The sequence below is a fragment of the Sceloporus occidentalis genome, unplaced genomic scaffold, assembly GCF_023333645.1.
Source record: "Sceloporus occidentalis isolate IW3139 unplaced genomic scaffold, rSceOcc1.0.p SCAF_10, whole genome shotgun sequence".
In the NCBI taxonomy this organism is placed as follows: Eukaryota; Metazoa; Chordata; class Lepidosauria; order Squamata; family Phrynosomatidae; genus Sceloporus; species Sceloporus occidentalis.
Window position 1 is genome coordinate 15,048,100 of NW_028316990.1, and position 72,089 is coordinate 15,120,188.

Sequence of the window (72,089 nt, forward strand, 5' to 3'; positions counted from 1 at the left end):
CAGATGGCTTTATTTGCATGCAAACAGCACAGGGGGAATTTGCTCTCCAAAAGTTGAGCACCAAGCAGTGAACATGGGGTTCTTTTTATTGGGTTACAAGCGGCAAATTAACATACATCTGCGCATGAGCAACACATCCGTGCTCGCAAAAGTTTCAATTCTTATCTAACCCACATATTCCAGTTTTTCTCTTTTCTCCTTGGACAGCGCATTATGGCTATACCATTGCTGTTACTGTTGTGCCTTGTTATTATTGTTGTTACTGTGTCTACCTATATATTTGCCCTTACAGTTTGCTGTGGTTTGTTGATGTCTAGTGCCACAATAAACTACAACTGCCACAACTCCATACCAGACATGGCAGTGAAAGGAGATTTGAATCTGAGGGCTAGACATTTCTTGTTCAAAACTTACCAAGTGTGAAATTTAACATTAGAAGTCTCTAACAGATCAGCAGAGATCTGTTCCTGAAGTAAGATTCTAGTTTTTTGTGGGTCTTTCGGACTCTGTGGCCATGTTCTAGAAGATTCTAGTGTTCACTAAACAAGGTTTCTGGGAAAATAGATCTCCGAACTTCTTTTAGGTATCTGTTCGGTCACAGCCAATACCTGGGTTTGAGCTTGGTCTTTGAGATCTGCCTGCTGATGGTGCCCGGCCGAACATCTCTGCCCCACCTTCGCCGCAGCCCACCTCAGCCCGCCTCAGCCACCCCACGGCTGTTGGAAACGACCGTTGGCACTTGACAGGAGTACTCAACACTGGCAAATACAATTTTCACATAATTTTTGATGGCCATGCTACCTGGGAAATCCTGGGAATTGTAGTCCAGACTGTCATGGCCAGCCAAGAGCAGGACTCGGAGGACTCGGAGGAGGCCGTGGCTCCTCAAGTGCAAGAGGAGAGGGAGGCTATACCAGGTCCTAATCCTGCCCTGCCAGACCCCAGCCCTGATCTCCCAGCCCCAGGGGTTGAAGCTCAGACAGGTCCTAGCTCTGTGGGGATCCTTCCTGAGGCTCAGCAGCCTAGTGGTGACTCTGGGGAAGAACCAAGCCTGGAGGCAGCGAAGAGCTGAGAGTTCTTGCATGCGTCGATCCAGGAGGCTTGCAGAGAGGCAAGCTGCTGATAAGCCACAGCTGGCACAAGGGAGGGCGTCTTTCATTTAAGCAGCTGGGGAATGCCGACCCTTTGCCAGCAATTATTGCAGAATCCTTCTTGGTGATTGCTGTCAGCACTGGCTTCTTGTTTCCTGAACCCTTGTTTGTCTTGGACCTATGACTTTGGAATGAACTGGACTCTTGTTACCTTCTGACTGCCCTGACCTTGGACCAAACTGACTTCCGTGAACTCTGGTATCCTGACCTTGGCTTTGTTTGTGGCTTGCTTCTCTCAGACTAACAGAAAGGTCTGTAGACTGTCTCCCAGCTCCTTTCTTGCTGAGCCATCACTATCAGCGCTTGTTTGGATATGTGCTGGCCGCAGTCCAGGACACAGACCACCACCACCACAAAGCAACACTTTTTCGAGTTCTGCCTTTGGCATTGATACTTGCTGATGGATATACATTAATATTTTCTGGAAGGATCCTACTGATATGAAGACAAATGCAATTGAAGTTGAGTTTGGCTTTTTTATGTAGGTAAAAAAACACGCACGTACAACATAAATACAAATGAAACTAACCAGTGCAAAAAACATTGATGTACAGTAGAAAACAAAGTCGGTACTTATAAAAGTTTCAACACATATGGAATACAAAATATAGTGTTCATAAGACATTTTTGGGGGCGTGTCCCTAGATATTATTCATAAAATCTATAAACAGGTGCTCTAATAATGTTCTAATTAATCACATTAGTTAAACAGCAAATTGGTTAATTACAAATGGGTATTGTTAGTAGGAATATTTTTTAAAATCCACAATACATTCTTTAGTAGAACCATGCTGATATATGAACTCAATTTTGCAGAGTAAACCTACTCTAATATAACGTCGCAAGAGCAAAACAGTGGTGCTCAGCAATTTGGGGATGCATGAACAAGACTTATAAAACAGCCCTGGGCATCTTTATATAAAAGTCTTCCCAGGTAACTATACAATTGCAGGTCTTAAAAACACAAAACAACAATATGGTACAATTTGCAGCTGGTTAGATTCAGCCTTGACATAGCCCTTGGCAAAGAAGAATTTCAAAGAAGCTTCTTATACCACTGGTTTTCAAATGTTGGTCCTCCAGTTATTTTGGATTTCAACTCCCAGAAGCTCTGGCTAGCTTGACCAATGGTCATGAATTCTGGGGGCTTAAAGTCCAAAAGATCTGGAAAGCAAAAACCTGAAGGCCACTGATCTATGTTACAAACTGGAACAAGGATGCATTTATGAAATGCAAACTACTGAGGTTCTACTGTATTTCTAAGATTATTCTCTTATATGCATTAACTACTACTGTAAAAATGATAATATAAAAAAATTAAACATTAAATATACAACAAAATCTGCTAAACTATTTCATCTTATCACACTACAGATCCTGCAAAACTGGGTATGGTGTTGATGGCACACAGGGCCAAAGTGTTCTTTGCTCTCATGCTAACAAGGGTAGAAATAGACTCCAGTAAAGCCATAGGTCCATCTTTCATGGATAAAATAATTACCAGGAAAGGCACTTTGGTTTCACATATGATAACCAGAATGGTCGAGTAAAACAATTAACATGGGATTTTAATCAAGATATATTTTATGTTATCACTTCCACAACTTACTTGTACTGCCTGTATAATATAGCTCTTTGACTGTCATGGCTTCCCACAAGAAATTCTAGCCTAGTGAGAGTGTTGGTGAATTGAGTATGAGAAGTTCCCTAGTGTCAGCTGCCGACCTGAGGAGCATTAGGCAAAAGTGCGCTAGTGGGATCTCTCAGAAACTGCTCCAACTATTCATCCTCTCTCTGCACTTCTGCCACAGCTTTTAAAAATTACTTTTTTGGGCAGTCACTCTCACAATCCCCCAAACAGCATGAACATGGTGGCTGGGTCATTCTAGGAGTTGTATTCCAAATAAGTATATTATGCAAGCCAACACCCCCCAGCTGGGATCGGGCAGACCAGATACTGATCTGGCGGTCCTGGTCTGATCCTAGCACAAAGGGACTTTAGTATGGGTCAAAATGACCCTGTAAAACTCTGTAGCAACCTTTGGCAGACCTCATGGACCCATGTATTCCTTACGACCTGATGGACCCACATGCTCCTTACCTTCCTCCACCATTCCCACTTCTAAGCAGACCCCTGTTGATGCATCTGAAGTGGAAACAGGACACCTGGTCACGGAACACAGTGACAGGGTCTGCTCAGTAATGGCAATGGCAAAGGAAGGTAAGAAGCATGCAGCGGTAGCAGGTCCATGGCATTGTGCTGGGTGACTAAACTAAGCCTATTGTACTTTGGACACATTATGAGATGACATGACTCATTGGGAAAAGATTATAATGCTTAGTAAATTGGAAGGTAGTAGGAAATGTGGGAGATGGCATTATTTGATCAAATCAAGAAAGCCACGGCCCTGTATCTGGAAATATTAAGCATAGCTATTGATGACTGGGGAATTTGAAGATATGTCATTCATAGGATCACCACACATTGAACTTGACTTGGCAGTAAATAACAACAACAAATGGCCAATGTGGCTTTTTAAGAAACGGACACTTTCAGTTCCAAGTAGATCTTCTAGAACCAAGTAGAGCTTTTGAATTAGGGGTAGTGTATATCTAGAATGAAAGATAGGTGGAATTAAAGATATGTATAATTAAATACTATTTTTCACAGGAAAGAAAACAACTAGGATTTCCTTCTTGAGGCAGTAGGAGGTGGGTTTTCCCCAGACCGATGAGTGTTATCTTTTGAAGAATGTGAAGAATATAAGAATGTGTGTTATTGTGCCATTATCAGATACAGATAAGGGATTAAAAGAGATGACAATGATGAATACAGAGCGATTCTATGGTGTATGTGTGTGTTCACATCACTGTGTGTTCCAGCATCAATGCTTGCGGGAGCTGCATATGGATGGAAATACAACCATATGAGGAAGTGAGGACTTCCCTTGAGCTGGGTAGTGTGTTTAATGTTTTATACTTACATGACATGAAGTAGTATGACCAGTGTTCAAATATCTCCCATGAATTTGCAGGGAAGTAAATCACTAGAACATGGAAAATCACTAGAACATGGAAAAAGTTACAACCAGTTGCTATGCTAGATGGGGATTTCTGGATGTTGCAGTTCAAAATGCAATCTTTCCAAGCTCTGTAAACCTCTGTCTCTCAGTTGCATTTTCCCACCAGTAAAATAGAAATAATAAAGACCGCCTGTCAGAGGTCTCTTGGTGTGGGATTTCGACTGATAATGAAGTTCATTAGAATAGTTAGAGTGTATAGAAGCCCAGGTGCCTTCTAGCCTTTCACTCAACAAGAGAACATTTATGCCATAAATACAATGTATTTCCACATTAAACCTTTTAAATTTCCCATTATGCAACGGGGCTTTGGTTTTTTTTTTGTTCTTGTTTCTATGACTCTGGTTTCATTATTGGTTTATATCATCCTGATTATCTAAGGCTTGATAATCTTCTCTGCAAGTGTATGTAGACCCGGTTTATGTAAGGAAAATGTATGAAGAGCTGACTGGGCCTATCTTCTGAACTGACAGTCTCCCAATCTATTGCTAAAGGCTGGGAAAACCTGTTGACAACACTCAGTACACAAGGTCTTCGTTGGGTTCCAATCCATAAATCTCAGCTAGCATTTTAAACCTGGGACCCCAGTCATTCAGAAAATCGTAATCAATATCTGAGTCTGAAGATCCAGATCCCAAAGAGCTGAGAGATTCTGCAATGGACTCGGCACCTTCATAACCATATATGTGGAGAGTGTCATAGGGTAGTAAATCCCCATCATTGTCAGCTTCATCCTTTTTCACCTCAATCATAATGCCCATTTCTCCAGTGTGCGAAAGTCCATTTCTGGGGGACTTTTGTATTTGGCTGTAGACACATGGTTTGGCCTCCATGGTCATCCTCGGTGACACCATTCCTCTCTGGCATGCTGAGGTGAGGACTGAAACATCATAGCTGGTAGTATCCATCTCACCACCCCCTTCTTCATCATAGGCCACCAGCTGCTCATGGATCTCTTCCACATTCTTCTTGAGAACGTTCAGGTCCTTCTTGTGTCTCTTCCTCCAGGCTATGAGCAGCATGATCACTGCAGACAAAATGGCTGAGAATAAATCACTTATCACATGGATAAAGCAAACAAAACAAACTAGTAGACGAAAAGTAGAAGATACAATCTATCCACAAAGATTGTGATTCTACTGTGATGAAAAGTAGACATTCTAACAATTTTTATCTATAGTTTATTCACTTGCTTTTTATGTATTGTATCCCACACTAGAATGCAGATTGGACAAGGACTCTAGATATTTTTGAAACAAACAAATTTCTTAAAAGTCTTCCCCCTCCTTCCATGCCCTCTCAAGGAGAATTTGTAGAGTAAAAAAATGTGAATATTTATTTACCGATGATGATAAGGAAGCACACAAAGATGGCCACCAGGGCTTCGAAGGTGACTCCAACTTGTTTAGCTGCCTCTTCGCAAACCATGACATTGCCTTCCTCGTCGCATTTGCAGATACGGATGGAAAGGGTGCTTGTGCTGCTCTGCTGGGGTGAGCCATTGTCAGAGATGATGATAGGCAAGTAATGGGTTTTGACTAGCTCTCGATTAAACTGTCCGTATTTGACAGTGACATTCACTGTGTTATCTGGGGAAGGCAATGACATCTTATTAAGTGATAATCTCAAATGGCAATTGCCTCATAGGATTACCAGACAGCTAGTACACTTTCAGTTCCTGAAGCTGAGAAAACTCTTAAGGAACCCAAATATGTCTGGGCCTGGCTTGCTGTTCTTTCTTTACAGCCAGACTTAATGTATTTATAAAAAGGAATAACATCCCCACCTCAAACCCCCCCCCCCCCAATCATTTCACATTAAACAGCAAGCCATCTTCGGAACATGGTTAGTTAACATTTCCACAGCATTTCTTTCCTCCCGCCCTCCGTCTCAAGCAATCGACAGGAACATACCATGATTATCAACGAGAGTGAAGTTGCTCTCTTCAGAGACCAAGGAATACTTGAATTTTACTCTGGGTGACATTTCATCCTTGTCCACAGCAGAAATCCGTATGATCACCTACATGAATTGAAAAGGTCACTGTCTTCAATTATTTTCAGTGGATGTACTGTCAGGGTCCAAAGCATCTTGCAATGAATTCTGTGAGGGACCATAACTCCATGGGGGAGCACACGATTCGCATGTGGAAGGCCCCAAGCTCATTCCCTAGCATCTCCAGTTACAAATTTCAGTTAGTAAGTGAGGGGAAAGAAGATCTCTTTCATAAGAACCTGGAGAGCTGCTGTCTGAGCTAGACAGATGAATTGACTGACCTGGAATGAGCCAGCTTCTTTTGTCACCATGCAGCTTATATCTGAGTAAATACACAGAGTTCCTCTAACACTGCAAGACTGACCAAATTTAGAGGGTAGAGAAAGTCTCACTGAGGTCAGTTAGACTTTCCCTTGAGAAAATATGCTTTGGATTACAGTGTAAGGCTAATACATATCCAAACATCTATTAGGATTAATGAAGATGCCAAAGCCACAGATGCTGGCGAAACGTCAAGAATAAACTCTTCTAGAACATGGCCACATAGCCCGAAAAATCCACAAAAAACTATGGATGCCGGCCATGAAAGCCTTTGACTTCACAATGAACAAATGCATTATCTTTATTAAAAGAATGAATTCCTTTTGCAAGTGATGCAAACACAACAGAGTGAATAATAATTAGCAGCTCTACCAAGAATGAAAGTCCTCTCCCTCTCTCCCTTTGCTATTTTTCTGGGGATGCCAACCATCTCTTTTACTCTGACTGGTTTTCTTTGAAATCAGAAATATAGAGAAGAATGCCTAAGCAGTGTAAATCATTCTTGAAATGACCTTTGAGGTGTGAGCCAGTTTTTCCTTTTATATCTTACAGAGGGGACAATGCGAGCCTGGCTAGGAGCCAAGGTGAAATTACTTTATTTCAGACTTGTCTGAACTTTTAGAGTGTCAAAAGCAAATTATCTCTAAAAGTAAGAAATATTAGGTTAAGGATACACTTAGGAAATTATAGCAGCTGAACAAGATAATGACTTTATAGAAAGTATGCACTTGACCCCTGCACTAATGTTAGGGAACATTATGCATTGATATTTCAGATGATGTTGACGTTGGCCAGTTACTGTTTTTCACTGCAGTAAGTAAGGTATTTTGTACGATATGTTATTAGATTTCTTACAGATATTGAATTGTTATCATTTTAAAAACCATCAATACCTTTATTTATCAAGGTGACAGAATCACTGACAGGGAGGAGATCCTCCATGTCAGGTGAGACAAATGAGAGAAGGTACCAGTTCCCATCTGAACTTGCAAACTGACCATGGTCAGGAGAGGTTAGTACTTGGAGGGGAGGCCACCAATGAATACCAGGTGCTGTAAACTATATTTCAGATGAAGGCAATGGCAGATTCTTTGTGGCTGGAATCTGCACAATCCTTTCACACAGGTGTGTGACGGAGGACAATGCATGGGGTACGTGCCAAAAGGTTATGAATCAAAGGGAATGACAACCTTTTATGTGAGATATCTGGATTGATTACACTGCCATTTCCCCAAATTCCTGGCCATTCTTCCTCCTGGACTAATCCACTCAAACGCCTGAGAAACTGACTCAGGACTAGTTTTTTCCTATAGATATGCTCATTTGGGGCAGTCCCAATTCAGTCTCAATTGAGTACAGACAGCTATCCTATCTGTTTCTCCCATGACTCCTTGGCACATGCAGGCCTCTCAGGTCCCAGCTCATCTACTGCATGCCTGAATCTGTTAAAGAATTGCCTGCTGCTAAAAATCCTCTGAAATCACTATTAGCTGTCATCTTTTAAATCATTAGTTCTTGTATACCTTGTGCCAGTGAGCATCTTTGAGCTCCCATTGAGCTTAGAACTCCTATTGAGCTAAATCAATTCCCACACTGAAGTCAGTTGTGGGTTCCCTCCTTGGACTCCAGCATTTTGGGTAATACCAGGTAAGAATAATGTTTGAATTAGCCTGTTATTAATACAATTGTCATCATCAACAGTGTTTATATCATATTTATATTCTAATCTTGGACATTTCCAAAACTGTTATCTTGATACATCATTTGAAGATAAATACTTCTAGACTTCAGGCTCAAAATACTTTGAGATTAGCCATTTTTCCTGGATATCCAGTATTTTTGTAGCCTTATGCTTTCTACTCATTCTTGATGGATGGCGTAATTATAGGTCGTATGTATTGGCAGGAGAAATTTTGAAACTTGAAATTTAGTGGCAAGTGATTGCGAGACATGGCATTTTGTTTCTGATACCGTACCGTTCCTTGTGCAGCATTTTCGCACACGTGAGGGTTATAAGGTTCACCAAATTCTGGTGCATTGTCATTAATGTCTTCAACCTTAATGTAGACTGGTACATGTGTTTCTAGGTTAGGCACTATCATATCTGAAACAGGAACAAAACCGTATTATTCATTGGTCAGATGCTCTACTTGAAAGCAAAGAGAGGTAGAATGCTTTAGCAAAGAATGTTTTCACTTGGTGCTGAAGAAGAATGCTATACTGGGGTTTCTAGGTGAAATAAAGGGTCTTGAACCTTTAATGATTGTGTAGGGGAGGGGATTTCAGCACAAGCATTAAAAGGAGACGAGTTCTTGTCACTTGATTCACCTGGCAATCCTAGCAATATCTTGTTGAAGGGATATTCTCTGTGTTTTATGTTTCTTCTTCGTGGTAAACAGTATCCATTCTTTATGTGATGAGTTAAACTGAGAATGTCAACCTTTTAGCCAAATCTGTCCAGGGAGATGAAAAGTTCTCCACTTGTTTCCTGGGGTGGGTGGGGGGCATCTCACTATTAGCAGCGACAACATCAAACTTTCTTTTTCTCCTAAAATGAATTTTTGCTTTTTCAAGTGTTGCAAGTGTCAGCAGCAGCAATCATTAAGGCAGCCTGGTCTCCATTTTGCAGTCTTCACCATGTCCCATATCTAGTATAGTTATGGGACACTATGGGAAAAATGGGAGCCACTAAAAATGGAGGTGGGTATTTGGAGAAAATGGTTGAAACTGGTCTGTTTTCAGGGGGAGGATGAGTATATATATATATATATATATATATAAGCCTTTTGATAGGTTTTGGCTCAGCTCTACCCTGTTTATTGAGAAGGACAAGTTATCTGCTGGAATGGCTAGTGGATGCACAATGGGTGGTAAGGTCACTAAATTTCCACATGGCAGCAATTAAGATACTTACTGTTTTGGCCAACTTCATTGGCTGCCACTGTGATGTTATGCCAGGCGTATTCTTCTCTGTCCAGGGGCTTTGGGGCAAAAATGCACCCATTGGTAGATATTTCAAAATACTTGGTCCTTAAAACAGAATATCTGCATTGGGTGTAAAAACAAAGAAAGTGTCGACAATTATGCACCAAGCCATATACAGGGGAGAGGAGAGGGAGCATGTGTATAACATAGCTTGTGCCTTGTAGAAATGACCCTGTGAGTTCACTATACATTTTTGTTCATAATTGTTCATAATTACAGCTGTAAAAGGGAGACAAATGATCATTATTTAGCATGAGTTATTTTTAGTTCCAAAGCTAATCCTTATGGGTCGGACTTGTAGCTACAATGTATGATAAATCAGGTTTTTAGTTGGATGAACTAAATTAATCCCCATATAATATGTACTTGGCATTTCAAGACACACAGACTTCCTTTTTGGGATGTGTGGGTATACATTCAAGATTCTACAATTGGTGTCTGTAATTATTACAAACATACTGATAGAAATAACAGCTACATCAACCTTGATGCTGACAATCTTCCAGCGCATTGAACTACTCTCTTAGGCAGTCAACCAGCATGTACTGCTTTAAAAATATGAACAAACTCAGCTGGGGGAACACCTGATAACTATCTGGATTGCATCAAGTGTGGACAGAATAATTCTCTGTTGAGTCTCATGTTTGGTCCTGAAAAAAAATCAATTCTTTGAAGCTGATACTTGTTTTGCGAGAAAATTCTTCCCTTTCCAACAATAAAGGGGAGCATTTCATCTCACTGCAAATTCAACCTTCAGAGTAGAGCAGGGATATTCCATTGAATCAAATTGGTTAGTTAAGGATTAGATAAAATTCCCTCACTGCAGTATCCAGAATTATGAACTTCTGTACTTTCTCCCCAGTTGATGTATTTGCATATTATATTACACATTTTAATGCCAAGTCATTTTGCTTCTTGGGTTCCCAACAAATCTTCCATGTCTGTCCAGCTTCCTTTTACCTTATTCCTCGTTTTGCTTTGTCAGGATCGTTTGCAGAAACACATCCAATAGACTTCTTGAGAAGAGTTTCCTCTTTTAGCGCAAATGTGTATGATGGTTGAAGAAAGACAGGAGGTTCGTCAATGTCGATGACTTTGATAGTTAAGCTTGCGAGGCTTTTGGACCCCTTTGTTCTGGAATATGCGTAGTTAATGTCAGCATCAGTTGCTTCAACAAGGAAACTGTACGTGGATATTGTTTCAAAATCCAGCAGCTAAATGAAAATACAGGCATTTTAGTATGCAATGGAAAGACTACTTCATAACGGGAATATTTGAAAAATATTTTGATAGCTACATTTCTGATTTATAAAGCCCTAATTAGAACAAACAGAGTGAGGGATGAAGGAAGTTGCAGTAATAAATCATCTTAAGAAACAGCAGTTGCCCAAACTACTGCATCATGTTGAATTGCACTGAACATTGAATTGTACCATATATTACTGAATGTTTATGCTTCTGTTTAGTTCATCACTTTGAGTAGACTTGATCTCAAAAGTCTTATTATAAGTGTTTATAATAACACACTGGCTCAGCAGTTAAGACATTGACTCTGATGATTACAAGGTCAGCAAATTCGAGACCCAAGTGCCGTGTGATAGATTGAACTCCCATCACTAGTCCCAGCTTCTGCTAACCTAGCCATTTGAAAGCATGTAAAATAAATAGGTATCACTTTGGCGAGAAGGTAACAGCATTCTGTGCAGTCATGCTGGCCACATGGTCACAGAGATGTCTTTGACAATGCTGGCTTAGTAACCGAGATGAACACCACACCACTACAGTTGGACATAAGATAGCACCCTTGTCAAACGGGAAATCTTTACTTTTACCTTTTTAAAGTACACACAGATACAATGATCCATGTAAACTGTGGGGCTCTCCAGACCTGCCCCAATGGGGCAGGCTGGAATTACCCAGTTTCCCTCTGGAGGGACGCCGCAGCAGCCAAACTGTGCGGTGTCTCTCTGGATTAAAAAGAACCCGGAAAAAACAAGTTCTTTTTGGCGCGAGGGGATGATGTCACCAGTGTGTCATTGATGCACTGTGAGGTGTCCAAGACGCAAATGTGGCATCCAGCGGTGTGGATGCGGCGCCACCCTTGCGTCATGCATGCGTAAAGATGTATTAGGGTTCTAGAGCATGTGGAAGCTGCGCCTCCAGAACCTTAATATCGACACCAGTACGGTGTTTTCAGCCTGTCTGTTTCAGGCCACTAACAGAATGAGTTATCTTTAGACGCTTTACCTTCTTGGGTCGAATTATTCCTTCATTTGTTTCAGGGTTGGGTTCGATTTCAAAGGTGTCTTGGTAACGCCCTTGTACAAAACTGTACTTTGTATGTCTATTTTGTGGCTCATCAATGTCATCAACTTCCAGGCTGCCAACTTTACTCCCTAGCCTGATATTTTCAGGGACTTGGAACGTGAAGCTGTCTGGAAAAACAAGGCAAAATGTAAATTTGAAGATATATTTGAGCAGGCATTTTTACAAATAAAAGGGTGGCATTACTTATTTCAATTTTTGCCATGAAATAGCATGAGAAGGAAAGGAAAACAGAGAGGGGCCAAGGAAAGGATGGGCACAGAAATGCATCAGGAAAAAGAGAGTGTAAAGGGCAAAGATGGCTGTAAATCTACTGGACTGGATAAACTGCTACAATAGTCCCCATCTGCTAGGCAGAGTATGGAAAATTACTTTCAAAATGGAATTAGATGTAGTTGACTTTATAAGCCTGCTGTATGCAAGAATGGAAGTAAGTGGGAGGAGAAGAGAAAAGCTGGGACATTTTAAAAGCAGCTGAAAAGGTTTGATGACAGAGGATTAATCAGGATTGTTCCCTGTCAGTTTGGGACATTTGGAGGGTATGATATTGAGGACCATGTGAGGTAAATATGTGAAGGAGTGTGAGAATAGATTCTACTGTCACAAAATATTCTAGAATAAAGATCCTCAGTACTAAAATAAAGAATATATATTATGTAGCTGGTGTGAAGACATGCAGAGGAGATTAATTTCTGAATGGGAGGCCTGCTTCTCTTGATTTTCCTTGTAATCCTTCCAGGATGGATTAATTGAGGTGAAATCCCAACTGAACATTCATTAACCAGGGCACTAAGTGTGTGTTGTTTATGGAGATGCTGAACACAAAACAAACAGATCAGATCTTTCCATAGATTTGTGAGTCTTCCACCTGTGAGATTATTGAACGTATGCACCCATATTACAAGTGGCGAGTCTTTGAATATTTTTATTCTAAAACATTAAAATATTGTTTTTATTTTAAAGCAGGTGCTATTCCTGCAAACAGCAGGCTTGTAAAGCCAACTGTATCTAATTCCATTTTGAAAATGGAGTTGCTTACTGTAGCATGTTTGCTATGTGTGTGTGTGTAAAAGCAAGAAAAGTCTACTTTAAATAACTGCTTTCAGTACAAACAAATTTGGCTTAAAATTAGAGGCAACTGATTTAATTTCTCGACTCTGTAAAACGCACCTCGCCTAAATGTTGGGAAGTTGTCATTGATATCAATCAGCCGAATGCGAACTGTAGCAGTGCCTGATTCTGCTGAGTGCAGACCCTTGCCATCCATTGCTTCTACTACAATTGTATATGTGGAGTTTTTTTCTCTGTCCATATCAGGTGCAGCTGTATAAATTGTACCTGAAAAATAAAAAATAAATGTTAAAACATGATATCACATCTGCTACTTCAGCTAGCTGATCCAATTATCAGCAGAATACCACATGTGCCACTTAGTTATGTAACTACCTTAGTACTTTATCACACTGCCTTTCCTCCTGTGCTAGACATGGGATGTAAACTTAAATAGGAGAATTTTATCACGCACTTCCATACCTGGGCAGTAGGCATTCCGTACCTAATCCGGGCTTCTCCGGATTAGGAAAATCCCATTCTTTAAAAAGTGGTGGAGAAGCCAGGATCAGGTATGGGAATCCCAGTTTCGGTATGGAATGCCTGCTGCGAACAGACCCTTGTTGCTTGCAGTGGCTGCTGTCTGGTAAATCAGGACATGGGGACTTTTATGATTCCTATATATTCCCTACAGTATTTAATATATAACAACCATGAATATGAATCAATTATGAATGCATAACTCTAGGCTAAGCATTCATAACTGTGATCATGAATTCCAGCCAGTACAGTGGGCCCTTGGTATCTACTGGGATTTGGTTCCAGGACCCCCTCATGGATACCAAAATCCATGGATGCTCGTCGCCTTATATACAGTGGTGTAGTCAAATGGTGTCCCTTATATAAATTGGCAAAATCAAGGTTTGCTTTTTGAACTTTATATTTTTTTTGGAATATTTTCAGGCCATTGTTGGTTCAACCTGTGGGTAAAAAAAAATCAGTGGATATAAACAGTCGACTGTATGTATAAAATCCTGATAAGAAGCTGCAAGCTTCCAAGACCTACAGAATACTGAATGTGTAAGGCAGGAAAGAAAGTGGTAGGCTACCTTCCATGAACTGGAAAGTTTATGTATTTCCTCCATACCTACCAAACTTATCTATTCTGAAGTACTGGTTCCCCTGAATAACTTTGTAGAAAACATCTGTGTGGCCATGGATGGTTGGATCATCAGCATCTACAGCAGTCACCTTAGTAACCGAGGTTCCTAGAGAGAAAGAATTGATAAATTATACTCATGTTGGTATTGTTTGGGTTCTCTTTCAATAGAAGAAAGCAAATAAGGACTGAGAGAACTATGTTGAAGCAAGCATGAGAAACTGGTTTCTTTTTAATCAGATCGTATCTTCTTGTTTTCCTATCCTGCTGTGTCAATTTGTCTTTGTATCTGATGTCATGATGAGAATGTGTGCATAGACTATTACAGTTATCTAGCAAAGTCACTCCTGTACGTGGGCATCTTTGCATAGGGCAAGTACTAGGTTAGAGTGGTGTGTATGATATGTGTCCCCATCATCAGCTTGACTTTCATGATCATCAGCAAATTTTCATGATCATCAACATGATCTTCCCTGTTCTAGTGGAAGTGCACCTGCAGCATGATCGAAGAGCCATCCGTCATTTGATAATTCCCAGAATGCACTGATGTAGCATCACTGAGCATTGTGGGAACATCAAAAATGATGATTCTTAATAAGTGTGGCTCCTCAGTTGATTCAGACTAAAGCTTAGAATAAACATATTGATTATGAATTTGTTTCTACAATGAATTAATCCCAAGGCCAAGGGCTAAATGTCTCTACAATCAGCATCTAACTCAATGTAGATGAAAACATTGCAAACACAATCACACCTTTAACACTCATTGAAGAAATAGATTAAGTGATTCTGAACTTTAGACTTCTGGACAGAAGAGGAACAAACAATCCCCATCTACTCCTAGAAGAGAGATGTGTTGCCTCAACTACCTTAATTTTATCAATTTTTAAATCTTATTTTAAAATTCCTAATATTGTTATTGCTTTCTTTTTTCTTTTTAATTGTTATTTTATGATTGGGAGGGGGATTGGGGTAAGGTATTTTTATATATGAGATTTGTACTGTATATTGTTTCTTTCTGTTATCTTTGTTTTGTAACCTGCCTTGATTCCTTCGGGAAAAGGCAAGATATAAATAAATTAGACATTATTATTATTATTATTATTATTATTATTATTATTATTTACACTGCAGAATTAAACTGATTTAGTCCTGACTTCAGGCTACATTGGTAGTTTCTAAAAATTCACCATAGTTCACTATGGTAGTTCACTACAAATTCCTTGAGTCCATAGAATGGAACCATGTCAATGAAAGTGGTATCAAACTGTTATAATTATGTAGTGTGGATAGTAGTTTGCCCAAAGTATGAGATTTTCCCCCAAGAGACACACATTCTTTTAATCTCACTGTATAATATTTCTTGTTTGCTAGCATTTTCTCCTTTTTGCATGGACATACGCTTGCTTCTTTGTTTTTGTTTTAATAACAGACAAAAGGAGCTCACCTAGTGCTGACATTTCTGCAACAGACCCATTAAAGACTTTTTGTTCAAACACTGGTGCATTGTCGTTATCATCGAGGACGACAATTTGAAATGTGGAAGGTGGCTCCAGATATTGATTGGTATTGCGATCAATAATGAGAGCCTTCAGCTGATACACGGCTTTCTTTTCACGATCCAACCTTTCGTTCACAGCCACATCGCCGGTATGGTCATTAACTCGGAATAAAGTCCCTGCACCTTCTCCTTCGAGAACATACTTAGCATTGGGATTTTGTATCGTTGATTTGATCTAAAATGTAAAATTAAGTAAGTAAGTAACACCGAAACCGAGAGCGAAATTGCTAAAGAAATTATCGGAAATGAACTACTGTTTAACGGATATAACTCTAGTACATTTATTGGAGGATTGTAATGTACAGATTACACGATTGATGGCCAATTTTCTAATGGAGGCAACAAAAATCTGGCACAAATTAAATAATGGTTAGAGTTTAGTGTTAGATGATTTTAAGGACGAAAATTTTTAAATTTTTAAAGTATTCATGTAACTATTTTAGTTTAAATTTGTATTGTATTGTTTGTTGTATATTGTCTATTGAGATGCCAAATAAAGGTTGATAAAAAATAAATAAAAAATAAAAAAAGTAAGTAACACTTGAAAGATAAAAACTGAACAACATAGTGAAAGGAGGAGGCTATAGCTTAATTCTGAGTGCTTAATTCTTTAAAAATCTTGCTTTGAATCCCTTTATATTCTACCATTCTTGGGCTGTTATTTCTTTCCCTTTTTCCCTTTTGCTGGGAGGTTTCCCATATTCAATAACTATAAAGCAGGGATCTATAACACAATGGTAATATCTGTACCTATTGAATTTGGTCAGTGATAGTGGGGGAGAATTTAATTTCCAATTAATTAAAAAAATCATTTTATACAAATCCAACAAACAATAACAACAATAACCCACAACATTACAAAAACAAATCAGACTAGAAAAAGAGAAATGTGGTGGCTTTACTCTTCTATATCTAGTGAACAGTTCACTGTGCTTTATCCTTTCCTTTTCCAAACCTTATTTCTTCTCTAGGCCTTTCTCATTAAATATAAATCTGTTTCAAAAGATACCTTGCCTATGATGAATAACTTGATCACTTGGACCTGTTATTTCTGTATTTGTACTTATATACTGAATAAATGGATACCATATTGCCCCAAATTTGTCATCAGCCCTGTCTTCTCTTATTGAGTTAACAGTGAATGTTAACTTCTCCGTTAAACAACATGCCAAACCTTACATAATATCCCCTACACATCATTTGCAGTTTTCCAACAACATGTAGTATGTAATAATATCTAATGTCTTGTCTTGCTGTTATCAACGGAACATTTATCAGCTCTTTGTTTTTTAAATGTTCTTTCATAATTGAAAATAAATGCTTGAAAATAATCATTATTTTTCATAAAATGTGTAATGAGGTTAATCACATCTAGCCAAAACGTCTTATCTTTATTTGCATGAAATCCACATGTGGTATCATTTCTAGTTATTGTGTTTTAAAAAGAAATTTTCAATGTGCATATATTTGGGACGAAAAGGACTTGAAGCTTAAAATACCTGAATGTTGCAGAAAGCGATACTGACACACTTTCTCATCTCCAACACAATAGTAAGATTGTTCAGCTCTTATGTGAACTATCTATACAATGGTATTTACAAGCTTAAGCAAAAAGTTAATTATATTATACTATATTTTTCACCACTAGTTTGTACCATTCAGATGCTTATATTACATTATATTCATTTTATTTTGTCATGCTAGGTCACTGAATCATTTGCAAAACATAATTGAGGTGGCCTAACCCAGTGCTTCTTTAAAGCAATGGTCCACAAACTGTTATCTTCTGGCAGGGAGGAAATTTCCAGGAAAGAAAGGAACAATGATCCTGGTTTCTGTGGGGAAAAATGCTGGTCAACCACATGAGATATTTTAAGAGGCACTGGTCTAATCAGTTCCTTCCTTCATTGATAAAGCAGTAATATGGGCACTCTCATATGCTTAGTAATAAAGTTAATGTTTGGTTTTCTGATTCGCTTTGTGGTTTATGTTTAATAGCTAATATAAGGACAACCTGTAAGTTGAAAGCACAACCTCAGGATGGTACACCATGTCTCTAGGCCCAAGATCATGTACACTGGTTAGTTACACATATGCATATGTGTGTTGAGAGACAGGTGAAACTGACAGCACAATGTAAGATCAGCAAACATACTTTAAAGGGAGAGTACATTATAAAATGTTTCGGTTAACTATCTGGTACTCAGGGAAAGCTTTTCAGATGTTGTCCACTGTTTGAATTTGATGCTCATCTTGATAGATGCAGCTGAATGTTTTCCTCTCCCTGTACATCAGCTCGAAGGCAAACTTGTCAGGCTGCCATGGTAAAGTGAAAGAGACCTTTCCAGATCAGCGCTGTTGATTGACAGGAAGCTGGAACAAGGACTGCCAGCTAACATGAACCAGCTCTGTTCCTGATGAAGTATCCTCTCTTCTTTCCAACAATCCTCCCCAAAGAGACTGCTTTAAGTCTTCCACGAAAGTATCACATATGGGATTCCTTATTGAAAAGTGTGTGTTCATTCTGAGTCTGAGCTGGAGAGTAATGAGTTACAATTAACTGATTATTTATAACTAGTTCATTTCTCCAGTAATGGAGGTATAATTATCTTAAATGGAAATTGTAACTTAATGTGGGATATTTTGCTCCTCTATGGTATGGTGGTAACATTTTAGTTGCTCTTATAGTTATAGGAGTGTGACCTTCTTCACTGATGGAGGATGAATATCACATGGTTCAAGCATTGGCAACACATACACTCTTTTGTGTGTACAGATGACAATAAGATGGATCAGATTGTGTTTTGTACCATGGGCCATCACTTACGGCTGTGCTTAAAACTCTTCAACTCTTTAGTTAGTAAAGTATAATTTAACTTTCTTAATATTTTAAATTGTTCTAAACTGTCACACTGAGATCATGTGGTAGAAGGTGGAATTTAAATATAATAAACAAACATAAAATTAAAAAATGAATAAGAATGCAAATTACTTCTAAAAATGTAACTTTCCAAGTTCAGGCTGTTACCAAATTCATCCTTACCTTCCCAACATGGTGAGGTAGTGTCACATTAAGATTTTCTCTAATGTGCAGATTATTCCAGACCCACTCTCTCTTTAGACGTTTGTGGTTGGTGGCGTGTATAGCAGGCTTTGAGAAATCGCCATAAAGAAAACCCGGAGCCAGAACTATGAAAAATAGAGAGCAGAAGCAACGACTTGCCATCTCTGTAGGTCCGGTGGCCTTAGAAAGCCCTGTAATAAAAGAGTAAGAAAAATGATTGAGAAGTAAATGAACAGTGGTGTTTTCTTGTCCATATTTTATCCTTAAGGAGAGAAACCCAAGTGCAAGACATATCTCACCAATTTTCTATACCAAACTGGCAGTGCTGTACCAAATAGACCAGAACCAATTGTCAGCTCTTCTACCTTCCTGAAACTGTTTGGTTACCTCTGCCTGTCTTTGGGGGATAGGGCAAATTTCATTTGGGAAAAGTACCAATTTTGATGGAAAGGTAAGTCATAAATCAAAGCAAATGAAAAAGCAAGCAAGCAAGCAAGCAAAGCATTTGCTTTGGTGAAACATCAGGAATAGGCTCTTCTAGAACATGGCCTCATAACCCAAAAAACCCACAAAAACTATGGATGCCATCTGTGAAAGCCTTTGACTTCACGTTTACCAAATTGTCCTTTAACCTCCAGTTTAGTCATCCTGTGTATGTTGGCTGGGGCAGAGGGCACTGTCTTTACCATCACCCAAAACAGCCAAAAACCTTGGGCCTTTCCCAAGTGTGCCAATTCCTCCTTGTACACTGAAGGGTTTCCCCTTTACTTTGTTCCTAGATGTGTGCTGCACAGCTGTTAATGCTGAGTATGTCCAAAATGACAGATCTCTACCCAATCCATTAAAAAAGAAAGAAAGAAGTTATCACCCATGTACTAGAAAGAACAAACAAGGGCGATAGTGCATTTGTTTCACTCACGTGTTTCAGTTTGATTTACAGATTCCTCTTTCTGTGTTCCCAAAGCACACAAGTGATTTCACTTCCTATCAAGGCTTTTTGAGCAGACTGGATGTCACCAGATATAATATATCTCTTGACTCACTTCAGAAATGAAGCATCAGCTCCTTCCTGTGAACAGTTTGTTCACTGAAACTTTGGATGTATTTGCAAGGCAGTCACAAGATAACTTAAACATTATGCCCTAAATATGGTTAGTAGTTGTAACTATTCTTGTTTGTCTTCAAGTTCTTTTTGACTTTTGGTGACTCTGTCCTAAAGGCACCAAATCCTTCCTGATCTTGGAAGCTAAGCAGGGTCAACCCTTGGATATGAGACTGCCAATGGCTACCAGATGTGTAGGATATAGTTCAGAAGAAGGAACTGGCAAAGCCACATCTGAGTATTCCTTGCATAAAAAAAAGCCCTAAGAGATTCATGGGCGGGATACATACTGCCATATAGTACGTCTTCTATACGTACTAGGGTTAGGAAGGGGCGGTGCTTCCGCACCCCCCTAACCCTAGTACGTATAGAATACGTACAAGATGGCGGCGCCCCTTCCACATGGGCGCCGCCATCTTTGCGTATCGGACGCTGAGCGTCCGTACGCGTCGCGCCGCTTGTGACGTAGCGAGCGCGCCCCTGGCGCCTCGCTACGTCGCAAACGCGACGAAAAAAGAAGCTCCATTTTGGAGCTTCTTTTTCGGTCTGCGCGGGAGTCGGGCCGTGTGAAGGCTCCGGCTCCCCCGCGGACCTACTGGCGGCGGCGGCAGAGCGCCGCAAAGTGGCGGTATGTACCCCGCCATGGAGTTGCCATAAATCGATGGTTGATATGAAGGCACATACACATATAAGGTGACTATCACAGGTGCTTCTTGGCAAGATTTGTCCAGAGAGAGTTTGCTGTTGCCAACCGATGAAGCTGAGACACAATATGACTAGCCCAAGATGATTTAATGGCTGAGTCAGGATTTGAACCTTAGATTTGAGTGCAAATAAAAAAACATTGAATCTTTAGATTTTCCAGCACAACTCTATGGTCAACATCCGCTAGGTGTGAGAATTGTACCGAAGGACCAACAGATGCCGAAAGAAGTGTTCACTCTCAAATCTGTAGTTGTTCCAGTGTGACTTCTTACTTTGTTTTTATTTATTTATTGGATTTATATCCTATCTTTTATCTAAAATGGTGGAAGGTGTCCATAGATTCTCACGGGAGGACATAGAGTCTTCTAGAGAGAACATGTTAATCAAATGTGTGAATAATCAAATCCGCAAAAGTCAAAACCACAAATGTGGAGGGCCAGCTGTATACTCCATGAACCACAGAAAAATGTTATTGGAACTGTGACTTTCAAGGTCTGTCCCCTTTTCTGTATTCTGCAGTTGGCCTTCTATATCTACTGATTCTTTATCCATGGATTCAACCAGCCACGGCTTGAAAATATTTTTAAAATATATAAATTCTGAAGAGCAAACCTTAATTTTAACATTTTATGTAAGGGACACCATTTTACTATGTCATTATATTTAATCCCATTGTGGGAGAAAGGCAGGATATAAATCCTTGAAATAAAATAAAATAAAGGGACTTGAGCATCAACAGATTTTGGTATCCGCAGGGTGTCCAAGAACCAAACCTCAGCAGATACCAAGGGCCCACTGTATTTACCAAATTATTTTCCTCCTGGGCCAAACCACAAGGCATGTCTAGCTGTCATTTGCCATAAAAAAACACCCACAGAGTGTCATCTAGCTGTTAGAATCCATTAAAAAAACTTATCCAGCTACATACAATCCTAGAAGTGGTACAAAAATCCTAGTATTTCTGTATACGGTCCCAAGATGTCCACTCTTTCTAACTATAGCTACTTCAGGAAAACATTTATTTGAGCAGTATTGTGCCTGCAAGGAATATATTAATCCAAAGTAGGATACAGATTTTAATCCAAAATAGGATACAAATTCCTAAATAGGAATTTAACATATAATATTAAGAAATGGAAATACCTGAGCTGTTGCTGTTGGTAGAGAAATGTATCCAGAGCTGATCTCTGTGTCTTTTGGTCTTGGAAGCAACAAAGTGGTCAACTTAGTTCAAATTGTAAAATGCTGGCCTTTGCATTTTTGAAATGCTCACTGTATGCAGAAAAGTTTAAGAAATCTTGCTTTCTTTTTGGTGAGAAAGTTAAACAAGGTGAAATGGCCACTTCCCACCTCAAAATAACACAGAGCCTGAGATTTCAAGTGGCATCCAGCTTGCTTTAAATATTAATTATTAAATCAGTCATATTAAATTATTTTTATTAATAATGTATTTAAAATACATTAAGAATGACAAAGATTGAGAAAAGAGAAAAAAATATTGAAAATCTAAAATAAAATACAATGGGCCCATTCACACTATGGAAATAACCTGGTGTGAAACCGGGTTATTTCTGCAAGGTTCCCACTGGCCCCCAAATGTATCCGGTACTGTTTGCGGGGGGGGGGGGGTACGGAAAAACCCACTTAACTTGGCGTATTTGGCACTGTGTCCTTAAGCGCGCCTTTTTTTAAAGTGCCACAGTGATCCAGATCTTCAGTAGTGTGATTGATCTAGAGCACGCTGTATCATTTGTGGAAATGGAGGTAGCTCCATTTTAAATTAATACGAATGGCAACAGGGTTAAAATGGCACGGAGAGATTTGGAACAGCAAATGTAGTGGGAACATCAATCTCTGAAGATGCCAGACACAGATGCCAGTGAAAGGTCAGGAATAAACTCTCCTACAATATGGCCAGATAGCCCAAAAACCCCACAACTATGGATGCTGGCCGTGAAAGCCTTCGACTTCACACTTTTTAAAGAGAATTTTCAAAGAATATTAAAAAGATGTTATACCATACATCTGAGACAATTAAGTATGTTATTAGTTTTTCCAAAATGACTTTGTGTCTTTATTATTTAAAACTTCTTTTTGGAATTTAAGACCCACAGTAAACATTTATCTAACCCAGTAAGTTTCTAGCTGTCTAGCTGTCTAACCTCTGCTCTTGCCTTTCCTCCTGGTAATTCCCAGTTCATCTATTTCAGAAGCATATGGCAGATAAAATGGTGCTTGTTTAGTAAAGATGAATAATGTTGTCGTGAATAATATTGCCAGTAAAGATTTTGCAGCAAAATCAACAGAGTTCATGATGCCTTAAATATTCCTCATTTAGTCATGGCATGATGGCATTTTACTTGGCTTTCACCGAGTACTTCGTTGTATCCTGTTGTTTTCCCCTCTCCCATTCCTTTGGCTTGGCTTCCTATGCATTGTTTGCACATTGGCAGACTTGATTTTTTTATTTTTTTTGCAAACAAACAATGCTTTCCTTCAAACCACAAGTTGAGGGAAGCTCACTTTGGTAATTTAAATCTCTGTGGAGCAAGCTGTGACTGTGAGACTTGACTCATTTGCTAAAAACTGAAAAGTAGCAGGTTCATTCCATGCAAAACGAAGTTGCTGAATGTTTTTCTGCACTAGAAGGGCAAGAGACTTTCTTTTTGAAAGAAGAAAAGAAAAAGCTTAGAATCTGGGCCAGTTAATAGTCCAAACATGCATTGTGCCAAATGTTTAGAATCCATGTGAAATCTTGGCAACTAGGAAGTGTAATGTGACATCAAGAAAACCCAATGCAATTCATGGTTGCATCAACAGAATTATAGTGTCTGAATCAAGGTATATATTATTATTGTGCTTTGGTTAGGCCTCACCTAGAATCCTGTGTGTATTCCTGACTACCACAGCTGTAGAAGAATATTGACAAGATGGAAAGTGTCCAGAGAAGGGCAATAAAGATGGCAAAAAAGTCTGGAAATTAAAGTGACGATTAGGAGAGTATTGCATTAGCTTTGCTCCCAACATAGATAGATAGATAGATAGATAGGTAGGTAGTGTTTTCTTTTACAACACTAATTCCAACCCCCTAATTGTTCCTTCTTCAAAGAATCCAAAGGATGCTAAAAATTCCATTCGGCATTGTCAGTTCTGTGGGGAGAGAGAATACTGGTAAACTAAAAACTCTAACATGAATCCATCAGCCAGAATATTGGCCATGAAGCTCTCCACATGGCAGAAAAGCTGTTAAATGCCACAAGAGGCTGTGTCTTTTCCTGCCTTCTTTCACATGCAGATGCATCCTTCATGTGGTGGGAAGTATAGTCTTCTGTGTATGTTTTTGGAACAACTGTACAGGAAAGAAGTTGGCTTATAAGCCCCTTGCACTAAAGACTCCCAAAGTACAAAGCACATTTGAGCAAATAATTGATACAGACATTAAACTTTCACTGCCAATAAGCAACCTGGGGCATATAGACACTGCAATGAAAATACACCAAAGTGTATTGTAGACTAGCACAGAACACAAAACAAGCATCCTTATGGCTTGTTTTTCTGTGATAACACAGTTGCTCATTATTTTTACTATTTCAGTACAAATAGGTTTTTATTTTGGTCAAACTTAGTTAATTTACAGAACCCACGCCTAATAGGATTTCTTGATTAGGATAATACTGTTGGGAATTTTAAGAGATGCAATGTTTAAAGTTTGGAGAAGAGGCGGTTGAGGCCAGTGGCCAAAGGTTTGCAAATCCTGAGCTGCTCTTAGAGCAAGTTATTTTGCATCTCCACCCACCTGGAGTTTGCTCTGGCACTGAAGAGCCCTGTGCACTACGCAGGGCATGTGGAGGTCACATAGTAAAGTTTACAGCAGGAAGAACTCCTATAAATTGTTTATAAATTGTTCTCTACTAAAGGGTGGAGAAGTTGGAGCAGACTTGTTCGCTGTTGCTCCAGAGGGAATGACTGGAGCTGGTGAGTGGAAACAGCAAGAAAGCATATTTCTACAAAACATTAGGAGAAATCTCCTTAAAAACAAGAGATTTTTAACAGTGGAGCAGACTAGAGATGTAAATGCTTGAGTATTCCATCCTTGCATGCAAGGATGAATGATTACAGGAGCTTTCTCTCAATTGTGAGAGAAAACAGATATTCCTCTGCAGCACTTTCTTTGTACTTGAACATCCTGAAGTGTTGCAGAGGAATTATTTAGTGGAGAAAAATAATTAGGCTGTTTTTACACACACACACACACACACACACACACACACTGTTTTCCACGCAGAAACAGTGAGCGAGATCCTAGATCATGGATTTAGCTAAGTATATTTAACCCATCCTGTTTTATTAGGCATCAGCCACTGCAAGCATAGAGGTCTGTTCTCTGGTTGATTGGTTCACGTGTGAAATTTTCATCCCATCCTTCTAGCAATCTCAGATTTTATTTATTTTTATTTATTATTTATTTTATTCTATCCTGCCTTTTATTGCAAAAAGGGACCCAGATGCAACAAGCAGGATCTCTGTTATAATTACTTCTTGCACTGGAGATCACTGGCAGAGGGAGGCTGGAAACATCAGGTATGCTGGGCCCTGATCATAGAAGAAGAGACCTCTATTGCTCATGGTGTCTGCTACTTGGTGAGGCTGGATTGTGGGACTTCTGTAATTGTGGCAATAGTGCCATGGTTCTGAATGTACAGGGATTGTGAATACAAATTAGTCACAGATGCGTAACTTTCGGTTACACATTTGGTACTGCCATAGTTAATTCAAGTCAGTATTTTCTAGTTATCTATTCTATAGTAACTCAAGGACTACTAAGATTTGCAAATATCCTTCATGAGGAAATGGTATTAAGAACTGTCCTCTATGACCCTAAGTGTGTGTACGTGCATTTCAGTTTTAGCTGCATGCAATTGGGCTTCCTTTAAATGAACTGTCGGGGGAGTAAGGAAGGGCCAGATGGCTGGCTTCCTGCAGATGGCAGAATAAGAAGAAATCCTGAAGACGAGAAATCCAAAGCCAATTCTGCTTAGTTTAGACAACGGATGAACATAGCTTGAGCAAATACCATGCCTGACTTCCAGAATCTTCCTTTGTGTTTCCATATGGTTCTGAGAAAATGAACTGGGGAGATGCGAAAGAGAAATCCAGGTGATTTTTGTTTGTTTGTTTTTCTTAAGCAGTCATAAAAACAAATTAATAAATTACACAAAAAGTTTTGAATCATGTATGAGAAATGCTGGCTTAATGAATGAATGATGTCATACATTGCTTTGCTTATTATGTTCTTTGGGAAAAGACTGTGGGAATAGTGATTGCATGGTGCATTGACAATAGTGGTACTTGAGTCATGGAGGGAAAATTTCAATATTAAAAAAAGGAATACAAATCCATTCGGGGCTTTAGTTTTAACTTTAAAAGAGCTATCCAAGGTGCTGGACCAATTTAAGATCATGCCTTGTAGAACTTCTTACAGGTTAAGCTTGATGAGATCAACCATCTCTTTAACATGGAAGCTGCAGCCACCATTGGAATCTGTTGTCTAGGAGCATGTTTTTGAGCTCTGTCTTGTTGAAGGTCTTCAAGCAAAAAGAAGAAGAGCTTATTTAACGGGGATGCTCTCGCTCTGGATTTCCTGTATCAAGTAAGACAGGAATGGTCCTGCAAATATTACTGATTTACAGTTTCCATCACTCCTGATGGAATGATAAGGGAAGATCAGAACTGTGCATCAACAACATCTGCAGGGCCACATGTTGTGTATGTTTGAAATAAGATATTGGACTAGGTGTCCTATAAGACTTTCTACAGCTCCACGAATCTGTAAATTCTGTATTTAGGGAGCATTCAAATCTGCAGTTACTCTAGTCCAGGAATAGTTTTACCATGTGATAACCCATATACATTTAATATAGTTCTGGACAATTTCTTAGATTGCATTGTATTCTCTATTTCTTAAAGATAATGCTTCTCTCTGAAAAACAATGCACATTGGCTATTTTGATCTGAGGAACCAGTGGAAGATGGTAATGATAGTTATGAGTGAGCCAGTTCAGCAATAGATTCAAAAGTGTTATCTCTTTTGGGAGCTGAAAAACTTGGGTGGAATGATATCTCTGATATTTTTCTTTTTAGTTCCTTTACACTGCCACTGTTTTCAACAACTAGAAAGAGTCTTAGAAATAATCAGAAGGCTGAATGTTAGAAAGACTTTGTATATACTGAGCACATTTAAGACATACTATACTATACAGTATTACTTCTTCTAGTAATCTTGGATTCTTCCAATAAATGTCTTGTGGAGCTTGTGTTTACACAGTAGCTAATATCTCACATCAGAGAATACACTGCATATTTTTAAGATGATATGGACATGTCTCTGACATCATACACACACTTTTTAGTGCAATGTGATGATGCACATCGGGGCACTGGACAAAGTGTCCTGTTATACAGTTGTGGTTCCCTTGTTGCATTGATAAGTATCATTCCATTATGCTATGGGTCCATTATACTATAGTAGGACCTACAGTACAATGGGAACTATGGCCCGTTACAAATGGGCATAAAAGTACGTCCTGGGGACGTACAAGGGTTAGAAAGGTGCGTCACTTCCTGACGCCCCTAACCCTAATACGGACCCAGTCCATACAAAATGGCGGCGCCCGTTCCACACGGGGGGCGCCATTACGATGTCATGAACGCGCCACCTCCAAATGACGTCTAGAGCGCTCTTTCCACAGCGCGAGAAGGAGCTCTGAAATGGAGCTCCTTCTGAAGTTTGTGTCGCTGGCGCAGCCTTTAGACAGCTGCTCCAGCGACGCAGAGGAGAAAGGGGCCGAGTGGCCCCTTTCTCCTCCTCCCTGCCGCCGTTGGGTGTCCTTGGGGCATGAAGCCCCAAGGACACCCCTTTCCAGGCTGTGGGGAAGTGGCCTTTTGCCGCTTCCCCGCGGCCTGCAAAGTGGCGGATTGGGGTCTCAGAGGCTGCCCTTGTGGCAGCTGAGGCCCCGATACAGTGGGGAAAGGGCGGCTTACAGGCCGCCCCAAACAGGCAGTCTGTAACGCGCCAATAATTCAATGGGATCCATTACACAACTGCCATGATGCTGGCTGCATTTGTGTAATGTCCCAAAAGACATTATGGGGCAAAACAGATGGGAAGGAAGAAGTGGCCAGAGGCTACGCCCGACCTGGTCACCCTGGGACTGTGGCGACCACAGGCCATGGACCTAAGGATGCCTGCTGCCGTGGTCCCAAATGGACCAAAGAAAGGAGTGGAAAATATCACCTCCTTTTGGGCTGGTTTTGGGATGCCTTAGGTCAGGGGTCAGCAACCCCCAGCCCGTGGGCTGGATCCGGCCCAGCGAGGCGGCAGGACCGGCCCCAGCCCGGTCTTGCTGCCGCCACCACCAAGGTTGCCGCCGCTTAGGGATGGCATATCCCTAATGTGGAGAGAGGCCTGGGGCCACAAGGGCCGTGGGGGAGCCCACGGAGGCGGCAGGCCGCTTCCACGGGCTCCTTCTCGGCCCTTGTGCCCCCAGGCCTCCCTCCGGAGAGAGAGGCCTGGGGCCACAAGGGCTGTGGGGGAGCCCGCGGAGGCAGCAGGCTGCTTCCGTGGGCTCCTTCTCGGCACATGTGGCCCCAGGCCTCCCTCCGGAGAGAGAGGCCTGCGGCTGCAAGGGCCATGGAGGCGCCCAGGAGGTGGCCTGCCCAAGCCCTTCCCTTTGGCCGAAAGGGCCCCTTGGAGCCCTTTCGGCCTGAGGGAAGAGCCTGGGACGGGTGCCCAAGCCCTTCCCTTCGGCCTCCCTCCCCTTCGGCTGAAAGAGCCCCTTGTAGCCCTTTTGGCCGAAAGGAAGAGCCGAAGGGAAGGGCCTGGGACGGGTGCCCAAGCCCTTCCTTTCGGTCAAAAGCTCCGCCCCCGACATGTGGCTCTGCTCCCGGAGGGTGGAAGCTCCACCCCGGCTTCAGCCCCCCAGTTGTCTGAGGGACAGCAACCCGGCCCCCGGCTCAAAAAGGTTGCCTACCCCTGCCTTAGGTGGTCCCGGCACAACCCTGGGTTAGCTTCAGGGGCATGTGGTGTTTAGACATCACCTCCAGACCGGCTGGAAGTATCTGTGTCTCCCATTTCAGGTCTATGTCTCCCTTTTCTTCCTAAGAATATGAATGTTGTGAAATAGTGTAGTTCGACTTTATGTAGGTTTATGATGGCATAAATACCCAACTGCATGCCAGCCAATATTTCTATTTCACACTCTTCATCCATTGACTTTCAATAGATTGCTTAATCCTAAAAGACAAATGGCTAGAGTTCTTGAGGGCCAAGGGATCAATAGCAATTTTGCACAAGGTATGGGGTGCACCTGAGACCTACATTTAGTTATGAGTCCCAGTGTAGTTGATCTACTGAGTCAGTGAGAGCTTGGTAAATAATCTGAGCTCTTTAGAAGATGGGTGTGATAAACTCGGGCCCGTTACAGACCGCCCAAAAGGGGCGGTCTTGGGCCGCTGCCAGTTGCAGCGCGGAGGAGCCGCAGCAGCTAAACTGTGCGACTCCTCCGCGCTGCAAAAAAGGAGTGCAGAAATCGCACTCCTTCCGGCAACCCGGAAGAGCTGCCGCAAGTGCCAAAGCACGCACTCGCGACGGCTCTTCCGGGTTTAGACGTCCGGACGCTGTGCGTCCGTTACGTCAAGATGGCCGCGCCTGTCTGTATAGGGCGCTGCCATCTTCCTGTACGGAATACGCGCGTCCGGAAGCGCCGCCCCTCGCGCGTATTCCTGGCACAACGACGGTGCCGCTTAGGCCCGTCTGTAAGGCGCCATCCTGATTATTTTACTCCAACATATGGCAAGGCATTGGATAGATCCAGTTGTCCCACAATAGCTGTGCAAACTGATTAATCTCTATTCAGAAGTAAGACCCACTGAATTGAATGCAATTTACTCCCAAGTATGTATAGGATTGCAGCCTAAGAGGTCTTATCTATATAAGAAAACAGACAAAAGACCATAAACAGCATTAGGTGGATCCAGTAAAGACCTCTATTCACCCCCCTTTGCTGCAGCTATTTCTATTGGGTCTGCTTATGACTGCATAACGTTTTGTAACCTGCACACAGATCTTTATGTCAGAAGGGTGCATCATCATGAGATTCCTTTCTAAACATACCTTCCCCATGCTCTCTTCTCTTTGTGGGGATGATTGCTTGGTAAAAAATTGTTTACTAGGTTTATTTAAAAATAAACTTTAAATATAGTATGTTTTTGATTACACAAGAGTTCTCCTTACTCTTCAGAGATAATGAAGGGATGAACTTGTATTAACTTGAAAGTTCAGCTTCCACTTAAGTGTTGGCCCCCGCATTTAATTCTTTCCCTGCTGTGCACATCTTCAGATTGCTGACAAAACTCCTGCATAGCAGATACCGACGGGGAAGCGAAACCAATCTAGCAAAACAACCTTCTGAACAGCATGTATTAAGTGTATATAGCATAATGAAATGAATGGGTCTATAGGATGGGAATCAATTTACATGCCTATAAGGACTTTCTTATTAAATTACTAAATCTGATAACTTTCAGACAATGTAGAATTCTGCTTTCTTAAAAACATATATATTCCTCTCAAGTCATGCATCTGCTTGTACTAATTTCTCATACAAATGGTTAGTATTTGCAGAAGAAACCAAAGAAGTGAGCCAAGAAATTAGCCAGACTGGGAAGACTTGAAATGGATATTGCCCATGGATAAAAATGGGTAAGGTCCCTAGGCTTAAACTGGTCTGGCTCAGACTTAGCCATGCTATTCTGCTCAATAAATGGAGAAGCTTGGTTTCATTCATTCCAGGCCCTCCTGGATTCATATTATTCAATGGTAGTAACATGTGTGTGGATGCGTCAGTGCATGCATGCACCACCATTGAATAATAGGCATGATGATCTATGAGCAGTCAAATCCACAATCGTCAGCCTGCTGATATGGAGGTCCACTGTATTTCTGAGCTTTGAATTCCAAGTCTCAGCCACATATCAAGATTAGTCTTGGGACATAGATCCCTGTGGCAGAAATGTGGAGTCTCCTAATCCGACACTCAAAGAGCTACGCCACTCTGGCTTTCTTCAGGGTTGATGTCACACAGTGCATGGTGTTGCCCACTCATGGTGTCTTCCCCTCTATGACCTCCTCTCATACCACACCCATTCAGAATCCTTAGTAACATTTTTGTACTAATTTACTCATATATCGTAATTCCCATATGTCACTGAATGGAATGCTAACAATTGTGACATAAACAACTAGCAAAACTAAAATGATACTTTAAAATTACAATATCACACACACACAATAACTGTGTTTACGTATGCATAGTTTCATGTGGTTAAAGTGAAAATTTGGTAAAATGTGATCTGTTTAAAGAAAACTTAAAAATTAATATATATATATATATATATATATTTAAAAAATCAAATTTTTGAAATTTTAAATTTTAATTAAAAAAAGAGATGTGTGTGTCATTTAAACAGCATACCTCCAAAGTGACCTGAAGCAGCTTTATTTTGGCCTGTCTGTATGGGCCCAAACTTTCTATTTCATGTGCTTTCAGATAATCCCTGGCTTTAAAAGTACAAGTGTGTATGTGTGTCCATGTAGAAACTATATTTTCTTTCCCTGTTTGTTCTGCTCGAAGAAAACAAGTCTCCTTGTAGCAGCAGACTCCTTGTAACCTGGCACCCCCCTGACATGTTGGACTAAAAACCCCATCACCTCCACCAGGTTGGGCTGATGGGAGTTGTTGTTCAACACACCTGGAGGGTGGCAGTGAGGAGGGGAGAAGCCAGGCCTCCCTTTTCAGCCTCTGACAGTGCAGACGCCTTACTCTTGAGGAAGCAGTAACATCCCTTCTCTTGGTAGAAAAGACAGCACAACACAAGTGACATTGGCAGTGAGCTTGAAAATCATTCTGGGGAATAAAAAAGAGGCAACCACCCTCCATCTTTTAAATAGTAGCTGCTATACGTACAATTTGGCTTGGCAACAGCAGTCAATCAAAAATGCCTCTAAAGGTTAAAACACTATACAAATCCCTTTACATATATCCTGTTTTCAATTACAGCATTTGGCTTCAACAAAAGGAGGATATGAGGCAAGGTTATTCCATTTGGCAAATCCCTTCAATAGCCATTAACTGTTTAAGGGAAAGCTTCCCTTCCCTTTCATTTCATTTTCTTCTGCTTGGGGTGGTAAAGGTGGGCAGACAGAAAAACAGGACAGGGCACATGGACCCTCTCTTTGACTCATTGAAGCCCAGACGATATAAGCAGGGATTTGGGGAGGAAAGTCCAAAATTTCAGAGGTCAGTCCTTTACATAAAGACATCTTCAAGGTGCTGTCCAGTTCAGGTCCACAATCCAGTTACAGTATCAGAATCCCATTTTAACTGCTGAGTTACAGCACTACAAAGATCCCGTGTGTGTGCACTTTCAAATCAACTTTTAACTTCTTGTGATCCTAGGGTTATCTTAGGCAAGGAATACTCAGAGGTGGTCTGCCATTTCCTTCCTCTGAAATATAGCCTATAGTATGAAATATAGCCTACAGAAACCGGACAATATATATAGCCTGATATTCCCTGATGGTTGCCCTGTTTAGGGGATATGGTGCTTGCAGGGCATAGTACTGTATGATTATGCCACTAACTCATTATATCACTATAATTCCATTTTAACCGCCGTGGTTCCATCCTACGAGATCCTGGGTTTTGTAGTTCAAGGCAGGCTGCATAGAACACACAGCTAGAATTGAAAGCTAATTTATAAATTTTTATATCACATCTTTTCCTCCACATCTTTCAAGGTGACATAGAAGACTCTCAAAAAGTTATCTTTAGATTTCAGTAACTACAATCCCCAGCGTGCTGTGGAGTTCTGAGCATTTTAGTCCAAAAATATTTCCCCAACTTTTGGTATTTCCTCTCCATTTGATCCTCACATTAATTTCATCAGGCAGGTACCATAACATCCAAAATCTACAAAACTGCAATACTTTTATTGGAGCAACCAAAATGCACAAAATACATGATCCAAGCTTTCGAAGCAGCAATGTGCTTGTTTATGAACAGTCAACCAATTATTTTAAAGTTTTAGGGTAGTTTAAAAAACAACAACAACACATTACCACTTTCTTCTTATTCCTAACCAAAATCACTCTCAGAAACTCAATGGAACATCCTTTTGCCTAACTGCAACCATACATGGACCTGGAGTGGTTGAAGTGAGCCTGCAAGAATGTGGCAGTGCAATGTGCTCCTATTCACTTTTGCAGCAGTAACCAACACTACCTCTTAACTAAGGCTCTCCAGGTACGGATTGTTGTTGTTGTGTGCCTTCAAGTGGTTTTCAACCTAAGGTGACCCTAACATGGGTTTTTATTGGCAAGATTTATTCAGATGATGTTTGCCATTGTCATCCTCTGAGGCTGAGAGCATGTGACTTGCCCATGATCACCTAGTAAGTTTCATGGCTGAGTTGGGAATTGAACCCTGGTCCAGATTCATAGTCCAACACTCAAGCCACTATGCCATGCTGGTTCTCAGGTACAGATTAGAGAATGGAATATATTTTTAAATGCCTATTTTAAACATTAATTGGTAGCAGTTGGGGAGCCTGGCTTGTGATATGAACTAATGCTACTTTCTCATAAACATTACTCAGTGTCCTCAGAGATTCTGTGACCTGAGAGCATCCTGGGATGGTGAATATTCTAGATGGAGATATTTGAGTATCTCAATGTAATTTGAGCACATATCCTGGGGCAATGTAGAGACTTGGCCCATCAAATTTTGCACCATTCCAAAACAGCTGTTAGCTAGGAAGCATTCTTATTTATCTGGTTTTTCGCATTTATAAGTCACTTATGAAACAAGTAGCTCAGGTATCTCACAATTAACACAAATTAATAATAGGATGTAACATATCAAAACCCCACAATAAAGCCAACAATAAAATACAGAAGTAAATATGAAAGTCATGATAAAAATGCAATACAACGCCAATCCAACAGATATTTTTTAAAACGAGCGAGGGGGAAAAAATAACAAGTTATACAAGATCAAGTGTACTAAGTGCAAGAATCCTTACATATCCCAGCATCAATATTTTCCTGCTTTCCTCCCATGTTTCTTACCTGGTTTGGGCTTTATCCAAACTAACAAGAGTCTGTTGACTATGTCCACTTAATATCCTCCAAGTACTGAGTGGATACAGTGAAATATCTAAAACAAAACGAAAATCTGCATTAAGCAATACAGGGAGTGTTCAGCTTTCCAGTCTCCAAGGTTTCCCAGCTGGGAGTCTGCCCTTTTCCCGTCCTGCATCCCGGCATCCTGTTATTGTTCCAAGCCTTAGTAATGCTGGGTGTGGAGGAAATCAGATAAAGTTTTTTTGACAATACCTTAGGCACATGCAAGAAGCAGCAAAAGATGGGTCTCAAGAGAGGCGAAAGAAAGAAAAGAAATATTGATTTACTTAGGACCATTAATATCAGTTTAATATAACAGCAGTAACTGGATTGAATTACAATACTGAAAGCGAAGCCTGCATGTTCTGGCACTCCTTGGCAAGTTGGTCCTAAGGGCCAGTTTAAACACTGGATCCCATAGCATCACACAGCCAAAGAGAATGTTTGCATGTTTCATGCGGCAGGCAAAAGATTTAAAACTGAAGAACACAGGAAAATGATTTATCCTAAGTCAGGCGATGGTCCCCCTAAGATGAGGTGGCTGTTACAGCAGTTTGACACCACTTTAACTGCCATGACTCAGTGTTATGGAATTCTGGGATTTGTAGTTTTGTGAGATATTTAGCCTTCTCTGTCAGAGACCTCTGGTGCTCCGCCAAGCGACAAATCCCTCAATCCCATAGCATTGAGCCATGGAAGTTAAAGCGGGGTCAAAGTACTTTGTTTCTGCAGTGTGGCACCAGCCTCACTTTTGTCTTTAGTATCTTGCTTGAAAATGGTGGTTGCAATCTATCGGGGTGCTTTGATGGTGTATTCCTGCATGGCAGCAGGTTGGACTTAATGGTCCTTGAGGCCGTTGTGTCAAAATGGCAGTGCTCATCTGTACAGGGCACCACCATTTTGACACCCTCGTCATGTGCAAGGGGCGAGGGGCGTCTGGAAGCACCGCTCCTCACACATGATGATGGTGCCCCATTGTGCCCCTCTGTCCCGGGCCTTGGTCTCAAAGGTGCTACAGGAGATTTCTCTACATAGAGACTCAATTTAGACATCTTTTCTTCTAGGGACAGTTCAGGCTTGATTTGTTCTAGGACCCATTTGTTAGCCTTTTTCACCATTCATGGTACCCTCAGAATTCATTTTGAGCCCCACATCTCAACTGAGTAGATTTTCTTTCTATCAGCTTTCTTCACTGTCCACCTCTCCAACTATACATTGTGATGGGAAATATGGTATGGACAATCCTAAATTTAGTATTCAGTTGTATATCTTTGCACTTCAAGATCTTGTCAAGTCCTCTCATAGCTGTGCTTCCCAGTCCTAGTCTTCTAATGTCTTAACAACAGTCTCCATTCTGATCAATGATTGAGCCAAGGTATGGGAAATCTCCCCCCCCCCCTCAATTTTCTCATTGTCAGCATTGAAGTCATGTAAATCTTCTGTGATTATTTTCGGAGTTTTTCACACAGCTAAAAAATCCGACTTACCTGTTTCATCCGTTATCCATTTATTCTTCTCTTTTGTTTTGGCTACAGATAGTGTCCTTTTGCATTCCTCCTTGACTATGTCCCTGGCATCTGTCCATAGTTCATTTGATTTCCGGTCAATTAGGCTTAATAGGGCAAATTTATTTTTCACATTATCTTTAAATTCTGCTGGGATGTTCTTCAGGTCATATTTCAGCATGATGGTTGGTTTTGTAGTCTTCTTTAGCTTTATTCTAATTTTGGATCCTAGTATTTCATGGTCTGTGCCACAGTCTGCACCTGGTCTCATTTTTAAACTTATTTAACTGCAGTAATAAATTAAAAACAGATTTAAAAGATTTAAAAAACATTTTAAAAACCATGTATGCTGTATTTGGGATGAATTAACGAGGCTGAAAGGCTTTGATGGGCAGACAAATTTTAACTTGGTGCCTACATGGCATGAATGCTGGTGCCAGTCAGGTGCCAGGGGGAGAGCATTCCACAATTGGAGTGCCTCAGCTGAGAAGTCCTCTCCCAAGTCCCAACACAATGTATTGATCTGACTGATAGGACACAGAGGAAGGGACTGGACCCCTGGTTGGTCTTATTCCTTGGGTAGGCAAACATGTTGAGGAACACTGATCTCATATTCTCCAACTGCCCTAATTTTGGCAGGGAACGTCCCCTGTCATCCCATTTTCAGCTGCTTTCCCCCAGGTTCTCTTTCCTGTTCCTGTTTTCCTCCTTTTTGTCAGCTTACTTCAATTTCTGCAAACTCAGTTCAAAGTGCAACAGTACTTTGCCATCAGTTAACTCAGTAGTGGTCCCTAACAGGCAAAGACAAACTGCTGCCATTGTGACCACACTATGATGTCACTTGTCCATGTGTGTCCCACTTTTAATCTGTGAAGTGCTGGAGGATATGCGATCTCCACTAACTGGCAGCAGCTCTCCATGGCTTTGGCAGATACACTTTTATAGTACTACCTGGAAGTTGTACTTTTACTTGGAGATCTTTTCCATGCAAAACATGTGCTTGCCTTTTGAGTTATGTCCCTTTCCTACTCTCGGTGAATATCTGGAGCTTAGCCCATGAACAAATAAGATGGCTTACCACTTCCAGCTTGAATTCAAAAGCCCCCGGATGTTATCATACTTAAATTGCCACCTATCTAGCCAGGATGCTGCTACTTGGATGCATCTGGGTCGAAGCCTTGCTCAGACAGCCAATTTTTAAAGTCGGAAGCTCCCCGACTTCAGAAAAGTGCTGGCTGAGTGAAGCTTTGACCTGGGATGCACCCGGGGGGGTAATATCCCTTGAATAAGAAAACAAAGCATTTGGAGAATAAAAGTCTATTTTTAAAAAATTAAAACATTGTTCAAATAATTTAAAAAATAGAGAAAAGAAAACAAAGCTTTTGGGATCTTCCAGGCATGACTTCAAGGCATTTTCAAATTCAGGTATAGGTTCCCAAAACAACATACAGTTGAATATAGTTCCATGTACTGATGATATTCTATTGTCCCATTTGATGTTAGGGTCATGATCTTGGAACTAAAGAGGCAGGTTTAAAAGGTTTAAATAGGGATTACCACAACTGAGTAACAATCTCTCATTGTAAGGGAATGGAGTGTCTGTGCGCAACCAGTTAACAAACTGGTTACGCACAAACACTCCACTCCTTCACAATGAGAGTCTGTAACAACCTGAAGACACACTGCCCGTTACAGACGGGCACCCTAGGACAAACTCAGTCTGTGCTAAGGTTAGAAAGGAGCGTCTCTTCCAGACACCCCTAACCCTAGCACGGACTGAGTCTGTACGAAATGGCAGTGGCCGTTCCACACGGCCGCCGCCATCTTGATGTAGCAGACACGCTGCGTCTGTATGTCGCGCCCCGGAAATGACGCCGCGAGTGTGCGCTTCGGCACTTGCAGCGTCTCTTCCGGGGTGCAGGAAGGAGCGCGATTTTCGTGCTCCTTCATTGCAGCATCTGGGAACTGTGCCATTTGGCTGCTGTGGTTCCCGGACGCTGCAACCGGCAGCGGCGCGAGACTGCCCCTTCTGGGCAGTCTGTAATGCGCCACAGTGATAGTTTAAACACATGAAACTGCTGTACAGAGGAACACTGGAATTCATGTGCTGAGTTTGGAAAAGCCTGAAAAGGGAAAAACAAAACAAATGTCTACTAGGAAAGGTAAGACTATGTGCCCACCTTCCTCCTCCCATATGCTGAGTTAACTGTGTGCAAATTAGTCTGGCATTTTGAGTTCAAGTGCAGCAATTGAAGTAAAAACATCAGGTTTTAACAATTTTAAAGGTTCAGGGACACTACAAGGAAAACATGGCTTCAAGGCACCTACAGTTTCATATGAGAATGCCTCTGGCTCCTTTAGGTAATCTACAGAAATTATGTGCCTATGTAACCTGCATTTAAAAATAACAATAAAAAAATTAACACCGTTTAAATTATTATGTGGGCATAAAAACCCTCTTGGTTACAAGAATTAAAACCACATTGTAAGAATTAAATTAATATATCTTTAATAGTCAAATGCCGTAAAAGCCAGATAACAGTGTGCTGTCTGTCGCTTTACTTTTTGTCTGCTGAATCTGACATGGTGGCTTCAGAGTCGGTGTCGTCATCTGTTATGCAATCATTTAATAGGTCGAAAAGTCCTTTTTTAATTTTTTACTTCTTTTAGAGAGTTTATATTTTTTCGTTATAATTTTCATTTTTCGTTTAAGTTCATGTATACAACTGCAACACTCGTGAGGCGTGGCTTTAGCGATAGGTGGGAAGCGGCTTCTTCACATTTGGCCGGCGGCTTCGGATCGGGACAAAACTTTTTGATTGTTTTTTTGGACATTTTGAACAGTTTTTCCACAACTGACTCAGAACTCAACGGTGGCCATCGGTCATTTGGCTTCGTAGCCACCCATTTTCAAATATGCATTCAAGGGTGAGCTTTTCTTTCATCATCCTCCAGTTTTCTTATGATTTCCATTTTGGCAGCCAAACTTATAGATCTAAGTTTTTGTTCTTGGGTTTTTAAAAACAAACAAACAAACAAACAAACAAACAAACATTGGAGAATTAGTGAGGCAGAATTACCTGCTCTTCCCTTTTCTCTGTTTTGCTGTTCAAGTAAGGGATTCTGGGTGCAGCTACTTTTCCCATTGCCTGTTGCAGGCATGCATGACTACAGTAGTATCAGATACAGTAAAATCCTGCTCTTTTTAAGCTTATTGCATTGTTTGCCACAGATAATTGAAAAACATCCAGCTAGACAGAGGAGGAGGAAGAAAGTGGGCTTGGCAAGTACAAAAAGCCTTTGTAAAAAGGAGCATCATTGTCAGAGGTCTGTATTTTGGGGTAGGAATTAATATCAACTAGCATCACAGAAGACTTGCTCATTGTGGAGATGAAAACTGCTAGAAATAGTTTATTGACATGGATCAAGTGATTTTAGACGCTTCTTTCGGGTAAAGAGATGGCAGCTGTCGCAACGAATGCCTACATTTCAAAAGGCTTCACTTTATCACTGACAAGCACCCATACATTTTCCCTTCAAGGGAACCCAACCTTGCAATCCAGACTGGATTTTTGTTCCATTTGGAAAGAAGCAGTGAGAGATCTGAGTAGGAATCCACTAATCTTGCAAGTAATCGGGACCCAGAATGGAGCATCGCCCTAAATAATTCACAAACTATCTTTGGTGCTTCAAATAAACAAGAAAAAGAGGCCGGCTTGACGGTTTCATTGCCTTATTACAAATGTGGCCAAAGGAACTGCAACCTTTTTATGGGACACTTTCATAACAACTGCAAGTTAAATAGCTTTTCACCTCTATCCTTCATCACAGCTTAAGAGGGCTGATTTCCCTGTGAGAGAAGGCTGAGCTCAGCTGACACTATTTCATATCTTTTTTTTATGACGGGCAGCAGCAAAAGACGAATAGCACTTTGAGAAATTTCGATGCATCTATTATTCAGGAAGGTTAAGCAACTAATGAGGGAACATTTTTCAAAGCTTTCCCTGCAGAAGCTGTTTACAATTAAGTTTCCTGCAAAGAAACGAAGTCTTTCTTTCAGCTTAGATAGAGGAGCAGGAAGGATGTTGAGTGCCTTTCTAATCAGCAGCAGTTATCTTGAGCTGCATCCATGATGCGGAAATAATCTGGTTTGGCACCACTTTAACTGCCATGGCTCAATATTATGAAGTTCTGGGAACTGTAGTTCTTTTGTGGCACCAGGGCAGTTAAAGTGGTGTCAAACTGGATTATTTCTGCAGTGAGGATGCTGCCTTTATGATCACAACACAGTGAGGGTGGGGAAACTCTCTGTGTGTATTCAGGATTCCATGTTCATTACAGCAACAGTCACATTTCTAATGTGAAGTTGAAGGTTCTCATGGCCGGCATCCATAGTTCTTTGTGGGTTTTTCGGGCTATGTGGTCATGTTCTAGAAGAGTTTATTCCTGACTTTTTGCCAGTATCTGTGGCTGGCATCTTCAGAGAAGTCACATTTCTTCTCCCAATGATGTCTTTTTTGGCCCCACATGCTTACCACGATTTTCACATGAGTATGCTCCTAACTTAGGGGCAAAGCAGACTGGCAAAAACACCAGTTTAAGGGTAGCGTGAGGGTATGGCATATGCACTCCACACGCTCTGACACTATCCCCAAGGTGGGACCATGCTGCCCTGCTGATCACAGTGCAAGTGGCATCATGGTGTTTCTGCGGCACAGCATTTATGTGCTGTGCTACATAAATGAGGAAAAATCACTGTGGCTGTAGAAAAGCTGGCTTTTTGCCAGCTTAAAAAGGAGTGGCATTTTGACGCTTCTTTTTGAGCCAGCAAATAGCTGGATCAGGACTGTGGCATGCAGTTGCCACCCCTTTACAGCCATCTGTTTCGACCCTTACTCATACAGGGATGCGGTGGCTTAGTGGTTAAGATGCCAATTCTGATGATCAGAAGATTGGAAGGCTGGCATTTCGAGGCGCAAGTACTGCATGATGGGGTGAGCCCCCCTCCATAATTGTCTCCTGCAATCCTTGTAGTTTTAAGAATCTATTGGAGGCTGTCTTACTCTCCTTCTGTGCTGAGTATACATCTAGCTAAGTCTGCCCTGCCCCCCTGAATTATTCTAAAAAAGTTGGAAAACATTTTAAGAAAGAGGATGAATAGCAGAAGAAAACTGTGCTATTGTAGTCAAACGGGGACTTGCAGAAAGATAATGCAAGGGCTAAACTGGAATTATGGCACAGTTTGACTGCAACAGTTCAGAACACCTCCGGAAAAACAAAACAAAACAAAAGCCATTGCCATTATTTCCAGGACTTTGAATTAGAGCTGTGCAGTTCTGTTGGTCGTTTTCAGTTACTCTTTTCGTCAATGATGGTGAATTATATCACAGAGCAAGGGGTCCGACTTCAATTGCCTGTAATGAGATTTGTTACACAAAGGAATGTAAGACTTAACGATTTCTCAGGGAAAGGTATTCATTCAAAAAAAATAAAGAAACGCTTTAGAACTTCTCCAGTAGACTCATGGGACTGAATGAGAAGAAAGGCCTTTTGTCAACTTAATGCTTCCTTGTGAAGTTAAGAACAGATATAGAGGAATGAAATGGGAAGCCTGGCATAGGCAATGCGGGGAGGCTTAATTGCTTGGCTTCGGTTGTTGTCTTGATCTGGACCTCATCTTCCACCTTTACTAGCACCTTTATGAAGATTGGTGCCAGTGGAAGATCTGCTACTCCCATCTCCATACTCTCCAATTGTCCCCATTTGTCAGGGACAGTGCTGATTAATCCTTTGTCATCCCACTTTTTCAACTGCTTTTTAAATATAGCCAGCCCTCCACATTTGCAGCTTTGATTATTCACGGATTTGAATGACAGGTTCCAGGAATCTCTAGGTCTTTGTTCCCGCCATCCCCAGATTACTTTAATTGTTAGAAAATGAGTTCAAAGTGCAATAGGAGATTTATGATTATTACCTTTTATTTATACAGTGCTGTAAATTTACATAGTGCTGTACATACAATCAATTAAAATAGATAAAATAAGCCTGTCTATGGCGTACATTCTACAAAAATAATTAAATATAATACATATTAATACATGTTGACATTCAAACAATAAAATGTTGAGTTTGTACTAAACTCAAATGAGGTGGGGTGGGGTGAGAGAAGAGGTTGCCTTTTCCAGTAGACTCAGGCAAAAGCAAACTGTTACTACCTCTCCTCATCAATAACATTTGCCATCTTGATCATATTCTGACGTTGCTTGGCCATATACATTTCGGTTTTTATCTGTGAAATGTTGAAAAGGTATGCATCTCTAGAGATGCATGAATCTGTCAGCAGTGATGTCATGCTAAATTAAGTAGTACAGACACTCATCCTGACAGTTTCGATAGTCGCATCCGCAAGGAGACTCCAAAGATGCAAACAGCTGTCTTAATTCATATCAACCAACCAGTTTGAGAGCTTTCATCTCTAGCAGACACTCAAAGTAGACAGGAAAGTTGCAGATGACACCATTGCTCCTGCTAATCATATTGCCTTGTTGTTTTGATCCTGTGAGCCCTAGCTCCATTATATCACTGTACAGACAGAAGGGAAGAGCAACGTTTCATTGGTGTGCTTGGAAAATTCAGAAAGAATTGGTGAGCTTCAGGAGAGACGTACCAGACAACCTTTAGCACATACAAACCTGGGTAGCTTATCACTGTATACTGATCTCTCTCTCACCCTCGCTCTCATTCAAATAAGTCCTGGTTTTCATGTTGATAAACATTTCTTTTCTGTAATTTCCCCAGGGTTTTAATATATTTCTTGCCATATGGCAACAAGTGGATTTCCTCAGAGTATAATCCTCCCAGTGTGCATTGTAAACAAATCCCATTCTGCTGTCATTACTACTTACTGCTTCATTTTGGGTATGTTTCCCCAAGATTTACATAACAGTGTTAGTTCCCCCCCCCCCCCCCCATTAATCTGGTTGCAGTGGGTTTATATTACCTATACAAAAAGAAGATACAGAAACTTTGGTTTGTTACCCAAAGAACAGGTGTGGGGGACTGAGGGGTCCCCACCAGCTGTCAGCGATTCTTCAAATGTTGGGGGAAATTAGCTTTGCAATAGGTTTGGGTAACATTTGGGTCATGTGCACCAGAATCTACCAGTAGTAACTGGGAGGATTCCAGGTTCTGGGTGAATTTAGAAGGTTTTATTTATTTCGAAAATATTACAGAGTTCAGGCAGGCACACAAGGTAGCAATTCACACAACACACCATTCAGAGCTAACTCAAATGGAAATATGGAAAGGGGATAGAAGAGTTTTTACTGGTTGCAGTACCTATCTGATGAGAAGCCTGTGGGAACCTGGAGTGGGTCAGACTGGGAGGTTTGTGTGCAACACACAACATACACAGAGTGCCGGTGTGTATGCAGGCTGGACTGTGTGTGCGTTAGGTTTTGAAACCATATTTATACCTTAAAACTAGCTGTAGATGATAGGCTATCTAACCAGGTAAGAATGGCTGAATGGCTCATCTTTTGTACCCAAGATTAAAAGGGTAAACCTCCACTTCTCAAGGAGTGAATATGGTCAATGGGCATGGAATAGTAGGAGAATGTTATGGATGTGTTTGTATGACAAAAAGATTGAGGGATGATGGCATGGAGCATCTAAGAAATTGGCATGGCTGACTAGTTGGCATCTTGAACAAGAACATCCCATACTGCAATATTTAGTTGCAGGTCCCAGTTGCTTCCAGTCTGAAGGCCAGTGATTCATCTATAATGACAAAATTCCATGTGGAAGTAACAAAGCAGTTGGGATTCCATTACTAGCCAGTCATATTTGGTGACACATCTGAGCTTTTAACTTATTGTTGTTGCAAGTACCTTACTTTACTGGCCTTGAAAGCTGCGAGGACAAAAGGAACTTCTTTGTCTCCTTTGCTGAGCAATGCAGTTGGAAATCCAGGGGGAATTCTAACATTTAGACTATCAAGAGGATTTCCTTTGTATACAGCTCTTTAGGCTGGCTATAAATGGACGGAAACACATTGTACACAGTCTTTCCGAAACAGACTGCAGGTTACAGCTGAACTTAGTGAGTGTCGAACCTCTGACCCTGTTTTTGAAAATGTATATCTTTTTTTAAAAAATCCTTTTTCCCCTAGTTGTGCTAAAAACACATTGGAGAACAAAAAGAGTGTGTGAAAGAGAAAGGCTGAGCGGAGATTTAAGGGCGAGGGAGGGTGGTAAAAATGGTATCCATACAATAGTCAAAATATGGAAAGCAACAAAAAGATGATCATATTGGTTGCTATTAACTCAGATAATTCAACAAGCATCTTTTCTCAGACATAATATAAAGACAGTTGTTTTCTCCACATACTGATGAGCTGCAATTCTGATTTTCCCAGACTGTTGGTCCATACTCTGCAACTGTCTACATTTGGCAGGAACAGTCTCAATTAATCCTCTGTCCCATCATTTTAAGCTGCTTTTAAATGTCCCTGTTTTTTCCTCTCCCCCTCCCAAGTTCCCTCTTTGTTCTCAGATTTTTTCAATTAGCCATAACTGAGTTCAAAGAGCAAAAGTAGTAATTGCAGACATTTAGCTCAGGAAGGAGAGAGGCATAGGTTCTCACATTTCCCAGTTGGCTCAGGCAAAAGCAAACTACTGCAGCCTTTCTTAGCTTCTGTGCTCCTTCTCATTAATAACGTTTGCCATCTTGACCACGCTCGGATATTGCTTGGTTACACATGCCACAGTTTTCATCTGTGAAATGTTGCAGGGTGTGCTCTGAGAGTTAAAGATCCAGCAACAACCAAAGGGCCAACCCCTGATATAGTTTACAAATTTATCTAATAGAAAAAATGATCTGTATCACAAGCCTATATCAATAATATATTACTTGAACTTTTATGACTGTACCAGAAGATTCAGGAGAACTATATCTGACGAAATGATCAGAACACAAACCATAATTCCTCCTAAATATCATAAAGGCACCAGATCCTGTTGGATTTTGTGAGCAGGGCCAGCCCTGGTTAGCTCTTGGATGGGATACCGGCAATGAAGACCAGGTGCTATAGGCTATACTTCAGAGGAAGGAACTGGCAAAACCACCTTACCTAAGGAAAAACCTATGTGATTCATGGGGGTCACCATAATATGACTTGATGGATGACTTGAAGGAACACGTGGGTCCAAAGCACACTGCAGAAATAATCCAGTTTGAGACTGTTTCAACTGCCCTGGCTCAGTGCTAGGGAATCCTGGGAATTGCAGTTTATTGTGGCGCCAGAGCTCTCTGACAGAGGACACTAGATGTCTCACAAAACTACAATTCCCAGAATTCCCTAGCATCGAGCCAGGGCATTTAAAGCCGTCTCAAACTGGATTATTTCTGCAGTGTATTTTGGACCATAAACACACATAAGCATAAGCACTTTTATTAAAATTACTTGTCCTTTATGGGGAGAGGAAATGACAATATTAAATTAGTTTCTTTGTGATAATGCACCCTTAGTCGTCACGCTATGCCAACTCTACAGATTGCTTGCTAGATGTGTATTTTCTGATGTTTCTAAATAGGGGGAAAATTTTTCTCTCTCTTTTTTAGAGCAGTACTCTGTGTTAATTACATTAGCCTTTTCTGTGAAGTCCTAACTGGAATGCATGTTGAGAACATATATTGAATTTCTATCAGTGGCTCAGGGTGATTTGGGTTGCTTTTGATTATCGAGATAGATCTGTGCACTTTTCCTGACCCTGGGCTGCTTTCTCTAGCAAAGGCTTTGTATAACCACCTTCATGTGCTAGTGCGCTATCCATAATGTAATGGCCAGTTCTTCAGTCCAGCATTCCAAAAATGTAACTCCACCTTTTGGGTGTGAATCAAGTCTTGAGAAAATGATCAAAACACACAATGCATTCATCATAGTGTAGTAGGGTCTCTTGGGAAGGCAAGAGTATGTGAGTTGTGATTAGAAGGTGCACTGAAAACTGCCACGCTTGGAAGATGTATTTATTTTTTATCACAGCTCCCAGAATCCTCTAACCGTGCTGCAGAAACAGCACTCCAGATTTGTGGCCAGAGGCTATCCGGTATCTTGGATCACAATGGACGCGAAAGTCATCATTTAACCATAGGGACTCTTTGAAGGCTCTGAAGGACCTGGGGAAGAATGTCAATTTGATGCTGCTGCCTCCTTTCCTATGTGAACGTGACCTCTTCCTCTTGAGCCCCAGTGTTCCCCTTTATAATATTACATTGTTAAGAGAGACTGGGGAGAAATATTTCCATTCTTTGAGAAAGGAAAGGTAAATTGATGTGACAATATGTGCTGAAGCTTACTGAGGAAATGCTTGGAAACCTGGAACTGGAAGTCATCCAAGGACCTCTGTCTCCCACCAATGACAGTGAAAATTGTACATTGTCTGTTATATACCAGTGTATTTAGTGTTGGTGATTATTGTCCTCCAGATGCTTTTGTATTGCAGCTGCCACAGTCCCTCATCACTGGTTACACTGGAAGGGCTAGTGGGAATATTAGGGCATTTGGAGGCCTTCAAGTTCTCCACTGTGACCTCACCCTCACCTCCTGTGCCATGAGTACTTGTTTCTTTCAACTCATTAAAAACTAATTTGATACATGGGAGTCCTTGGTAGAAAGTGGAAGATGGAGGTGGAAAAGGAGCCACGCATACCCTCTTCATGGCCTTGTGGCTCTTGCTGTTATGCACCTTGAGTCAATCCTGGCTTATGGCAACCTTCTCATAGGGTTTCCTTGGCTAAAGCCCTGGCGGTTCAGTGGTTAAATGCCTGTACTGCAGCCACTTGGTTCAATCTCAGCCAGGGGCTCAGGTGGACTCAGCTTGGCACCGTTCTGAGGTCACAAAATGATTACCTAGCTTGTTGGGGGCATTTAGCTTACACTTTGTAAAACAATGCTTAAGTGCACTGATAAGAGGTATATAAATGTACTTGCTATTGCCTTATGCTACGTTGGGCAAAGTGGAGCTTGAGGGTTACAGTTGAACCCTGGGGCAAGTTTTGTGGCATCCAGGGTATCCCATGCCCAGAGTTCAAAATGCTTTGCCTCAAAATGCCTTCTAGCATCACAGGGGACCTTTTTGTTCCACTGGACCAATTGAGAGCCAGGAAAGGCCTTTTTATGAACCTAGAAATAGACAGGGAGCACTTTCAACTCACTATCTGTTGTTTAAAAAAAAAGGGCCTCTCCTAATCCTAAAAAGGCCTCTCCTGGTCCAGGGATGGTTGAAACATGGCAAAAGTGTCTCAATGCCCCTTAAGGGCATTTGGAAACAAAAGTTTTATGATTATTTTTTGCAGGAGGTATGGTGATGGGGTGCAACCCTCCAAGGTCTTCAGCCTTCACAATTGCCCACCCCTGTTTTAGGATGAGAGAATGTGACTTGCCCGAGGTCACCCTGTGAATTTCCATGGCTGAGTAGCAGTTTGGACCCTAGTCTTCCAGAGTCCTCATCCAACTTGCAAACCACGACACCACATTAACTTGCGCCCTGGTGGCGCAGTGGTTGAATGCCTGTACTGCAGCCATTCACTCAAAACCACAAGGTTGCGAGTTCAAGACCAGCAAAAAGGCCCAAGCTCGACTCAGGCTTGCATCCTTCCAAGGTCGCTAAAATGAGTACCCAGACTGTTGGGAGCAAATTAGCTTACTTGCTAATTAGCTTACTTGCTGTTCACCGCTATGATCTTTGGAATAGCGGTATGTAAATAAAACAAATTATTATTATTATTATTATTATTATTATTATTATTATTATACTAGGCTGACACTGAAAGGGGGTACTCATTTCCATGAGTGCTGTGTCTGACAACTCACAACGTATCTCACTCCTTATCAATATTCTTATCTTGCCTTTCCTTTGCCATTAACCCCTCTAAAAATAACTTGAGCTAAAGAGCAAGCTGTATATTGCATCAAATACCATCAAGTTAAAATTCTAATAATGAATTCACATCAGGTTATAAAATGGGGCTGATTGGAAGACTATCAACGTTTTGTAGCCTTGCCAATTGTAAATTATGACTGTGATCTTTTAGTGGCAAGATGGCCATAAATACTCATAATCATTCTGAATTCTGTCAGGTATTTCACATTTAAGATTGTAATGCATTTAGTAGTAAAAATATGGTCGTATAAATTATTGCAGTGAAGAGAGTAAAATGGCAACATTTCTGAACTGGTTTGTGGAACTCTGTGCATTACTAGTACAACTGTGAATCTATTTTAATATCGGAAAGGCCTATGAAGGCTCCTGCTAACAACAATCTCCCACCAGTTTATTTTCACTTGATGACTAAATCGAGGAGGGCTGCTCTGATGCTAGTAGATCTTCTCTTGATTTTAGTCCAAATTTTGAAGAAGCTACCAGAGGTTTTTGTCGTTGTTGTTAATTGCCCCTGAGTTGATCTCGCATCATGGCAAGCCTGTGGGTGAGACATCTCCAAGGTCCCCTGTCCTCCAGTGCTCTGCTCACTGCAGGTCCAGGTTCATGTCCTCCCTGGTTGAGTTTAACCATCTGACATGTGGCCTGCCTCTCTTTCTATTGCCCTCTACCTTTTCCAGCATTATTGTCTTTTCTAATGAGTCAGGCCTTCTCATGATGTGGTCCAAGTACGACAGCCTACATTTCGTCATCTGGCTTCAGGGAAGTTCAGAGTTGATCTGCTCTAGAACCCACTTGTTTGTCTTCTTGGCTGTCCACAGTATCCTCAGCGCTCTTCTCCAGCACCACATCTCCAGTGAGTTGATTTCATTTACTTGGAGGACATAACTTTTTCGTTTGCATCAAAACCTGGAGTCAGTGCACCATTTTTTGGCTATGAAAGCCACCAGGCTCCACCACATAAATTCATTGCATTTCTGTTCAGTGTCGAATGTCCTGACTTGTCCTTAACATATGCATTGGAAACAGGGCCTTTTCTGATAGTGTCTCTGTATATGCAGAACTCTACTTATGTGTAGGCATAGTTTTTAATCAGAATTTGGAAAAATTACATTTTGGATTAGAGTTCACAGAATTCCCATTGTGACCATCTGGAGGATTCTGGGAGTTGTAGTCCAAAAATGTGAAATATATCTCTCCAAATTTTCACTCTGCATTGTCAGTTTTAAAACTCACATTAGATATCTTCCTGTTTCTAGCTACTTTGAACTAACATATGGAGGATGTATTTGGGATTGTTTTTCAACACTTGTTATTCTAAGTTTCTGTCATATGCTGCTTTTCATGAATGTATGCTGTGTTTTGTATTATTTTAAAACTGTTGCTTTGTTGGGTTTTGAATATTACAATGATTTCATGTGAAGTGTGGTTATTATGGAATTTACCTACTGCTGCTTTGGGGTTATGTTGATGATTTCACTAATGAAACAAAAGTCTGAGTATTAGCATCAACAGACTTTAAAATGTGTTTCACACCAATGTCTGTGCGAAATGGTCCAAAATAAACTGATATTTGCTGGTTGGTCCTGAACATCCATATTAATATTTGAAACATCAACCTGTCTAAATGTTAAGGTTTGGTCAAAACTGATACATAAATACATATTCTTAAGAAACTGTTTTTACAGACATCCAAAATGTATGTTTAGATGGTACCAAAGTAGTTGGTGCCAAAACCTATTAAGGTCTTCATTTTTGCCCTAATAAGTACAGTGCAAAATCTAGTGACTTGACAGATCAAGCAAGCGGATTTGAATAACATAAGAGACAGAGAACAAGACAGCCAGCCAGGCGTACCCTTTAAATCATAGTATAGATACATATTATGAAGAATTTAATAGAACTATTTCTTATAGTACAGTGCAAGTCACCTTGGAAAAATTAGCCCCGAAAGACAGCTTATAAATGTTGACTTACTTCTCTCCCCCCCCCCCCCATGTTCAATGTGGATGTTATTGCACTTTGCTGTATGGCCAACACAGCTATCCCTGGTTATGTTTTATAAAATCATACCATCACAGAGTCTTAGAGTTGGAAGGAACTACAATGAACCAATCCCCTCCCATGCAGGACTACACAATGATGGTAGCAGTAGTTAAAGATGCTCATCCAACCTCTGTTTAAAGACCTCCAAGGAAGGAGAGTCCATACCCTCCAAGGCACCATCTAACAGCTCCGATAGTCAAGAAGGTCTTCCTAATGTTTAGGTAGAATCTTTTTTCTTGCAATTTGAATCTATTAATTCATGTTCTGATTCCTGGAGCAGCAGAAAACAAACTTGCTTCATCTTTCATATCATAACCCTTCAGATATGGGATGGCTATCACATCGCCTCTCAGTCTTCTTTTCTCCAAGCTAAACATAAAATGATAAAAGCTGAGCAAGAATATGGACATACTTATGTTGCTATGTCAAAGACTATATAATGATCACACTCAGGGGCATGCTTTAGTTTTTATGCCTACATCAACATTTTCCCTCACAGCGTCTTTATAGTATGAATGTAGAGAAATTCTCCAGAATGCTTTCTCATTTTTAAATCTTTCCTTATAGTCTGCAGATGTCCCATTGTTCTTCACATCAGAGAAGCAAGTTCTTGGAAGTTGCTGCCAGAAGTGTAAGCCGCCCGGCTGTCTTTTTTTTTGAAGCATCCACATGGCAACAGCTGGAAATGATGCGACAAGCTCAAGTCCTCTTGTTTGAATGGCCGAACCTTTGGACAATCTGTAAACAATTAACTGCTGCTTTGTGATGAAAGTGACATGACAAAGTGATAACTCTTTTTTGAACATTCACGGGGGTCAAAATAAACATTTGGAAACCAAGAGTATATTTACATAGTTGTAACAAATACTGGCACTTTAGAAAGTTGAATGGACTTAGCATAGAGAGCTAGTATAGTATAGTACATTATATATAAACACAAATACTTGTGGCTTTGTATGCTGTAACACCATTGTAGTTCCACACTATGCTGTGGATTCTTGTAGATTGTTAATACAATTATTGAATAAACATCCAGACTTGACAAAAGTTATAGCTTTGACTATAACTTCCAGAATCCCTTGCAGCCAGAATGACTATTGGCCATTGGGAGAGTTCTAGGAGATGCAGTACAAAATAACCAGCATTTCCAAACTCTTGTCTTCCTAGTGGGATCCTGACTCACTTGGGAACTTGTCAGTTCTAAACTCATATTTTTAAGCTCCTACACAGAGAACATTTATTCCTCAGTTGTGTTCATGCTGTGAGCATTTCTACCGCACAAATGGATTTAGTAGTCATTTTGCATTCCTGGGAGTATGGGATTTGTAGCTCTGGAAAGGACTGTTGGAGAGAAGAAAGACAGTGGGGTGGTTGTCATCATTATTGTTGCTATGGTTATATCTGTGTGCTTTTTATGGTTTTCCATGGAGAAATATATAATCTGTTTGCAAACTGTGTTCGAAAAATACAAGGTGTACATTTGATGCTATAAAATAAAGTGACTAGAAGTGACACTAGTATAAAAATGGCAGAGGTCTACACTACATTTTGGGAAAACATGAATCCCTTCCTCCAGTTGTAAGTTGCTGGCTGTCACAATGGCCTTTTGACTCAGATTTCTTCCTGATCATAATGTATACCTGCAAAAAGCTTGTGAAGGAATTGAAACTGCAAACATCTGAAAGATCAATGGAAAGATGTACTGTGGATTTCATTGTCACTGACTTGTGAGCAAGAAGACATAGATCAAAAGTATTGCTGAAGTGGGCCAGTGGGCCCTTGCTATCTGCTAGGGTTTGATGTCAGGACCTCATGTGGATAACAAAATCCATGGATGCTCAAGTCCCATCAAATACAGTGGCGTAGTAAAATGGCATCTCTTATATAAAATGGCAAAATCAAGCTTTATGGGGAGTACCCATATATGTTCTATAGAGTGGAAGAACTATGATTTCACTGATGAATATAGTCCTCTGTAGAGAAAAAAATCCGTGGATATAGACGGCTGACTGTATGACCACAAAAGAGAAATGAATCAGTCAAGTTTCTAGAATAAGACACTATTCCTCTGCTGTCCATGTGATGTGATAAGAACAAGAAGGAGGCCTCCAACATGCTGGGTAGATCTTCTGTTCAAAGTTTATAACAAGATATGGATGAGAATTGCACAGAACAAGATGGTACAGAATCGTTGCCATCTGCATCATTGGAAAGACTATATTCATTGGTGAAATCATGGATCTTCCACTCTGTAGAACAGCTATGTTTAACATTTGTGAGTACTCCTTACTTTAAACTTCTATCGCCTAATTTTTTATGTATTTTTATTTCATTTATTTACTGTATTTTTATGCCACCTTTCTCCCAGGGACCCACGGCAGCTTCCATAACAACAAATTAAAAACATTTATAAAAATGTTTTAAAAAACCACCCACGTTAATTACATTTATTTTATACATAAGATATACATTAATATTGAAGATCTTGCTTATCTATAAGATATAGACTAAGAAGAGGGAGGAGAAGTTGGGACTACAAACCAATCTTTTCAAAGCTTGCTGCTATATGCTTTAAATACTAACACTGGAAGAATAACATCTTTTTGCACAATCCATTTTGAGATAACCAATTTTTTCACAATCAATGTTGAGTGAAACTTCACCATGATCTGTCTGCACTAATACCATCTACCGGCTGAATTATATATTGCAACCATTCTAGCAATTACATTTATTAGTAGTGTACATTCACTGAGAGACCCTAGCATTCTATTGGTTAGTCCCACATTGAGTAAACCTATTCAATCAACTGTGGAATAATGAGTCAACACATAGGTAAATACCACTGATTCAGTGGGTCTACTCTAATCATTTCCCCCACCAACAGGTCTTTCATCTTTAAGAACTACACAGATCTCAGGCCAGGGAAGAGCCATTTTGTGCAGTTGGAAAAGGAAAAAACAACAACACCAAAATGTGCACATAGGAAAGAATGAAGCTATCAGAATTTCCTATCGTTTGTATGTGATACCTATCTGTAATCCTTTATGGCTGCCAATTTTGGAAAAGTTTGGAACTCTTAATTCTGCATGTGCCTGTGTCTTGCTGACCTGCATATTCAGAAAAACACGGCGATACTTGCTGTTTGCAAGAAGGATGTCATGGCTTCCCTTGGATCTTCTGCTAACCTCACAGTATGTGTGGATTTGATTTAATACCTTTACCCAGATAACTACTTAAGTGCAAGCTCTGCAGTAAATCCCATCAAAAGGTTTTTACTGTGTTCTGCTTAATTATTTTGAAGAAGGAAAGTGACCTTCCCTCTTGTGCTTGTTGTTGCTCCAGCCATAGAGGGGAAAGGCAGAGTGTTTTAGGATCTGCACATTTGTTGTGTTGAATCTGGCACATAAAGTGAGAAAAAGAGTTGGGAAGGTGAGCCCTGGACCAGTTAGTTGTGGTGCTGCCAGGGGTCACAGGATCAAATCACTGGGATGTCCTGATCAGCAGGGACAATGCCATCAACCCACCATCTCACTTAGGCTCCCTTCTTTCCTATGAGCTTTCCTGGAATCTTTACTGTATATTATCAGCAACAACAATATATTGTGAGATATCCGTTCTTGGAGATGGCTTGGTATTGAATGGACAATGGGATGTCATTAGCTTTACAAAAGGCCTGGTTTTGGTGGAGACAAAAACTGCTTGAAATGGTTTGCTGATAACAGATTGACACAGCTGTTTGCACATTTGGACTCTCCTTGGCAGCATGGTTATAAGGACTGTCAAAATGGCACCTGCACTTATTTACACAGATTTATACTACACTACCGCAGAGAATCCATGATGAGAAAAGGACACTATTTATCGCTGAAGCCTGTGTTTTACTAAATAGCTTCCTTGAATCTACAGTGTAGACATATCCTCAGAGAGGTTTGCCACCAGCGTTCAAAGACTTGCCCAAGGTCACCCAGTTTCCATGGATGAGTGGGTATTTGAACCCAGGTCTCCCAGAGTCCTAGTCTAGCACTCAAAGCATGCTGGCTCATAGAGGGGTAAAGAGTTGCTTAAAATGTAATTATGATTGTAACTGTTATGGGATTTTGTAACTATAATGCCAATGCTATACGGAGAAAGAGAGAGAAAATTCACTTTTCTGTTCAGGGAAACAAAAGAAGGGGAGGGAGAGAAGCACTCTCAGATGGTGTCTGCAGGTGAAGGCTGAGTGCTGAGTGCAAGATGGAGTAGGAGGGAGACTGACATCACTGTTATCTCTGATCCCTGATAGGAGATAACAGCAGGGATTCCTTTTCTTCTGCATTGGATTCAGGGGACGGTAAGGGGAGTAGTGGAAGGAGAGAAGAATACTTGGAGAGCGTTAAACTGCTATAAAACCTGAGCATGCTCAGTGCCCCAAACAGTCTTGTTTGACTGTTGAAAGGAGGAAAATCCATAAAACTGGGTGGATGGAAGATAACAGAGAATGGAATGAAGTATCTTGGCAAAGAGTATGACTGGCAGGCAGCTGAAACCTTGAATAGTATCATTGCATGCATGCATTCTGTGACAGAAGCCCTTATTCCTCTGTCTACACATGATGATAAAACAAACTTCCTATTTACATAATTACTGATTCTGAGATGCAAGACAGGGCATTGGATCATACCTTAACTGTGGCTCTTGTGTTGCTGAAGCGAAAGCTGATCCAGATGTTTAAATCGTTCTTGTATTTTTTTTATACTTTTATTTATATAGGCACACATTCCAGTCAAATGAAATCAATCCACTCTTACCCGGCATGAGGAACAGATTCCAAAGCTGAGCTTGAGGATGAATTGCATAGTTAAAAACATGTGTGTAAGGCCTATGTATCCCTTTAGAAGCAAAAAATGATTTATCTGCTTTAGAGGGGGGCATGCGTTTCCCAGTGGATGGTGAGATACAGCTGGAGAAAGATTCAGTTTTTATGCTCCAGTTTGTTACATTTGGCAGAAGCTGCCATGAGTTAGGGTCCTTGGGTGATGATATCGACTTTCCTATTGAATTCCTAGGTTTTCAAAGCTTGCTGATCAGGACTGGGATTAGCCTCTGACTGTGCATTTGAACAAAGATTTATAAACAAACGTATTCCAGGAGCTTTTAAGTACAGATTACAGAATCACGTACATAAATGGTGTAGCTCTGAATTCTACAAAAACAACACCTCTTTTCCTCCAAGGAATTTCGGGAAAGGTTAGCATTTATTTTAACTGAGCAGCAAGAGATAGATACTTCTGTATGTTTGTGCGTTCAGGCAGGCATGTGTGAAATTTAATGTGAGCATTTATTTTTGTATAACAACAATAATTCTGGGAAACCATAGTGTATTGTTTGGTACATACTCTATAACATTCCATAGATGAAAACCGGGACATGTATAGATACACAGCATCAGGGTGTGGTTAAGACAGCAAAAGTTATTAATGAGGAAGAGTATGTAAGCTAGGAGAATCTATAGCAGTTTGCTTTTGCCTGAATCTGCTGGAAATCCCACTGCCTCCTTTCCTTTCTCCCTCAGATCATAGAATCATAGAGTTGGAAGAGACTACAAGGGCCATCCAGTCCAACACACTGCTTGCTTCCAACGCTTAGGATTGTGTAGAGAGTCTTTTCCCTTTCCACTGTATCCTCGAAAGAACTTCAAGTAGGCAGATTGCAGAGACTTTGGGATCAAGTCAGATCCAGATAGGTCTGATCTACTGAGTGGTGAGTCTTACACAAACAAATAAAGTCAAAACCAGTGTCTTTAACTTCTCCATATAAGTCCAGCATAAGAGACAGAATTATAAAGAAGGAAATCCCTATTTTTAATCTGACTTCTGTCATGAATTTAGGGCTGGTGCCAAACTGCAGAATTAATGCAATTTGATACCAACTGCTGGTATCCATCCTATTGGATCCTGGGACTTGTATTTTGTTGTAGCACTAGAGGTCTCTGACAGAGAAGGCTAAAATAAATCGCAAAACTAAAAAAAATTAGAATTCCATAGCATTGAGCCGTGGCAATCAAAGCAGTGTCATACTGCATTAATTTTGCAGTGTAGATGCAACCTAGGAGGCCTTAGATGAAAACATTGTTTTTAATTGCCAGTCTTTTGCCTACAGTAAGGGAAAGATAATGGAGTTGTTTTCTTCCATTTGCTTCAGATAAGAGAAGAAGAGAGCCAGCATGGTGTAGTGGTTTTAGTTTTGGACAGGGCTTTGGAGACCAGGGTTTGAGTCCCCACTCAGGCATGAAAACCCATTGGAAGACCTTGGGCAAGTTACATTCTCTCAGGCTTAGAGAAAGACAATGCCCAGCCATTTCTGAACAAATCTTGCCAAGAAAAATCTTGTGACAGATTTGCCTTAGGGTTGCTGTAGGTCAGAAATGACTTGAAGGCACAAAACAACAATAAAAATGACAAGAAAGACTTCTGAAACTACATCACAGTGGACTCTTAGGGCTATAGTCGTGACCTTAAAATCCTAACAGCAACTCAAACACGGTGGCAGCAATTCTTTTAAAAAATCTAATTAACAGAAACAAAAAGTGTGTGCCTAACTGAATCAAGGGAGCTCTGCTGGGACTGTAGTAAGACGAGGTACCAAAAAGAATTTGTTATCATGGCATATTTGCAAATGTTGCCACAAAGGAATTAGAGTTAGTTAATTTTCTTTTCCTCAGATGCATGACATAGTAGCTTGTTAGGCTCTAGATAAGAGAAAACTGTAAATGTTCAAAGACAATTGAGTCTTGATTTGAGAATTGGTTTAAAAATGTCACTCCCCCCCCCCCCCCCCCGAATTGATGCAACATACATTTGCAGGACGACAAGAAGACCAGGACTCGAGTTAAGGTGGTGACACTAGCAAATACCTGGGGGAAAGCACCAGGTGCCAATCCTTTGTAATTAGTCATGTATGTAAGGACTCTGAAATCCAGAGCAGGTCTGGGTTGAGGATAGTGGATTGAAGAGAGGAGTTGGTGTGGTCGGTTTGGTGGGTTTGGATAGTAAATATAACAGACAGTATATGTCAGAGTTTTTGTTGTACATATTGCAACTGGAAGATAAAAGCCTCCAAGGACTTTGGAAGAAGCCATCTGTGTCTGTGCCTTATTTCAGGTTGGTCAGTGCCTGGTTGCCAAATACTGCACACTGGGTTGTTTTTCTGCACTATACTGTTTGTGAACCACTGTTGAAGTCAAGCACCTCAGACAGCGCTGCAGGTTGGTACCTCTGTTTGGGCCTAGTTTGTTTTTGTCACTGCCCACCTGCAGTACACAGCAAGGAGCCAACAAAACCAGCATGCTGCTAAATGGAAAAAGCAAATGCGATAGAGCAAGAATGGCATATGGATCTGGAGCTGTGTTATTAATGCAGGAGAGAAGGTCACCTAGTGGTTAGCTATCCAGAGAGAGAGAGAGCAACAACTCATTCTGTGCATGGGAACAAGACAGTAGCATTGGGAGATGCAACCAAGTAAAGAAGTAGAAGTGGAAAAGCATGATAAGGATCTGGAGACCGCTGAGAGTTCTGACAGCAACACAGAACCAGCAGGAAATGTCACAGGTCTGCTTTAGACAACACTGAAAGCCAGCTATGGATAGGAGGTGAGTGGCCTGGGTTACTCATTCTTTTTGCCAGTCAAAGTAAGAAATCCCAGTGGGGAAGGACGCGTGGACGTTGTTGCTGTAGTACATTTGATGTCATATGAATCTAGTGATGGCAACTACATTGAGACTATAGCCCAAGAGTTTTGAAAACCCTATAATATTTGTCCAGGTTGTAGCAGCATGCATGGTTGTAGCATGCCTGTTTAGTGGCACATTTCAACGTTGTTCCTGCGGGTGGATAAGCATTGGGAAGTAATTCATTTGTGCTGGTCCCCACTCCCGATTACATGGTAGTACTGGACATAGATTGGTTGGACTTTCATGACCTCAAGGTGCAGTGGCGAAAAGGAAAATTAACCTTCCCACATTCAGAGTGTTTGTCACACACTCAGGCTAATTGTTTTTGTTTGTCATGCAGTATATTTTGTATGTTTTATGTTTTGTGTATGTTGTGTGTGTATGTGTGTATGCATGCTTTCTGGAAAAATTAAAAATAAAATTAAAAAAAAGACATTCAAGACATTGACCACAACAAGCTGGGTACTTACTTTATTGACCTACAAAAAGATGGAAGGCTGAGTCAACCTAGGAGCCCTGGAATGGAAGTCACAGCCTTGTGGCTGCAGTACTGGCATTTTAACCACTGCATCACCAAGGCTCCTTGTTTAGTTCAAATCTACTTCCTTGTCATTTTCACTCACTGGTTCTCATCCTGTTTTTTGGAGCAATATAGGGCAAGTGTACTCCATCTTCTGCATCAGAGCTCATCAGAGGAAGATAGTTGCTTTTGTGTAAGCAGCTCCTTTTTTCCTTGCATAGTAGAGGCAGGCACTGTTGGGATTTTGCTATTCAAGCAGTTGTGCAGCATGCTTTTATGGTAAGCCTTGACATGCTAGCAGCTAAAAGATGCGGTTTATTATCCAATCCATGTTGAGCAGCCATTCATTCATGACTAGCAGACTGTATTCTGCTTGGGAGCTTACAAATTGTGTAGGCCTGGCCTTGATCGAAGATTTGGGAACTTAAAGCCTTTGGAAACACAAATACAGTCATTGAAATGGCTGATATTTTTCTTTGTCTGTGAAGTATGAAAACTAATACTCACTAGTCCTATTGAGATGGTTACCAGCATCCTTAATAAGGAAACCTGGGGGAGGAGGGATTGCATGCATTTGAAGCAAATGATGCATATAGCCTCCATGGTAAACAAGAAACATGGGGATCTACACAGCTAATAGTATTCAGCATTTCGCCTTCATTTAAAGTGATTGGCGAGATGCCAAGGTAATTTAGACTATGGGGGTGCTGCAGAGTTTCTAAGCCATGAGAAGGATTTTAGCTGCATGACTTCTATTGACTTCAAGAGCTCAGTGAAAATGGATCTGCAATGCCAGCCATGAGTGAATTAATAATGCTTACTCCCTTCACTTACTTAACACTGCTAGAGACAGTTGGAAGTACAAAAGGTTGGCTTGATCTGGTCCTTGGAGTTTTGCAAGACATAGAACAGAGTGCTTACAAAGAAAACCCATTTGGCACGTTCCTAAAAAGTGTGTGATAAACTAGGCTGAATAAAAAAAAAGCAGAATCCTCTTGAAGGAAGAGAAATAATCATTCCCTGATTTAAAAGGATCAAAGGGTTGTGTTGGCACTAGACTCTAGGCAGTGGAGTATTTATGGCTCTCTTTAAACCCACTCTGCTTTACCATAACTTTATGAAGTAAGTCAGGGGAGTGAGAGTGACTGGGCAAAGGTCACCCAGCTCAATGAGGACTAGGACCTGGAGTTTCTAAGTTCCAGTTCATTACTCTCACTACTACACCATAGAATCATAGAGTTGGAAGAAACCACAACGGCTATCCAGTCTAATTCCCTGCCATGCTGGAATACACAGTCAAATCACCCCTGACAGATAGCCCCCCTCAGCACATTTGGAAGAAGTGTGTTTGGCCTTCTGGGGATCCCAAGAGTAGGTTTGGGGGGTCCAGAAGGGCTGGATTTGGCCCCAGAACCTGAGGGTCCTGCCTTAGAAGATATACTGCAGGTGTCGGCAACCTGCGGCCCGCGGGCCGCATCCGGCCCGCGAAGCCTCTAGGACTGGCCCGCGCTCGCCCCTGCCGCCGATTGCGCCACCGATTGGCGCCGCTTCGGCCGCCATTTTGTTTTTTTAAATGGCGGCGCCCCTCTAGGAGGCCCGAGGCGCTTGCTGCAGCCCTGTTCCAGGGCTGCAGGGCCGCGCCAGCCCTCCGAATGGGCTCCGCCCTCCTCCCTTCTCTCTCTGCCCTTCGCCCTCCTGGCTCCGTTTTCGTAGCTCTGCCCTCCTCTCTCCGCCTCCCTCTATGAATAGAAGAGTGTGGAGGGGAGGGAAAGGAGGAGGCGGCAGAGAAAAGGAAAGCGAAAGTAAGAGAGCCAGCCAGCCAGCCAGCCGGAGCGAGCCACTGAAGAGGTTGGTTGGTGCATGTATTTTCCTCTGCTTGGTGACTGTGATTTACTCTCCCTTGGTATCTTTGCAAAACCCCCCCCATGCTCCTTTGGGGATGCTTTGATTCTGATTTCCTTCATGGCAGGGGGTTGGACTGGATGGCCCTTGGGGTCTCTTCCAACTCTATGATTCTATGTTTCTCCTATGCTTTGTCATTCCCTTACTATCTTTGCAACCCCCCCCCCCCCAATGCTCCTTTGGGGATGCTTTGATTCTGATTTCCTTCATGGCAGGGGGTTGGACTGGATGGCCCTTGGGGTCTCTTCCAACTCTAGGATTCTATGTTTCTCCTATGCTTTGTGACTCCCTTACTATCTTTGCAACCCCCCCCCCATGCTCCTTTGGGCATGCTTTGATTCTGATTTCCTGCATGGCAGGGGGTTGGACTGGATGGCCCTTGGGGTCTCTTCCAACTCTATGACTCTATGTTTCTCCTGTGCTTTGTGATTCCCTTACTAAACTGCCAAACCAGGATTCGAACCCTAGTCTCCAGTGTCCTAGCCCAGCACTCAATCCACTGGGCTGAGCAAGCCTCAGTGGATTGCTGAGCAATCCACTTGGCTGAGCAAGCCAATCAGTGGGGCGCTGAGGCTTGCACTGATTGGCTCCCCCCCCAGGTCCCGCCTTTCTTTATTTGTTTTGCCAACAGACTTCTGAGAAACTAAATTCTAGGTTTAATGAATGGAAATTGAGACACATGCTTAAGTTTAACTGGTTTATTTCGCATGAATCCCACATTATTTTGGCTGGTGCTGGACTTCCAAACCACGTCTTCGGGTTGGGATCTGCCGTGGTCGTACATTTGGAAGCTGCGTTGCAATGTTCCCCTGCTGCAAACCAAGGCCACCTGGACCATTAAGTTGATTGTTCCCTGGGTTCTGAGTGGGTAGGGGCTGGAGGCCTCCATTTCCATTCCAACGTCGACTCACGTACACAAACAATACAGTGATGTAGAGGCATGTTAGCACCCATAGGCTGACAATCAGCTTGTAAACATTATCACACGACGATGAACACTGGCCATCATTCATTGCATTTGCTGCCAAATCGGTGGTCACATAGGTGCCGTCTTCCATTCTAAGTCATGTTGTAGAGGAAAGGGTGGGAGAAGCTGCTCTGCTCTGCTCTGCTGTCTTCTCCTCCCCTGCCTAGCCAGGAAAGGGGTATGGGGAGCTCCGCTCTGCTGTCTTCTCCTCCCCTGCCTAGCCAGGAATGACAATAAAGAGGTATCTAAGTGACTTTTATAACGTTTACTGGATAACGTTGAAGCGCGTCATAATGCCCCATACATCACAGGGCCCCATTCAGACGGGCCCATTCTGTGTCTGCTGGAGAGGTGGCCACTGTCAATCAAGCGATCATCATGGTGACATTTGCAGGGCATCGGAAAGTGTCCTCCCCCTCCTCTCTTTTTTTAAAGAGCCAGGCACAGGGTTAGGGTTAGGTTCTATTTTTTATAAACCTATACTGGAATAGGTCAAGAATGTCCCTGAGGCATCCTACTATGCTACTTTACAGCCGGAGGTGGATGGCTCCATTTACCATATTATGAGAATGATGCACATCATATTATGAGATGCATACCATATTATGAAAACGATGCATATTTTACTGGGCAAAGATACTCCCTTGACAGGCTACATTGCATTTAAAATTATCTCAACACTTCAGTGGAAAAAGAAAAGCCCCAGAGATTGGCAACCTGAGTTAACTCTGCAGTTTAGCACATTGTAATCTCACTTCAACAATTAGCTAATGACTTTGTTTCCCCCCAGAGCGATCAGAACAGCTTTCTGAAGAGAGACGCTTGCTTTCAGCAAGTTGAAGACAACAATAACAACAACAACATCCTTCTTTCTCTTTAGGCTCAATAATTACCTGGTGATTCCAGCTGCAAACTGGAAACATGAACTGTCCTTTGACATCACACTGAATACATTTTATGGACTCACCAGTATATTTGCCAGCCTGCTAGGGGACCAAGAAATGAACTGTTTTGCTGCCTGCCAGAGTCTACTAAAACAGAAGTTATCAAGTGTTTGGCAAGTCCCAGTGCACCACTACAGGGCTGGATTTTGCTTGGCGGGGCATAAGTTTTTCTGGCTTGATATAGGATGAGCAGGAATTTAAAGAGAAAGTTGCCCAGTATGATGGATACGGTATCCCCTCTCATTTCATATAAAAATATTGCCTGAGGTAGTAAGTGAATTTTCTTCAATACTGGTCTTAAGCACATTGTCTTCACTATCACACCTGAAGGAAACAAACTTAAGTTAAGGAGCATAGATCATTCTTTCTACTCTGGCCTTCTTATCCTCCATTGGCTACCACCTCTCAATATGTGCCACCTTTAGGTTTAGTCTGATACTTCCTTCTGTGAACACTGACTTTAAGGATCACAACTGCCTCCAGCCAATTTGACTGGCAGGGATGGGCAACTCTAGAAGGCTAGGGGGGCGCATTAGCTTCCCCAGGTTACTCTGGAGAGTGTGATATTGCCATTATATGGGCAGCACAGCTGAGGGTATAGTCATCTCTCCAGGAAAGCTAATGATGATTGCATTTCTGCAATGCAGCTATGGATTTATAAAGTTACAAAATGGAAAGCATAAGATAGAATCTCAGTCAAGGTCTCCACCATCTCTGGAATACTGTGCTAGTATAGGGGCTCCAGTGCAGCTCTGTATCCAACCCATCCACATCCTATAATTTAGTCATCCAATACTGGGGAACATCAGGGAATTCAGGAAGAACAGTTGGGAGCATTTCCATCACTGCTCCATCTTCTGCCTGAGGAAGTGGTGGCACTTTGTCAAATGATGGGGATGACCCTGTAATCTTGTGTGGATACACTTGGAAACAGCTTTGTTGTCTAGAGTGGGACTCTAAAGATCATTCCCCCCCTATCTTTCTCTCTTTGTGGGCTCTCCTTCTCTTTCACCTTTTGGCTTTGTATTTTATACAAGTCCCTGAAAACATCTAGCAGCAAGTACTGTATAGTAGATAAGATATGGACAAATTATAAAACTGCCAGGGAATGTTGGTGATTCTTCCACACACACACCCAACTCCTCCTTGGAGTGAAAAGCAATAACTATTAGGAACACCATGTTTTGTACTTTGCCTACTAGCTCTACAGTGGCAGTTAATTAACAAACACAATTCTCAGAGCTGTGTTGACATTAATCGTTGATGCCTGTGCACAAACAGAGACATTATTGGCATAAAAGGTGCTTTGGAAGTTTACATTGTGGCGGCGGCTAAGCAAAACAGCTGCATTAATTTGAGCAACTCCCAAAAAGAAGCACAAAAGGGAAGAAAAATCAGCAGAGTTTGCAAATTGGAAAGGAGAAAGGTGAGGAGGTATGTGGACCTATGTGTAAACCTCTCAACCTGGACGCAAGCATCAGAAAGAGAAGTGGCAAAGTTACAGAAAACATCCAAAGGTCACCTTTTAATTACATGGTGGAAAAGGGCATAGCTGCCTGACTCTTGTATTATGGGACCCATGGGAAGCTCCTATGTCTTGTTCATGCACAGCCAGGCATGGGATTCAGCTTTCAAAATACTCTAGACAAGTACCATTTGAATCATAAATATATGGAGTTGGAAGGGACCGAAAAACCCACAAAAAACTATGGATGCCAGCCATGAAAGCCTTCGGTATCACAGTGGTATTCTTTATTTTATTCTAATAAAACATTATTTCAACAACAGAGATCAGAAACAAACCTAGTTTTAACCACTACCATACGAATTAATTTGGAAGTTGCTGCCGGGATAGATGCGTGTCACTCTGACATTAGGGAAAACGGGACTTGGGGTCCTATGTTTTTTGACATCCATGAAGTGAGTGGGTCCAGAACGGATTCCCCCATAGATACCAAGGTCTAAGTGTACTATTCTAGCCTGCATCAATAGGAGTATAATGTCTAGCTCAAGGGAAGTAATAGTACCACTCTGTTCTGTTATGGTCAGACCTCAGCTGAAATACTATCCCAATGTATTATGCTTTTAAATATTCTCACCACCATAATTCAAGGATAGTGACAAGATAGACTATGTCCTGAGAAGGGTGACAGAAATGGTGAAAGATTTGGAAACCATTCCCTATGAAGTGCGGCTTAAGGAGCTGGGCATGCTTAGCTTGGGGAAAAGAAGGTTAAGAGGTGACATGATAGCCATGTTTAAATATTTCAATGAATGTCATATTGAAGAAGGTGAAAGCTTGTTTTCTGCTGCCCTGGAGAATAGGACATGGAACAATGGACTCCAAAAATAGGAAAAGAGATTCCACCTAAACATTAGGAAGAACTCCCTTATGATAAGAATTGTTTAACCGTGGAATATGCTGTATGGAGAGTGGTGGAATCTCTTCCTTTGGAGGTTTTCAAACAGAGGCTGGATAGCCATCTGTCGCGGGTGCCTTGATGGTGTATTCCTGCATGGCAGGGGATTGGATTGGATGGCCCTTGTTGTCTCTTCCTAATTTAATGCATTGTTGTGAGCTCTTCCTTTTGTAATCCAATGTATTTGTGGCAGTGGTGTAGTTGTTTGAGTGATGAACTACACTGGGGTAAGAAAAGACATGCTTTATAGTGGGAATAAGGGACCTTTTGCAATCAATTTCCAACACGGAGTGAAGGCAAATCAGGAATCTGTTTAAATTGCAAATGGGAATGAGCCCTAGGACTCTGGGAGACCAGGATTTGTAACCTATGAAAAAGTGGCTATGGAAACCTCCTGGTTGACTTTGAGTAAGTCACACTCTCTCAGCTTCAGACAATGATAATGGCAAATTGCTTCTGGTAGATTCACTTTAGCATTGTTATAAGTCAGAAATGACTTGAAGGCACACAACAAGAAGTATGGATCAATGTAGCTTGCAACTGCTTGCACTTTTGGCTGATCCTTGTGAGTGCTGATTTCAGAGTTATCATGGCGAGAGAAGAAAGAAGTTAGATAAGAAACTGAGGAGGAGAGGGAAAGTGGTGTGTGCATATGTGCGTGTGCGCTCAAACACTGTTACACTTTAACTTGAAGCCAAAATTGCTTTTCTGTAAAAGGAGATGTAAGTACACAAATATCTCTATTAAATTAATATGGAATTGGTTCAGCGATGTTAATGGAAAGTTAACAGTACAGTGATTTATTTTTTTTAAAGATTACCTGACCAAAAAGTAACAGGATTAATAAAAATAGAAACCATTTCATTATTGACCTATGCAGTGGGGGTTTTGTATGTGATATTGTTAATTTTCAGCATTTAAATCCTTGCGTTTATTTTTTGGACAGAAATGGAACAGTATATTAAAATATTTTTGAAAGTTTGTAGATAATGCTCTCTCTACCTTGAAGTTTTAAAAAGAAACGTAATTATCTGTAATGAACAGAACTGCTCACAAAATTGTTTAAATAATTTCTGGTAGCTGAGGACTATTTTATATCAAATTAAATTTTCTATTAACTTTTGGGAAACTTTTCATTGCAGTCCTTTTCCCAATTGTTGCGGTAATTAAGCAAAACGCTGCAGCTGCCCCGATTTTTTGACAGATTTTATTAATAACAAATTCTTCTGCATAAATCAATGGCATAATATTTTCATGAATTATTTATTGTAACACTTTCTGATTAATTCCATGTGTTTTGTTTTGTGTTGCACAGGTGTTATGTAATCCTGTTTCCTCTTTCTAAGGCTGAATCTGTGCAGGATAAATAATGCTTCTTTACCTTGATTCCTGTGATGCTCTTCTCCTTCTTTTTGATGCCTGAGGGCTTTAAGGCCATTGAAAAACAACAACTCCAGTTTACTCTACTGTTTTGGGGGAGAAACAATTATTAAAATTTGTAGTTTTACTACTGAATGGGGATCATGGTGGAATTTGGGGTGGGGACGGGGTAGTCACCAACCTCTTCCTATATGATTATTTTGTGATTTGGGATGGAAAAGCCTTTGCTTATGTCCCTGTAGCCAGATGCAAAATGATTACAGCAGTGAACAGTAGCTCTTAACCTTTCTGTACCAAGGACCTTAAATATAATAGACATACAGGGGGAAAAAAGAAATGAGGTTTTGTGGGATGAGAAATGGGTTTTTCAAAACTCCTAACTGAGACCGGGTATAGGAAGAGGTTCGTGACCACTCCGTCCCCACCCCGAATAAAATCGTAGATGTGCTTTTGATCCTTCTTTTTGTTAAGACTTGATTATAGTCCTCTAACTGAAATCAATTTAACATCACCTGAAACTAAAAGAAATGGCCTCCTCCAAATTAAACCTAACTGAATTAAAGATTTGCGCTCTCACCAACAGTTTAGTCAACTGTGCAACATTTTCAACTAACTTTCCCATTTTTGCTGAAATGTTATTTTAAAGGTCACTTACGGTCATTTTTAGCTGTTCATGGCCATTTTAAAAAGCTTTTATTTTGAAAAATAATAAAGCATAAAACAATATATTAGTAATGCATTACTAATGCAATATGTTCAAACTGTGAATAATTCTGGCACAGCATAGCATTTTAAAGTAATGAGTAATACTAATGCATTTGCTGTTTTCACTTATATTTCTAAGTTCTGGTATCTTCTACAGCTGTCCAGTCATAATAAGATGGTCAGCAAGAGGTCTTAAAATGCCCCATCCACAGTGAGCCCCTTATCAGACTGAGCAGATCCATAGGCCACCCAATATCCTTTTATACTGAACAGTTATAACACCATGATGCCACTTTAACAAAGACCTTTAGTGCTTTACCAAACTACATGCCCCAAGATTCCACAGGATGCAAGGCAGTTAAACTGGAATCATAGTGCTATAATATTGCAATATGAAAGTGCCCTAAACCTTTGGGGCTGTGCTGTGTGGGGCTTTGGGGCTGCAGTCTGCCCTTTTAGAGGCAGATTGAGGCTGCGGCAGCCGTATGCTGTGGCCTCGATCTGGCCTTTCCAGGGTGCAAAAAGGAGCTGCAAAAACTGCTCCTTTTTGCGCCCTGGAAAGGGTGCGATAGCCGCAGCACTGTGGTTTTAAGGAGCTCCTTTGGCACCGTGTTGTGTAAATGCAGCACCAGGGGAGCACCATGATGCCATATGGAGTGGCATGCAGCATCATGCTGCCATGGGGATGGAGTCAGGGCAAAAAGTTGAGATGTGCAAATACCTGATGGGAACTATGCAGAAATATTAGTCTTCTCTGCAGCTGGGAGAAAACTGTAAGTCATTCTTCCTACTTGTGGCAATCAAAATGACTGAATATTAATATCACTAGTTCATGATTCTTTATAAGCTCACTTGCCCCATACCAGAACTCTTTGGAGAGAAGTAAGTAAATATTACCAGTTTCATGGCCAAGTGAGGAATCGGAGTCTCCAGTCACAGTCCAACGTTCAAACTTACATTTAAAAATTGACACCGTTTATTTTCAGTTGTTTGGTTTGAAGTTGTTATGGGTGTTCTGCTGAGTTTAGCTTGACTGCCCCACTGGCAGTTTTCCTTTCCTTTTGTCTTTTTTCAGCTCTGTCTCATATCCTATCTTTTTCCTCATGGTGCTGCATGCATGTGCAGGCACTAATTTGAAGTGCCACTAGTTTCTTTTCTTTGCACAGCTTGGTGGTGCTGTTACTAACGTGTTAATCTGAATGAAAAAAACAAGTTAGTGTTAAAATCAAGGAATGAAAGGATGCCACATGCAGAATTAATTAACTGCAATCCTGTTCTACATGTCAGGCTACAGCCTCTCAGCACTGCCACAAGTCCAGAGCTGATCAGCCTTCTCCCCACACCGAGGAGAGATTTGTAATAAAATTAATTTAATTGCAATGTTTCAGGAATGCAAACAAAACCTTCTTCAGCAGATTGGCAAGGATGTTTGGCTCTGGCCTTGGCACATTCCCCTTGAAACATGTTGTAACTATAAGTCACTGAGAGTCAAGATGTGGAAACACAACAAATAATTCCCAGGACTGAATCAACACTTCTATCCCTAGATATTCATTTTCTTTAACTTCATAAAAAGAGAGTTTGGCTGGATCAGCGCAAAGACCTGTCTAGACTAGGGGCCCATTTATGATGGCGCTCTTTCCTCAGTGTGGGACTCAAGATGATTTACAGTGGTTAAAACAAACATAGTTAAAAATTCACACCATACAAAAGTTAAAAATAAATTAAATTAAAAACACAAACCATTAAAAACAAGAAGAGCAAATAAAAGTCCAGCAAAGTATACAGAGATGTTTCCTCTAAAATTAATTCTCAAAGCTCAGCTGGAAGAAAAAGATCGTCATCTGCAAAGAATAGTGTGTAAGATATTCAGTCAGTAAAGATAATATAGTAAAGATAGTACACATTTATATTACTATGTTTCCATCTTAACTGCCATAGTTCCATCCTATTGAATCCTGGGACTGGCCATTAGAATTCTGTCGGAGAGTTCCAGTGCCTCCATAAACTACAAATCCCAGTAGTGTGAATGGATCCCAGGATTCATTTCTCATAGATTCCTGTAAGCAGTCCATAGGCACAATGAGGACAATAGCGCACCACTTCTCAACTTTCTTAGCGATGGTTTTTAAGAGACACACTGCCTTTGACACTAAGGTAACATGCGCACTCCAAAAGTCTAGTCTGAATTCATATTTACACAAACATGTCAGTGCCTCCCCTCTGACTGTCTTTGAGGGCTTTTTCATACGATACAATTACAGTACCATGATAATAATAATAATAATAATAATAATAGGTTTTATTTATATACCGCCCAATCACTGGGAATCCGAGCGGTTTACAATAGAGGGGATAACAGACAGTTCCCTGCCCACAGGCTTACAATCTAAAAGACACGACACAAAAGGAGAAGGGAATGGTGAGGGGGGAGGGAATCAGGTCCAGCATTCTTCTCTCCCTCTGAGGCCTGGACCAAGGCAGATGGACCGGAGGGAGGGCTCTTCTTCTTCAGGCTAGCCCCTGATGGAACTGGGCCAGCCTACTCTCTCCCTCAGAGGCCGAAAGATGACAGTTAGGGAGGGAGGAGCCTCTTTCTTCAGGTAACATGATAACAGTGGCATAGGAGATTATCATATTATAATAACAATACCAACAACAATAATACAGGATATAGTTGAATTTTGGATTCCAAGCGGGTTTTATTACACTTAAAATGCCAACCACTGCCACCGGGCGATTGCAATCCACATGCAGCCCAGCCAAATTTCAAAGATTGGAAACAGCCCCTAAGGGATGGCACGCAGGTGCCCTTTCTTCAGCTGGATTGGGGCTGTGGCAACCTCAGGGTGCGGCCCCAATCTGGCCTTCCAAGGGTGCAAACAGGAACCTTTTTGCACCCTCAAAAGAGTGCAATAGCTGTGGCGGCATGGCTGTATGGTGCCCCTTCAGTGCTGTATCATCTGGATGCAGTGCTGGAGGTGCACCATGATGCCACTTGCCGTCTGGAGTGGCATGTGGCGTCGGGGTGTGTGTGGACTTGGATGTACATGGTCAAGATGCTGCTCCCCGATTCTGGCCGGTCTGGACAGTCCCCAAGTGTACAAAAGCTTATGGTACAACACCTTTTGCTTATTTATTCTCAAGACCAACTGAGTTAATCTCAGTTAGTTCCACAAGTTTCCTTTGCATATTTTCAAAGATGAGTTATATTCACGTGCCAACATGAACATTTCTGGGAGCTTGGAAAAGTTGCTTTTTTGTACAATCACTTCCAAAATCCTTTCACCCAGCATGGTCAAAATCATCATGGCTGGCTAGGAGATTCCTGGACTCTAAAACAAAAAAAAGGAGTAACTTTTCAATGATCTGACATTTCCTGTTCTTTAGGAATTCAATAATTTCTAACATGTTTATATTTTTCATTGGAAATATTTCTTATGATTTTTGGAGAGTGCAGTTAGAAATGTCTTATCTCACACTGAAGCTTTGTGTGTTATGGAAAACCAAGGTCTCTCAATTAATGAATAATAATATGTACATGGAAAAATGGAAATGATCAGCAGAGGGCAGTGAAGTTTTAGAGTTCATGTTTTACTGCAGCTGGGAAAAGCACTGACAGCCAAATCTTGGGAGTCTCTTCCTCAATCTATCAGCCCCCAAATTTCCAAATGTATGACAGTGTCAAACTGTAGCATTTTATAAATGGGAACAAAATGCAGTTTAACAATCTGATTTTCACCCAGTCTCCGAAATGCTTGCAGACATTTTTTCCCTGACAAAATGCTGCTGAATTCGCTCGGCCGTTTTGATTTAAGCAGTGTGTACATACAGAGATTTTTCAGTCTGGGGAAACAAAAATGTATGTCTCTAACTTGTGATGTAAAATGTCAGATAAATTGTTTTATGTCCTTTGAGTATGATTTATTGTAATGGAATACTTAATATCTGGTGCTTAGGCTTCTGGCTTGTGTCTGTGCTACTGTGTAAATGGAAAAGAACGTGCCAAATGCTGAAGGAACAGAACAATACATCTTCTGAAGGTTCTTTTAAAAACATAGCTAAAAATGATCCAAATGGACATCAAGCAGAAAAAAAGGACAAATTATGTTCTCCACCCTCAAATGAAGGTGGTGTTTTCTCCTGCTTTGGGTTTAGGTGCCTTAAAACCCCTCAAGGTCAACTGTAGGAGACTCTGTAGTTAGACAAACACATCACACTGTGGGCTGCATTTTCTCTCTTTCACTTAACTGCTACATTGAAATGGGAATTGCTTATTTCTCAAGCATCTTTTCTAGTACTGTCTAAGCTGATATGCAACCTCAGGTTTTGAGATGCTTATGCATCACACTGCAAACAGGCACAGCTAGGAAATGCTTTTCTGAGTCATTCATTCATATACACCCCCCCATTGCTTTATGGGGCTTTCTTAGCTGGATCATGTTCCTGGTTTTAATTACAGCTTTCTGGGGTGTGCTTACATGACCGTCTCCTTATACCTGGAGAGTCTGATACGCTGCGGCTGCTTCCGAGTGATTTCAGATATGACTGCTGGCTACTTGGTTTTGAGCTAATTGAAGGTATGATTTATATTACTGTTAAAAAAATCCAGTACTTAGACAACATTTAGAATTGTGATTTGGACAATCATATTGAGAAAGAGATGTACACACCACTCTGGTGCTAGTGATTCAATATATGCAGAGGTCTGTGTAGGAGTGGATGTGCAAGACTTAATCCCTCCCTTTATTAGCTAAATACACGTTACCCTACTGGAGGACTGATGCCAAACCAGTGCAATTGAGAAAGAAAGGAATGGCATTAACATGCACAGGGGAATCTTTACATTTTCAGAGGAACCAATATATACTATCTTTTAAAAAATCACTCAAAGGGGTACCAAACAATGTTACGGTAAGTTTCTTGGAAGCCCTTTAGGGATCATTTAGTGAGAAAATCACTGATGACATCCTAAAAAACAGTATGCCCACTGCTGTGAATCATTTGTTACAATGCTCAGCCTCAGAAGAATAAATCTTACATGTTTTCAGTTCACAGTAAATCCCCACAGGTCAAGGGAAAGCCCACATGAACTACTTATTATTTATCTTAGAATGTGGGTCCTTGGTATCCTCCTACTAGGACATAAATAATTGGATCCCAGGTAGGCCATGTCACTAGTGCCACTCTCAAATTTTGTAAGAAAAGGAAATCAAAGGTGGTGGTGTGGAGGTTCAGCCACCTCCTCCTTTGCATTGTGCTCAGAGCTTGTGGGATGGCATGGCCACTGCTACCTAGCATGCCTTGCATGTTTAGGATACGCTTAGTATTATATTTAGTACATGATGAATATGCTCAGATTATTTAGAATGTTTGTATCTGTAGTGGAAATCATGGCCATGGGGCATGGGGATGATAGATGGAGCAACTGTGCAAAGCCTCTCACAATTTTTTCCTCAATGTGTGCGCACTGCGCATCCACAACCAAAGAAAGAGAAAACCACATTTCTAAAAAAGACCTGAATTATGACTCCAGTTTAAGAGGAAGGCAAAAGCAAATCCCCTCTGAATAATTTCTGCTAAGAAAACCCCATGATCAACCTATTGGGTTGCCATAAGTCAAAAGTGACTTGGAGGCACATAACAATAAGACCAAAGTTTAGATGAAGGCATGACTTCTCAATTTAATGTGACAAACTTCAAACACATCTAGACTCATTAAAGGATCAGACAGCCACATATTTTCTTCCTGTTTTTATTTTGGAGACCCATACATATTTTGTTTATCCTAGAATATTTTCTATCAGTTCCCAATACAATCTGAGACTCTTCATACCAGCTCCCAAGTTTGCCTTATTTTAACCCAGTATAAAATAATAAAGAATAGGAACAAATCTGGGTCTTTTCAGTCAGCCTTGATGTCCCTGTATCTCCTTAAATGCCCTGATATCAAAACCTCTTATGATTTAGGAACTTTAGCTCATAAAAACAAGAGGAAAGAAACTGCGCAGAAGACAAAATGCACATGGTTCCTATGTTGAAGGCTGGAGCTGATGTTACATTTGGTGTTTGAAACAGTTAAAGACCCTTTTCCAGCTACATGCTTCAAGTTACTCTACAAGGTCCCAAATACTTCTTGACAGACAAGTCTATGTGGGAAGAGATTCCTGAAGATTATCTGCCTGCCTTTTCTTTTCTTCCCTCCTTTCTTTCTTTCTGCTTCAGAAAGATATCTTTTTTCTGTCAGGGGAAGGAGTAATGCTCAGCTGGCAATTGAGATGCTCAACCACATCTTCTATGAGCCAAGCTCAG

The 72,089-nt window shown here is 41.0% G+C and overlaps 1 protein-coding gene across 1 annotated transcript; it reads right to left on the minus strand.

Moving 5' to 3' along the window:
- Positions 1-695: 695 nt before the first annotated feature.
- Positions 696-33,769, minus strand: CDH5 (cadherin 5). Its single transcript, XM_089540134.1, has 12 exons — positions 33,685-33,769; positions 18,671-18,882; positions 15,514-15,802; positions 14,059-14,175; positions 13,028-13,195; positions 11,780-11,967; positions 10,493-10,746; positions 9,462-9,592; positions 8,524-8,651; positions 6,145-6,253; positions 5,575-5,820; positions 696-5,258 (listed from the first exon to the last, which is right to left on the minus strand). The coding sequence occupies exons 2-12, from the start codon at positions 18,851-18,853 to the stop codon at positions 4,750-4,752; spliced, it is 2,322 nt and encodes a 773-aa protein (XP_089396260.1). The 5' UTR covers positions 18,854-18,882; positions 33,685-33,769; the 3' UTR covers positions 696-4,749.
- Between the last annotated feature and the right edge of the window lie 38,320 nt (positions 33,770-72,089).

Bases quoted from the DNA above. Each gene is read 5' to 3' on its own strand.
- CDH5 (XM_089540134.1), bottom strand. From the start codon at position 18,853: ATGGCAAGTCGTTGCTTCTGCTCTCTATTTTTCATAGTTCTGGCTCCG. The intron at 13,196-14,058 runs GTAGGTATGGAG...TTTATTTTTCAG, and splicing joins CTTCAGAATAGATAAGTTTG to GTACAATTTATACAGCTGCA. The intron at 5,821-6,144 runs GTATGTTCCTGT...TGCCTTCCCCAG, and splicing joins CACTCTCGTTGATAATCATG to ATAACACAGTGAATGTCACT.